Raw genomic sequence first — 72089 nt, 5'->3', positions numbered from 1 at the left:
CCACTACCGCTGCATTCATAATGAAATGATATACGAAAAGTCGGCAATTTTCAATTTGAACGTGTTAATCGCGCCATGAATACTTAATGAAGCCATCCTCTTGCCTGTCAGGCCAGGCACATAGCGGCGGCATGAGGCGCTGAGTAGTCAACCTGCTACGCGCCGTCATCATTCCGCATTAAAAAAACATTGAATCATTAATGATATTTGAAGAGAGCCTTTAAATAGGATGCCTTTGTTGTTCCACTCAAGAGCTTACAATAGGATTTCGGAAAACTAAGAATCTCGACACTCTATATATATAAGAGAGCTAAGCGCTCGAGCTTTAAATCGTTGGAAAAACATCCTCCCAGGCACACGGCTATAATATTATGCCAAGAGCGCTTGTGCCTCTGTGCTCGCCGGCATTTGTATCTCACTTGGTCGTGTATGGAAACTATTTGAATTAATCTTCATTAGCGGCGGCTATACACTCCAAATTTGACACAAACAATTTTTAATATCCCAAAAGCTATTTGTTTGTTTTCTTTTGACGCACTGAGGTAAAAATCCATGAACGGGATTATTATTATTCGCAGAAGTCTTTAGTAGCAGATTACAAAATATATAGTTCATTAGATTTATCAGAAAAATTTTCATATTATATTTGCATGAAAATTTTATTCAGTCTTGTAATAGTTACTAAAGTTTCATTTACCAAGTCTTTTCATGAGAAAAGGGTACCAATAGAATCTTATAAATACTAAAGATAATGACGTGTAACCACCTAAAAGGGAGAGATGGAAAAAATTCAAGTTTAAGTGAATGGAGCACTAACATCAAAACGCAGTGAAAAGAAACTTTATCCAAGAGAGGAAAAAAGAAGAGGCTACGGTGCATTCTCTTTATTAAAGTTTTATATACCGGGATCTTGCAATCCAATCTTCACTGTGCTAATTCACTTTCGACTCTTTTTTTCTTAGTTTTATATATTCATCGAAAATCAAATCGCTGACGCTGCGTATGAATATAGACGAAATGGAAAAATAAGCTTTTTTTACGCTAACATCATAAACGTATGAAATGTAACTATTTTCCATAGAAACGGCTCGAATGAAAAGGTTTGAAAAGCGTATATACTTCCTTGTGTTAACCGAATCTTGGATGCTCGATCTCGGCGTACGAACGGGTAAGAAAAACTCCTTTTCCTCCTAAGCCTTTACAGTACTTTTCATTAGCAAATGGCGCAGTGCGCGCGTACAGACAACAAATGTCTAAAAAATAGGGTAAAAGGGCCCGCCTTTGCTCGGCTTAGTTTCATTCAGAGAGAGAGAAAAAAAAATAGGAACAAAGAAAAATGTTTAAAAAAAAGGAGCAAAATTCGATTATGTATAGTGGGAGCGAAAGACGGCAGATTAGCAAGAAAGCAGAATATCTCGTTTTCCTTTACAAACAAGATTTCTAAAGTAGTATTGTCAAAAGAAAGCCACGTGCTTATACTTGACTTGTCCGGCATTTGGCGCGCAGTGGCTGCAGCATAGGCATATACACGCGGGCAGTTTCCTATAGACGGCAGGAGTTAGTCAATTGTGTAAGGAGACTTTGTTCACTTGGCAGTATATAACGGCGACGGTAGCTATATATAGCCGCTGCTTTACTTTAACGCATACTGCGCAATCTCTTTATCTAACTCTCGGGTGCGCAAAAAAAAAAAAAAAAAATAAAAAGGCGAGCTACTGCGGACTCTTCCGCTGGAGACTCGAAAATATGAGTAAAGAAAAAAGAAAATGCTGTACAGCAGACAGGTATATACGTATATATACCACACTGTGTATATACGAGCACACGAGACGCACACACAGAGGAAACAAGGAGAGAAAAAAGGAAACAGATAAAAGTTATAGTATATTCCAGGTTCTCTCTATGCCGTGAGCGGCTAAGGAATAGAGAGAAAGAGAGTAAGTTGCTCTTGACGGAATCGCCACTATATATACCCTAGTGCACCGCCAAGTTCTGCTCTTTTCTTCATTCTATTATGTATATAAGGAAGGTCCGGTGTTCTGTGCTCACCTCTGTCTTTCTCCTGCTCGAGCTTTGTAGAACCTTATCCCTATTGTTATAACAGTGGGCGAGAATTATGAGCTCTGTGCTCTAACGCGCTGGGCCAACTCATACTCTGATTTATCTCTATTATACGGATACGATACGTATAGATATACAGAAGTATACGCACACGTACAGTACGATGGGTCGCAACGATATTATGCGCACGACTGCATCGGCAGTCAGCGGCCAACCATGGACTGCGCTTCTCTCTAATTGTATTATGGCGAAGCGATTGTCCCGCGCGTCTAATCAATGGTGCACTATAATATATACGGAGCACAGCTCGACGCCTTCCATTCGCAATTCTTTTTTGGGCCAACAGCTCCAGCCACGCTCCAACGTGTTGACAGTTTATATCATATTTTAATGCGCATCGAACTGGTTGCGACAAGAGCGAAGCAAGTTAAATTCGTTTCAAGTTCCGCTGCATACGCAATTGTTTTTGCGCGACACCTCGTTATCGCGGCTGCTGTGCTCCGTAGAAATTTCATACGCCATACCATATACATAATAATCTATAAAGAAGCTATATTTACACTTATCGTGTACCAAGAACGGCTAAAGTATTGAAGTATAAATGACAAATAAAGCATGATTGCAACAAATCGTTGGCGCGGGCCTAACTGGCACCGACTTGCACTTGTATTTACTGCAACATCGGCGATTTCTGCGCGTCTGCAGACTCCATATTCTGTATCGCAATTACACACAAAGCTCGGATCTCGCGCAGCTATCGCGTATTGTTATAAGAGAGCTCTCACTTTGATTTTTTGCCACACGCCACGATTACGAGTATACGTATAAGAACAGGCTAGAATAGCGCGGGCGGGGTGTTGTTTGCCCCGTATTATACCTATATATCGTAGCGGGCCGCCGCCGCGGCCGTGAATTTATGGAGGCATTGTACGTTATGAAATAAATCATCCGTATGTGCGCTTGATAGCGCGCGCGCGCACACACAACGTATTATATATTTATATGGATATACGCTATATTCAGTATACTCATAGCTGCGTATGTGAGAATAAGAGAGGCTATTTTTCTATATCTCGCGGAAAATTCGATGGGATGCAACGCTGCTTTTTTTTCTTTTTACCATCTATTGCTGTATAGCTCTAACTTCATTGTTGAGTTGCGCCCGCAGAGAGAAGATTAGCACGTGTGCGAATTTCATTGTAAGACTTTCCTGCGCCAGCTTATTATCCTTAGATAATAATCCGTTACGGTCCGCTGCTCGCTCGCGCGCGCGCCGATCGATGTTGTATTGTAATGCCTTACGCGAGATATCGGCCTCTATACACACGCACGCCTGGTCAAATTATACACTCGTTGAAAGCTCGTTTTATCCAAGAGTAATGACTAGACGTTTCGCTTTGCAAATCTGAACTTGTATTATGCAACTGCAATGTTTCTGGATAGAGGTCAAAAACGATTTTCTCGCGCTTGTGCTGCTCTTATTGCGCGATTACAATACAATGTTTTTTTTAAGAAAACTCTTGTTTCGCGGTTATGTTTCGGCATCGGCACGCGCACGCGCTCGAGTTACGTGCCAAGTGATTTTATATCGGGCTCGTATAGATTTTACTAGCGATCGCCAGAAATCGAGAGATTGATGATTGAGTGGTGACAGGGTCGAGATCGATTTTACACCAATAACTGCCAATGGTTTTCAAGAAATGAATACAAATCACGGATGCTGGAGTCAATTAATCAAACTAATGTGACGTTCGAGTGTGGGTTATCCAAACATGTGCGCCGGTTCTCACAGACTTTCCAAATTTCCGAGCACTCGATCGAGATCTCGTTAATGTTTTTTTTATCTTTCTAAACGTTTATTAGCGAATGTTTAGGAACATGCTAAAATATTTGCAAGACTCAACGACATGCTAATTGCAATTCATTTTTATTAACAGACTTCTCTACAACTCGCGAAGTAATCGGATGTGCAAACAGGCTCTCGAGTCTTTCGCATGTGCCAGCGCGTGTAATAAAAACAAGTTGAAAAGGAGGACTGCTCATGTTAATATAAATGCCTAACGATAACGCTGAAACGATTCCTTATTTCGCTAATAAATCACAAACTCTCGCAATGATTCTTTTTCTGTATCGAAGAAAAAAATTTTCCCTTTTTACGTGCGCGAGGTCCACGAAGCGCCTCTCCTGGTAATTGAATATATCAAAAGTTATCAAATCTCGATAAGGCGCTTGAAGCCGCAGCACGCAGAACCGCGCCTGTTTCAGACTCGAAAAAAAAGGAAATGCAAAGTTTACCCTCCTGCACGCACGAGAGACGAAAAAGTAAAGCGAGAGAGAGGCGAATGAGATACAAGAAAGTCTGCAGCTACAGGCGCGCGCGCGCGGCCCTGCACGTGTGTGACAGATCTTCCCGGGAGAGTCGGGCCCGAACCTCCTAAAAGCAACGACGAGTATCATAGCGATTAATCACTCTCCTGTTCCTCACTCTTTCTCTCTCCCCCTGTTTTACACACACACACACACACACACACTCACACACTGGGCTGTGCTGCAGCATGAGCTTTGATGCAGCCTCCTATTGCACGCGCGCTCGCACACACGATAAATTTGTCCCTCCCAAATTACATTTATCTCGCATAAATAATCGACCTTCGTATAAATATATACGTATGGAATAAACGATTGTCTATGCACTTGGTCTGGGCTGGAGGCAATTTGAACTCGAATGCTGATTGTGGTTGCTAGTGCACAGATGCAGAAAAATGGCTTATATAACGCGCTGAGAGCACATCTTATCTGCGCGACTGTCTCCTGTGCGTGAGTATACGGATGCTTGCTTGCGTATATAATACGTGTATACGGGCAAAAGTAAATTTAACGAGTGTCGGGCGCCAGAGCACTTTCAAGAATGTGTACAACACACATAAATACATAATTGCACGGTACGTTTTAAAGGTGGCATTTTTTCAGCTTCACTATTATATAGCACACCGCGAGTGATGATGTGTGGACACAGCGACGACGCAATGCGGACGAAAAGTTAGTGAAAACCTAATGTTTTAATTGATTTACCATTAGATTCTCAGCCGCGTGTACGTATATAATAAACACTCACTTGAGACTTTTAAATTATTCCCCGGATGATTTATTCGTTTTCACTGATTGAGAAAAAAGAGAAAAAAAGGAAATGAGGCTCGAGAACTCGCCGCCGCCGCCACTCGCTCGTCTATCGCTCCGCGGAGAAAGTCTCATACATACATATTACACGCGATAGTAGAGATGAATCTAATATTTCACACCGATAAGATTGGGTAAATAAACTAGTCGATATTTATACTCGTGTGCATTTATTTTCTTCCGAAAAAAATGTTATTAAGCGGATAAGATCATTTCCTTTAACGCACGTCGAGTCTACTTTTTATCACGCAAGACTTATTGTTCAAAACTCATTACAAACATTTTACCCGAAGAGTTATGTATACACGATTATTTTTATACGAATCGGTTGTCTCAATTTTGCTGTTACTTTGTTTTTTACACCGCACCGCGCGAAAAAGTGATGAAAGCGCAAATGAAATATTCTCATCGTGACAGTTATAAATACTGTTGCACATATAATGTACGTTGGGCAAAGGAAAAAAGTGCGCGCGCACGTATGTATGCACATTTATAAGCCTTTCCACAATCTCACTGATAGAAATCTCTGAATTTCAAGTATATCGCAACTCGTTTCATAAACAGCACTTATAAAGGCGGGCGAGGAAGAGAGAGAGAGAAAGAGAAAGAGTAACAATCTCTCCGGAGGATAAACTTGTTTCTCGAGTCAGAATATTAGTTTATTCGCAAAAAAGTAAACCTTTGTTGGAACGTTAAATCTCAGTTATGATAGCACGCGCTGCTTATTTGCACATCAGATTCTAGAAATAAACTAGCTTCGATGTAATGCGATAATATCACTCCCTCCCCAGAGTGATCGATTGTAGATGATAAGCGAGTATTCCAGTATTTCAAGCAATCAAGATTTCATCTTTAATAAAAAACTGAAAATTAAGCCAAAAGAAAAGCAGGCGCTTATACACAGTACCAGAGTATAAGCACGGCAGATAAAGAAGCGGCTTGGTAAGGATTAAGGGCAACGTCTTGGACTTCTGTCTTTTCTGATAAAATTGTTATTTATTTATAGCCGCAGTGAAACTAGGAAGAAAATCAAGAATTCTTAATGAAAAAAGCTCACGCGAAATTTTCTTCTAAGGGTTACCGCGCTACATCGGATTTATCCGAAGGAAAGATTTACGAGACTGAATGACAAATTGCCGCTTTATTGAACTGTCCTATTCTTCCTCATTCGTTCTCGACATCTTCATCGGTATTTCACCCTATTGAGTACAGACAATGTTAATGGCAACTTTTGTTGTAATTAATATGTTTTGTCTAGGTTTCGAGCCGCTTACGACTTCAACTTTTCAATTCCATAGCATACAGAATATTAAAAACAAGTAATTAAGGGCATTAAAATTTCACATAAGAACTAACGAAGAAATCAATCAGTCTTCACAATCGCTGATCTGCATTTATAGGTACATAACGGCACTTGCAGTTGTACCAAGCGAAATCGCTGCTCACGATGGTCACGGACTGTTTTTTCGTTATCGAAAATAAAAAAAAAAAATAAAAAGAGGGAGAGCTTGTCATTGATGATTTGCTCAAAGTGACAAGCGCCTCTTCATCAAATGTCACGCGCATGTCTCCCCCGTGCTCGTGATTCCTTTTATGGAGGTCTCGCCAATCAATCGCGGTAAACGCTGTATGCAGCGCATGTATACGAATATAACCTGCAGGCACTGTTCAGTTTGTTTCACAATTGAAAAAAAGGCTCGAAAAGTGTGTCGTTTCCGATGACGATGCAGATTATTATACATACATATAAAACGTGTTTGATATACACCTCGTGATGAAACCCGCACGATGTTTCGTCGAAAAAAACAAGATCGTACGCGGTACAATTTAAAAAAATTACATTACGTTTGGACAAAAAAAAAACGGACAAATGAACGTTGACTCTCGGGGTATAAATGTGAAAATATCTTGAAATGTCATTTTTACCTGTCGCAATGCACGCCGAATGCGGCTGCCGCACGTAATAACGAATATATGCGGTATTATATCGAGTATATAGCTATATAGATTACTTTTAATTTCCGCTAGGCCGCACCATGGGCAGCTGAAAAGTTTCTGCCTCTGTTATCTACGTCTGTTGATCGGCACAACCACTAGCTGCACTCGCAGAGAGGACTCAATCTAAACGAAAGCGTCGTTTTTCTCGAGCCGAACAAACTTTTTCTCTCTGCCTCTCTGTCTGCACAATTAAATCCGGAAAATCAACGACACACAAACTTGATACCGCCGCAGCAGCGGGTATACTCGGCAAAACCCAAATGAGATTTTAAATTTGTACGCGCTATTAATTTCATTGTTTATGTCTTTATGTACTTTTCTCTTTTTCTCATTCAATTATAAGTTTATCAGGAATTTTACTTGCTACGTAAAAAAAACACAAGATCGTACGTGCAATATTTCCTAAATAATTATCTTGCCGCCAGCGGTCAACAGAATTGTCAAATATCTTTAATTAGAAAGTTCGTTAATGCAGCTTTTATTTTTACCATGGGAACGCGGTCTATTCATTGTTTCTACAGATTTTAGTCGAGGTCCGACAGTATCATGGCTGATGACATATCGTTCCCGAAGATTTAGAAACCACGTTGGTTGGGAAAAGGTAACAAGAAACCGATTGGTTGCGATGATTTTTTTCTCAATTTGCGGTAAGTCGCGCTGATCAAGCCGATCGATGATTCATTACGTGCAATGTGGCCACACAATGAAGACATTGGCTTGATATTTTTTCGCAATTCAGCAGTGTTATCGTACATACAGCCAAGTAAAATTGGAAGGAAATAAGAGCTAATACTTTGTCGGAACGTCACAGGAGTCTAATGACCAGATATGCCTTGGTGGTACCAATAAGTGGTCCAATCAATGATTCTCGTAGCCATAGCCTATAGATAAATCATAATAAACAGTGTAACGAAAAATCCGAGCTCTCTCTCTCTCACTCTTTCTATACAGCAATCGTTCCCATTAAAATTTTATCTCTCATTCCCTATGGTGGAATTCCATTTCGATTCCGCTCGCTGCGGCAAGCGCAGCAGCGGCAATCAATTATCGAAGCGAAGGCACACATACATACGTATATGGCGCGCATCAGTATCGCTCCGCGGCCAATTCATTCCGCCAAGGTATTTTTAAGCCTTCTTTCTCGTTCTCTCATCGTGTGTATGTGCGCACGAGTGAGGCGAGTATATATACGGCTGCGGACGGAGAAATCTCTTTCCGACCTACCGATAACAACGGACAAACGAATAGCTGCGACTCGGCACGGGTCCGGACACAGAAAGAGTATAATAGGCCGCAGCACCGAGGGACGCCAAAGTAGAAGAAGTAGAAGAAGAAGAAGAAGCAGCAGAGGAAGCCATCCTCCGCCGAGGGAAAAAATACACGCCGAGCGCGCAGAGGATTCCTGCGGTCGGTGATAAGGATATCGTTCGCCATTAGCGCAATCTAATCATCCTCCCTCATTCTTTCGCTCATTTCTATAGTTTCGCCTACGTATATAAATGTACGAATGCATCGAGCCTTTCAGCCAAGGTTGAGCGTATATACACAGAAAGGTATTTCGCGTTTATATATAAAACAACATAACATGCAGCGAGACGTTTGAAAGGAAGAGCATAAGCAGAGGAGTCGAGATGAAAAACAGAGCCGCGCTGCGACGGCGACGCCACTGGCATATGCCTTCAACCGCAAGTATACGTACTATTTTTGGATTGTATATTATCCGCACGTGGAGAAAGATTAGAAATGCTGAATGTTGTTTAATTGACGTTGCCTCGAGGGGCCTATATCGTTTCTCTTTTATAGTACGGGCATTAGTCAAGCTGCAGCTTTTTAGACCGTTTTACTTAATAAGAGGAGGATATGTCAACGAGTGCATATGTCAAGTTGTGTCTGCCATATCCTTGCCACGATGCAGCGCGTCGCTCAACGTTGATTCCGAAACTCTGCACAAAACTTTCTTGCACGCGCGTCTATCGTTGCGGGCATTTCGTTGCATCCATCCAGCGTGTACGTATGTTTCGAGGGTGATATGATCACGCGCCTAGATCGTTCTTTTTTTTCCGAAACGAAAATAGAAGGTTGCGCTCGCCTCAGGACTATCAGCTCCAACCGGTGGAGAGTTGTAAAATAAAGATTCTTGGTGGTCTCGCCGGCAGACGCGTTCGGCCGCGTGCGGTGAGCCAAAAAAAGAAGAGGCGGCCTTTACCTTTCAATGGAGTTGCTGCTGCGGCCAAAACCCAGTCAGTATATTATAATTCATATTATACTGCAGATACGGCACAGAAAGGGCCCGAGCTTATTTATTCAATCTAATAGCGTCAGATGTAGAATACTAACACCGCGTATATAGCTTTAACCCGAACGGTGAGTTCCTTTTAGAAAAGGTTTATAATACACTTACTCATTTAAATGGTTCATTTTTTCTTTTGCGCTCGGTAAAAGTATATCGCGGTGAAAATTGAATGAAATAAGTATTCAGTGGGAGTTATGTGTATGGGTGTCAAAAGGCGATTAATATCGTGACATTTTCAAAATTCAAAAGGCGCTCTCGCGTCGACAGGTGCTCATTGAATAGGAAATGTGCCGAGGCATCATTGGAGGAAAAAGATTGAGCTTCAGAGAAAGAATTATGAGACCACAGAAAAGAGAAATTTATCATGGTCATTTTCTTTTATTTCGTGGGGATGTAAAAGCTCTGAAATAATATTGCAATCTACGAAAAATTGTTGCAAGATAAACATACGCACCCTTTTGAAAAAGTGACTTTGTCTCACGACGGTGACATGTGGTTAGCGCGAACAAACTTGTATCAAACTCGCTTTTATATTGATCATTATCGTTCTTGTGGTGTTAAAAATTGTCAGTACCATCGAATTTCATAGAAATACAAAGCATATGTTTATGAATAGAAATCGATTATCAATGAATTGATCGATTCTTTTTTTTTTTTGTCAACATAAAGTTGTCAAGAGTTTTATGCAGAAAAGATATCATTTCTTCAGCAATGAAATAACTCAACGTATAACATACTTTCAATCTTGACAACTTTACAACATCATTCATGAATGTGTGCTAGGATGTTAGATACATCAAAGCAAGAACATACTCAAAAATCAAAGTAGATGATAATTAAAAAACCAAAGAGAAAACACATTAGAGATACTTTCTTGGCGTTTTGAATAATTCACACATTCATAATGGTACAGATTGAGGACAGATTAAAGAAGAAAAGCTCATTATTTGTTCCAGTCGAGAAGTTTAATCGATGATGCACCTCAAGAGGTGTAGAAAGTCTGACCGACTCTCATCGGTGAAATATTTTGAGCCTGAGAAGTTAAAAATTTCTAAAACACTAGTCTTTGGCAATGTGCTCAAATCACGCATTAAAGTACCCAACGATTTTTATCCAAGATCCGCATACGTATAACATACATTATACGTAAACACGTGTGTATTTTATCAGTAAGGAATCACTGAATAATTACCGTACACCATGCTAATTGCCTTAAACGCTCGAAAAAAACGGCTAATAACACATATCACCGGGCGCGAAATCTCGACAGTCGGAAACAAACGCGACAAATGATATGCTAAATATTCGTGTAATGCGGATCGGTCAAACATGAATTTTGTCACGCAGAAAACAACACGCGCGCAAAAAGATTTCGCGCTCGTATACGTAGGTATAATACAAGCTTAACTTTCAGCGCGCGCGAAAGAAAGCCAACACGCACACGGCGACCACCTCGCGCAGTACTCGGCTACTTATCTGATCGCGAAGATTTACCGCCGATATTTCCGACATTTTAATACGTTTACTACCGATGTTTTGATGACTCTCGGCTTGTGGAGGCCGACTATCTGGCTGGAGCCATGATGCGCAACCGTGAGAATACACACACGCTCACGCACGCGTATAAGAAATGAGACTCGAGCTCGAGCTTTTTAAAAAAGTCTCGCCTATAAATTTTAAATAGGCACGGACACGCACGCGCGCCGCTGTGATAGCTTGCGGCACCGCGACTCGTAATAACACGAAAGTTTTTCTCAACTCGTCTTCACGGCTCTCGAGTGTGCGCGTAAAAAATATTAGAATATTCTGACATATCAATTAATAAAGATGAATAAAATTAACCATTGAAAATTCCTGAAATTAAACGCGTCAACAAAGTAAAAGTATCATAGCCGAGTACTATGTCCTTCGCGAGAAAGATAATAAAAACATTTTTTCAGCTATTCTTTGTGTATATAGTTCCAGCATATATTTCGATAAGTATGTCGCGCACAACTCGAGACACGCGTCAAATCCATAAAAAAAATATAGAGATAAAAAAAATTAATAAATTTTCACTTCGATTGCCAATAAGGAAGTAATTAGGTTCGTAAAAGCATCTGCTCTTACGAAGAGCATTGACAACGTTCATAAGAGGATTTCCTGAACTCCTTGGGCGCGCGCGAGCGTCATAGAAAAAACTCAAGGGTTGACTTGGGCGCAGCTGCATGCACTTGACTATATACGCGCGCAGTAGCGCCACTGGCTATGTTGGGTGTTGTTGAAAAAAAGAAGGAAAAAAAAGATATACTTGCTTTTGCTTTTACTTACTCTGGCACCTATATATATGTAAGACACAGGGGCCAAGCAGCGCGAGCGCCCGCTGCGGCTCGTTTTTCCTGACTCTTACTTCCTCTTGCTGAGAGCCGCAGAGCCGCGAGAGAGTAGGCGGTTTCGAGCCAATATACATCGAGGCGCGTACACAGCAAGGAAATTATACATTCGTCTCACGATGTATCGATGATTGATTCGCTCGAGTTTTTTTTTCGTCACCCTCGAGAGAACGAGGTTAGACCATTACCATAATCTTTTATTAAAATAATAATACACGCATGAGAGCGAGACGCACGGACAAAAAAATTTCTTAGGTTTTAGTGGCTTTTTAGGATGAAAATCACACACAAGTTGATGACACACGAAATATTGACCTGCTTTATATTCTTCGGTGTTAATCTGACCACGACAGGTACATAAATGAGTCGCTCGATATTGTACTCGAATCGATGGGAAAAGACAGTTACGTGAAAACGTATACATTTATAATGGCCGCGAATCATATGCATAGTTTGGTTGGGCGTCAAGTAATCACGATACATCGGCCGAGTCAGCTATCAAAAGCACTCATCATATTCTCTGCAACGGGCATATATGTATGCACCTGGTACTCGATGCATCGCGATGATGATTTTGAAAGCAAAACAAATTAAATTTTTCATACCTCGTGCACCGCTGGCAAGTGTGCAATCTCCTTTTCACGTGCACATATATATAGCTCAGAGAAAGAAGAATCCGCTACAATATGAATGCATGAATTTCTTCAGCAACAACAACAGTCTAGCCATGAACGTGGTGTGTATGTGTGTGTGTGTGTGTGTATTATTCCAAGGAGAGGAGCTCAAGGAGAGGAAAAAAAGCAGCGGCAGGGCGCGTGCATCAAGCGAGAGCGATCTTTCCTCCCGCGTGAATCAACGTTTAGAGTCTGTGAAAAATCGTGAGTTGCAATAGAGAGGAGAGAGAGAGAGAGAGAGAATCGCCGGAGGGTTTTTAGAGTCGCGCGCGCGCACGCGACCTGAGAACATATTGTACTGGACCATGGCCAGATTGACCAGGTTTGCGACTCTCTCTCTCTCTCTTTTGCTCTCAGTATATAGAGGCCTGCTGCACGAGCTGCACAATGGCTATATGCACATAGCCTCTCTCTCTTTCTCTCTCTTCCTCTCTCGGAAAGCAGAGAAGAAGACCGAGAGAAAATCTCGTGGAAACAAGGCGGAAAGACAAAGAGATGGGATAGCTCTCTATCTATGTAACCCCCTCTAGGCACTAGAGGAAGCTGCAGCAGCAGCAAGTAGAAGAAGAAATCGCGCCTGGACTGGCTTAACACAGCACACACCGAAGGATAAATATTAGATTCGCAACCTTACTCTTACTTTTTTCTTCGAGCTCGTGCTTCCTCAGCTTCTTGTGCATCTACATGTGAACTCGCTTACTTTTCTCAGTCTGTCTTTTTCTCTCTCTCTCTCTCGATATGTGCACGCCGGACGCGCGCGAGACACATATAGATATAGATACGTATTACCCATCTCTCGTCGGTGAAATATTCAAGCTATTTTTTTCTTTCTCTTTTTTTTTTATTCTTGCTTCCTCGCTCTCTACAACATGACCAGTGGCTTTCTCGCAAGTTTGCGTTTGCGAAATCCCTCGCACAGCTGCATCATCATGCGCTCGAATAATATTCTCATCGTGCATGGTCAGTGCTATACACACGTACATGCGGACGCACACACACACTCTTACACATGCCCACATATGCGCGCATTTGATATCATGCCCTTGTAAGCATCAACTGCAGCGAATACGGTGTACAGAGCGCGCATTGCATTGCATTGCATTGGGATAGATCGTTTGTATTCTAAAGCAGCATTTATGCATATGCCGCACATGCATGTGTGTACGGCCAGAGAGGGAGAGAGGAAGCGGTGGCTGTACACGGAGGGCCACCGGCATGGTGGACGTCTCTCGAGCGCGCAACTAGCGACTCACTGACATGCCTGCATGGTGCAAAGAGTATGTACCTCTTTCCTCCTCCTATATACATTCATATACCTCCTCCCTCGGTGCGCATTTCACTCACATACACACATACACGCATACAGTGCAATCGCAGCGGGCGAGTGGCGCCGAGGAAACGAGAAACATCGAGTTGCTGCACATTCGTGCGCGCGTGCCTCCGACCACTGCTGCTGCTGCTACTCCTCCTCTTTTCATTGCTCTTTTTTAACGCGGGTTTAATCTTGCCTCTCGTCTTTTTGTCCATCGAGAGACGATGATTAGCTTATAAACACAAACGCACGTACACGCAGTGAAAGAAACGAGAGAAATATCATCGCGGCTCGATTGATTATACCGCACCGACGAGGCTTGTAGTACATCGCGAGCTGCAACGAGGCAGGATCGCCCACCGCCATAAATGATCGCACACGGCTGCAGTCTAACGCAGACGTCGATAGCAATTTTTCTAATGGAAAAAGTCCACTCCGATACAGCTGCAGTGTACAGATGCAACGTGTAAGTTCTTTCCCAAAGTCATCGATCCTGCAGGAGGTGAAACTTTGCTCTATTAGAATTGATGATGCGGCGCATACATACTAAGCTCCAGAGGTAGTTCATTAATCGGGCATGATTCTTTGATTCTGACCGGGAGTTCGTCTTCGCGTGCGCCCGGTGTAATAACAACAAAGCAAGGCAGCTCGTATACGATGTATATGTGCAATAATTTGTGTGCTCAGTACCTTCTGTGTTTTTTTTTCTTTCATCAGCTGCAGCTACCTCATTTTGTACAAAGCTGAAAAATTTAAGGAGCGCTGCAGGAGGCATTATAAATAGATTTTTACAAACCCATCCGGAGCTGTCCAGATAGATCGAACTCGATATAAATTAGATTTCGCCGGTCTAATGATGCAACGTTAACGTGTATCGATATTAGCAAAGTTTAATAACACTTAATGGGTCGTAAAAAGAGATTTTCTCTCGGTCGAACGTATTTCTGTATACCTGTTATACGTATATCGTATGTGTTAACGTCCATTAGCTCGGTAAGTAATATTTGGAATTATTTTTTTCATTAGAGCATGGACGAGAGATAGAGCGCGTTGATACTGCACACATATTATTGCAACTCGACGGATATATCAATTAAAGCGAAGAATGTCCAAGCCCATTATATTTATCGATGTTCCTATGTGCACACATTTCTTTATCCATCCTATTACCCGTATAACTGATACGTGCATGCATAAAACTATGTTGACGAGTAAATTCTCCACTCGTGAGCCACCAGAATAGTGATATTCGATACATCGAATAACTTTGCATATCCTCGATAATATTCCCGAATAGCTCGTGCGCGACAGTCTATATCGCCTTTCAAGAATTTCGCTGATACGATATTATTTTTGATGCTACACTAGACGCGATTCGTGTGCGCGACAATATTATAGCTCGTCGCGTATAATTAACTTACATGGCAGCGCGAGTTAGAGAATACCTATATGATAAAATTATGGCAATATAGGCAGTGCAGTAGCGGTGTTATACCGCCTGGTACAGGTCTGTGAGCACGGCTCCACACACACGTATGCGCTCTCGAGCTTGGCCATTTTTTAATAATTAATTAGATCAGCGCATTACGAGCTACTTGGCAAAAGAATTTGCATAGCGCGTTGTCGCGATGTTTACGTTACGAGCTCGCGAGCTTCACTTTTTATAAATAATAAATGCCAGCCGTTTCGCAAATGCGCCAAGCGCTCGCGATCGTGTGTTTATATATATAATATGACTCGTAACTGCGTTCTGCATTATAACGAATGCAAAATGAGAATTGTTTGACATTACAAAGTTGCGAAAAACTTGCATATTGTTATACATCCGCGCTCGTGGTGTAAAGTTACAGCCATTTCTGAAAATTTTTGGAAAAAGTTCAATGGTCCGCGTGTGCCGCGCTTAAATTATATGCACGTAGAAAGAAAGAGAGAGACGGATAGAGAGCTCCGTTTCGTTAATGAATCATTCAAAACGTCGACACACTATATATATTCTCTTTCCTCTATGCAGAAAGACGTCGAGAAACTTTAGACTCGTGTGCATGTGTATACGCGACGTACGTACGATTCGTGTGCTCGACTGCGGCTGTGTACCGAAAGCAGCTCCAAAAAGAGGAGTATTATTTTCTCAAGGTAAGCTATAGAGAACAACACAATGGTCGATCGAATGCAGGACAGTATTACGCGCAAATACACAACTGCTGCCTGCCAAGGCCATTATTTACCAATTCGCTATTATCTAATAAAATTTCCATCCAGCCTGCCGTGCGTGCGAGCAGACACATAATATTTATATACGTTTGTGCTTTGGCCTGCACATACGCATTATACGCGTATGTACGTAGGTCTATATACTCGAAAATCGCCGTGAAATTTCTCAACGCACGTCATCGTCGTCGTCCCTTATACTTTAAAAAACACACTAGAAGCAGCTTTCGCAGCAGCAGCAGCAGCAGCAGCAGCAAAGGGACACAGCGGCTGCAGAGAGCCGCTCAGCTACTGCGACTATGGTGTGTATGATAATATATAGGTATATATGCGCTGCAAATGTGCCGTACAGAGGTAGGTATATAGCGAGGAAGCAAGAGTCGAGAGATCTCCCCTTCTCTCTCTTTCAGTGGCATGCACATACCACTAGAAACCACGACTCTGCACAGCTCGATGTGTGTATGTGTGTATATGCCGAGCGTCTGTCTGGCTCGCGCGCGCACGTTGCCATGTACAGACCCGAGAGAGAGAGAGAGACGTAGAGCTGAGAGCAAAAAGGATAGACGACGCGCTCCGAAGCGCATACATATAGCTTTATACGTACACGGCTGGCATACACACACACATACACACAGATATTCGCACGAGCGGCAGAGAGAAACGGCGACAGTGTACAGTAGTGGTAGTAGTAGTAGTAGTAGTAGATATGGTAGTAGTGGTGGTCCGTGTGCTGGTGGAGGTGGTGGCGGTACTGCGGCGCCGGCGGCAGCGGGTTTTCAAGCCACGCGCGTTTCGGAGCGCAAGTATAAATCGTACTTTCAGTCTCCCTTTGGACGTCGACGCGCGCGCAAACCTATACGTGTGCTCCGATGCTGCCGCGTCTTTATCGTAAAACAACACACTCACACAGATCGAGAAGAGAGCGTCAGTCGTCTCGTCTAATATATATCTTCTGTGTATAAAATACGAGACGTTATCGTAATTCTTTCAGACCTATCACTTCATATTAATTGTTGATTTTTTATCGCTCGCGAGTTGGATCAAAGCTATCGGCCTATATAGTGTTGTTTTCGTTGTGTGTTTGTGACCGTGCGTGTGTGTCTTATATGTGTTGTTGTTTTCTGGTGCACAATCGTGAGAAAAGGAGTTTGAAGTGAAGTCAAACGATCCTCTTACAGTCGCCGTGTAGTAGTCGTCGTCTCGCACAATAGAGAACGCAGAGAGCGCATTACGTATATATTTATCAGACGCACAGTACGCTGCGTGCATACATAGACGATTTATGAGTCTCGTGTCGTCGATGGATTACAGCACGTAACGAGAGAGAGAAGGGCTGTTATTCGCGCGATTATCTCCTCTGTGTCTCGGACCGAGTATTATATCGAACGCATTTCAAGTGATCATTAGAGCACACACATACGTACTTGCATTCGTAGAGAACGAGACAGCGAGACAGAGACCGAGATAGAGAGCAACGGATGCTGCACATTGCACTCTACCGTAGTAGTACTCTGCTTTGGCCCGAAGGAAGTGACGACGGATATTGTGCGAATTAACGCGAGTGTTATACGAATGTAATATATTGTTCGCAATATTAGTCAGTGAATTACGCCAGTGCACTGCGAGAGCTTTATATATAGATCTCAAATCTCAAGTGACGCTGCTCATTGCGCCGCTTAATCCTCGCACGGCTATTCTTCATCGGTGAGTTGATATTTTTATCCCCCTGAATTGCGATGCGCACTTGCGGATATAATTCAAGGCGCAAAAAATAAAAAGTCGCGACGTCTCTTATAAGCTGACCAATTGCACGAAAGTGTGGGATGGATTGTTGTCGCCTCGCCGCACGTTTCATAGTATTTTATATATGCGTGGGTGGCTCTCTCTTTCTGTTGCAGGCGCACGCCTGCATACACGTACGCGGCAGTTTTGCAAAAAGGCGATAATGTACAGTCGCGAGCGGCGGCGTCGGCTGTCAGTGCTGCAGACGGACGGAAAACAGAAACGCGCGCGGTTTGTTTTGGACGCGGAGAGCTGTGTAGTTCGTGCGTGCTCGCGTGCGCCTTTCCAGAGATATATATACCGTGAAAGTTGACTGCCGTTTGCTGCTGCAGCGTATTATGTGACTTTAATGTATTGTACAACGTTGCGCACACATACTCTATATAGCTGCATGCGTGCTTATAAACGCATACGCGCTCCGTCTAAAATAGAATAATGGGAATTGCTGATGAATGTAATACGTTTATGTCACTTTATATATCGTGTGCAAAACTAGCTCTCTTTCTCTCTCTCTCTCCTCGTCTTAATAGGACCACTATTCAAAACTAGCACCCGTATTTTTGTTTTCTGTTTTTTTTTTGTCGTGCGACACCGAGTATAAGTGACGACGACGATTCGCTCTTCTATAAACTTTTCGCAACGCTACGAGTTGCTTATTGAAGTGGCAGAGCGAGAGTATCCCTCGCAACGGACTGCAGTGTGCAAATGTGTCTGTGCGCGCGCGCGCGGAAAAACAGCTGATAAATTCTCGCTGACTGACAGATTGCACTGCCGTTTCTACTGCTACTGCTGCAGTTACAGTCGCGACGCCGAAATGCTTTTTACTCCGGAAAAATTCGATAACGCGCTTGGAGTATGATTATGGCGCATAAACATAGTTGGCCATTTTTTCTTTTTATCGCTTGGTATAATGCGTACGAAACCGATAAAATAATGATTCGACGTTATTGTGTCAAGGAATCGGATCAATAACAGGCGGTACATATACGCGCTATCGATGCTGACTAACACGCAATTTAATCGCCTTATTATCTCGGAGCTCTCTGCGAATTTCCAATATACGCGAGAGATGCATAATTAAATTTTGTAGGCCTTTTTTATGATGCTCGATCGTCTCTCGAAGCTACCACGAGAACTCTCGGGACCTCCTTATCGGTGCAAACACGAAAACAAGCGTCAACACATAAAATCCTATATCTAATTCATTCATCGAACGAACTTGTAATTCATAAATTTCGGCGTTCTGCGAATAAAGTCCGCGCCTATATTATGCGCCTACATGTGGTCCGGCCGGTTGCTTCGTTATACATATTCGCGATATACATATATAGTAGCTGCGCACACCAAAGTGTTCTGTTGTTCCGTACTGCAGCAGTCACTAAACTAATAAACTTTTTATACGCTTTTCGCCCCGCGTGTATGCGCAAAAGTGACAGTGATGACCGTCGTATCCATACACACATATATTGGCCTTACACGTATCACTCACACACGCGCTTTTTTATGGAGAAGCAAAGTCTAGTTCGTACTCGACACTGTCGAAATAAAAGCTCACTTCATGAATAATGCTGGGCCACAGATCACGCATAAATAAATTTTTTGTCACTCTTTCCTCTCTACATGTCGTTTTTTTCTTTCGCTTTCACAGCGGGGTATCTGCTATCAATTAGCCATTCTCCTCATCCTGCGCAGACACACAAATACACTTATACTCAGACGCGCATAATGAACTGAACTTTTTTTCATTCCATATGCTCGTGGCATGTTTGAAAATCCGCCAAGCGCGTGCATTACTCGAGGCATTTGTGAATTCCTCGATTTTACATCGCGTAGAAAAGTGAAGTACGAAAAAAAAAGAAAATTATGCGCGTATGCTCGAACTAAACATTCGCGGTCGTGCTTCGGATCAAAGAGTGGTAAGAGAGAGAAAGAGGGAATGAGGATATATACATTTTTTGGTTTATACAAACTGCATGTATATATAACTGCCGTGACCGAGAGAGCTCGAGTTTGTCGCAATTTTTTCCTTCATTTTTTATTTATTTTTCGCTTTCCGTGCAGACTGTAAACCTCTAAACGTATATAAATTACGGTAGAGTGAGAGAGAGAGAGTTCCAGAGGGAGAGAGATACGACGACGATGCGGAATTCGCCACGGCCGATCCTTCCTATATACATTTGCGAGAGACGCTCTTCGCTTCTTCTTCTTCTTCTCCGTTTTTTTTCTTCAAGCAATGCGTTATTTTCGCTTTCGCGCTCTGTTCTTTTCCTCCTCTTGCCGCCTTTAATGAGAGCAAAGTATAGCGGCTATATAATACCGCACGCACGACAGCGACTGCGTTTATCCACAATATAGCGTGCAAAAAATCAACGCACTATATGCTGCAGCGTCAAGCGAGCGCGAATCATCAAAGTCCGCAAGAACGAGCCGAGAAGGAAGGGCAGAAAAACGTTCCCCGACCGGAAAGGAATTACGTCAGAAAAAGGCAGTGTTTCAACATTATATTATACATGTACAACGGGTAGGCATTAGTGCAACGTCCGGTCGTCCCCGCGACGACGTAATAATATTTGACTGGCGCTCATGGTCCGGCGTCGACGAGTCGCTTACACTGCTACTGCTCAAGCTCGTGCTTTCTCTCTCACATACATAATACGAGGCTCGCGTATTATACACAGAGTTAAGCTAGCGCGCACACACCGTACAAGAACATGTGTCACCCACTTGCCGTTCTCGCGATTCGATTCTCTTCCTTTTTTTTCCTTTCTTTCGCTTCCTAAACTACGACTTTTTTTGTCACGTACGGAAGGGTTCGCGTGAATTTCTCGCAAGTCGAAAAATTGGCTTCCGCTTACAGTGCGTACCGGTGCGAGACGAAGACATTTTTGATGTAACGATCTTCGTGTGCAAGCGTATTATGCTATATGCATCGACGTCCAAACAATTTTCTTCTCACCTAAAGGACGCTCGCGCGCGCGCGCACACACGCGCGTGAGTGATTTAACGATCAGCTTGCCATCGACTGCAGCCTGCGTGCGCCGTAATATATAGCAAAGTATACATGTATAACTTCGCCGTACGTACTGTGTGCCATACGTGTGTGTGCACTCACTCGAGCTCGCTCTTTTTCTTTCTCTCTGCGTGAGAACTTTATTCTACCTGTTACAATACAAGGGCTTATCCCCTCTGGGCTACCTTATTCCTTTTCTTTCCTTTTTCTTTTTTTTTTCGACAACGCCATCATCATCATCATCATCAGCGAGCACGGCCATAAATGTACACGCAGTGTGCCTCGGTGCACAATGCCAGCGTGTGTTGATACTCGAAAAATGAGCGGTGCGTGAAAAATCGGATTCAGTAATCGCTTTACGTTTCGTTAAAGAGAGAGAGAGAGAGAGAGCAAGAGAAAGAGAGAAGCTCGTAATACACGAATTGCTTACTTATACGAACACTTAAAGGGGGTGCACATTCACAGATGCTTTAATGACCGGATAGAAGCCCGTATAATCGTAGGTGCAGTGCGCGCGCGCTAAGTCCCTCTCATATATACGAGCTTTTGAGAGGTAAAGCAAGCGTTAAAAGGAGATATTCGATCGACGGAGCACAAGATTTAAAAAACGTCCAAGTAGTAGGTATATATATATGTGTGTTTGCGCGCCGCATTCGTTGTGGGAGGTAGCGGCAGCAGCGAGAGCTGAGTCGGCAATTTCATCCCATCAAGGGATAAACATAGAATTTCAAGTGTATCTCCCGTAAGAAACGTGCGCGGAATAATACCGTCCAACATTTTTAAATTGTCTTACTAGTTCGCCGTCGTCGCCGTGCAGTTAATGACGCAATTATCATTCGGAGCGTTCGAGATAGCTACGTAGCTTGTCATTTTCCGGGGTCAAAAAGCGAAGGCCCTGACCCGCTCGCTCGATCGTGGATAAGAGCTGTTTTTCGCTTATGTATCATACGCTCGTTTTCTTTTTCGTCGCGCCGCTTTATGCGCTTCGCGACGCACCGAGACTTTTCATCTTGCATACACGCGATAAGCGAGTGCATAAGAATAAATCGTTGCAAAATTGCAGCGACGTCGCTGCAGCACGCTATCTATGGTCTTGAGGATTTTTTTGTCTTCTCGCGCACTAGTGGCATGATTCAAGCGCGCGATAAATAAAATTCCTAGAGTCACGCAATATCATTACTTTGTCTCGACTTGAAAAAATCACGACATAGATTTCGTATAATTTGAGTCATGTCATTAATTAATATCCTTTCACACGCTTGTCAATCAACATTTTCCGAAAAGACCTTTTACGCCGAAAGTATATAATTCAAGCGAACTCGTCGTGCGTCAATCGTTATATGCATTTTTTGAGATCGGTTCAATCCTCTTTCATGTATACTCTCGGTTCTCTCGCATGGAAAAGCCTATAGTCACGTAGTATATGTGTGTGTGCGTACCAGCTGTCGCCAAAAAATTCAAACTGAACATGATAAAACAGCAAGTCGAGCAACCATATGCTACGGCTTGTACGTAAAAACGCATTTCGCATATATTCGCCGTTCTTTTTCTAATTCTCCGGGACATTTTGATAGCCTGGAAAATTCGACGATTGCAACGGTCTCGTATAATCCGATGCATAAAGTTTTGCGTAGCGAGACTCGTTAGAATATTTTTGCACGCAGTCGAAACATATGCACAGAAATATGCGCGCGCGCGCGTATCTTTGTCTTATTAATAAACCTCCTCTGGTTCGCGACGTGTGGGGGGTGACGAGAAATTTTGCGCAGCTCGTAAAATATAATTGCCATACTGCTATATACGACGCTAGTGTGAAAATGACTGCAGCGGCAGCGTTATGTACGCCGCAGATCAAACAGCTGTACACCATTACAAAATTAGACCCCAAGGAAACAAGAGCGATATAATAATTTCGTGTTTTGTTTGTGGGTATTATTTCTGAGAGATAGGGTATATTATATAGAGATAAAATCGGCCTCGTAATACACGCGAACTGCTAGCGTACTTTCAACCTGCGCGTCGCAAAATTATAATGTAATAGAACCACGTTAAATCAAAGATTTTGAATGTAGGCCTGCTTATAAAATCAACACTCGTTGAATCAAGTCTCCGTCTTTTGAACGCGACTACAGGAGAGATGGAGGATACACGTTGCGATTATGAACTCTCGAGTAGGTTACCAGGGAGAAAGGTGTCTCGTCGCGTCGTGATCAGCATAATACGCGTGGATTACACACACAAACACGCGGGATTCGTATGGCCGAACGTATAGGCTCGCATACACATTATATTATTAACACTTGACACAACATTTCGGGATCCTCATAAATTGTGCGCGATTATAATATATACAGTTTTTCGAACGTCTGCCTCGCTCTCCCACACCCGCTGAGTATTATAGCTACGATCGACCGATCGAGCCGGTGCTGTTGCTGACCCTTCAGCTTTATATATGTACAACGCGAACAAAACTGTACACTTTTGGGTTCATTTCGTTGCGGGGAAAAAGAAAGAGAGAGAGAGAGAGAGAGACGCATCGTGGGATACTTATAAGTATCGACTCCTCCTCCAACTAAGTATATAAGTGACTGCAGAGGTCGATCTTTTTCGGGAAAAATGAGAAAAAAAGAATCGTATTATTGTATCGAGCACAGGGGATCACTGCCGAGTGTCGCATTGAGCAACAACGGCGTCGAGACGCATGTGCGGACACTTTTAATACGTACGTACGCAATATCGAGCTCGCGCGCCGATCATCGAGCGATATATTCATTGAACGAAGCTGCTAGCTGCTAGCTGCTGCACCCGCGTGTGTGCGTATATATTTCATTCATGCTGTATTGGAAAAACTTCCCCCTAGGCTACCTATACGCCACATACAGGCGCTCGCGCTCGACATACACACCGTTTTTGCAAGGCAGCGCCTGGCACAGCTTCTTTTGTGGGGGTATATTTTTCATTCAATGAATTATACATCTGCTTATACGCACACGCGTGCGAGTTCGCTTCACATGCGTATACGCCAGTGCAGAGATGAAGTGTAGATGTATTATTTAGACGGGGACAAGCGCTATATATAACGCGAGAGACGCAGAAATTCCCACTCTTGCATATATATAACATTGCTCAAGTTAATAGGAGTTTGGAAATTTTGATCAAACAATGGTGCTCTGCGGTCTGAACTTGATAATTCTTTGCGTGCGGCGCGGCGCGAACGCGGGAGAGAGCTATATCTATGTGCCGTGCTGACGCCGAGAGGGCGAAGAACCTTGACTGCGTTGCTTATTATACGTTCATGGACACACGACAGCAGCGATGTGTACCGGTGCGAAAGTTCATGGCACTACCCTACGAGCGCGCGCCAACGTATATACGACGAGAGGAGCGTAACGAGGAAAGAGCAGCAACAGCAGCAAACTCTGACTCGTCAGCCGGTTACATTAAAGTAACCCCTTTATTGCGGATTCCGAATGGAATTTATCGCCTGCGACTGCTGCGCTGATGAGTTTTTAGGAGGATTGACGCGAGATTTTAATTAGTTTCAAGGTTTTTTTTTTGTTGTATATTTTTTTATTTTCTATGACACGTCTAAGATTCGTGGAAATTTTAACAAATCAGAAACGCTCTTATCTTGCAACTCGTTCGAAACAAGCGTCGTCGCGTCTATTACCGGCAAATAAATTGCGCGTTTAGCAGCAATTGATAATCCATTAATGCTTTTTGTCCGCACCTAATGATGCGTTGATGAGGCCGCGCTAACACGTGTGCGCTGTTTTGCTTGCGTCCGAGCGAACCAGATCATTAATCGACGTTTTCTAGCTCGGTGTAAAATGTTTATTCGAGCGCCAATTAATCATAGCGCACGCGTAAGACTAGTATTTATATTGAGCTCGGGCATGAATATTCATCCACGAGGCGCGCGCGCGCGCACGGGCAAACGCCGCGTTTCAAGTTTCTTATATATTCCATAATAGTTTCCAATAAAACAGGCGCATAGCACTCATTTGTCTATAATATACAAGATCGCGAAGTGAGTTTTGAAACGTCTTTAGTAGGAGAGCATATAAAATCGCGCTTGGACCAAGGTTAAAAATGTTAAATCACTCCGCTGTGCAGGTAGCTCGAGAAGTACCTCATCGTCGTTTTCATACATTATAATACTTTTACATTCAAATGGATTTTTTTGGTACGTCGCGGGCCGATATATAGGCTTTAAGTGTATGTACTTCGACGACGTGAAAATATCTTTAGTGCCCTCTTTTTAGCTCAGCTGCTTGCTTCTGCTGCTGGGATAGAATAATATTTGGTTAGCTTTTTTCAGCGACGACGACGACGAGACGACGCTTCTTCTCTTGTTCTTGTGTTTGAACGCTCGGTGCACGCGGGCCCTCGTCGTCGCGCAGCGGCAGCCTACTTACGAGCGAGCTTCTTCTTTTTCCTTCTTTTTCTTCTTTTTGTCCACTGCTTCTTCTTGCCATCCTCTCTTCTTCTTGCACAAGTTGCATGTGCACTTACATACACATATATGTACTTGTACATTCAACCGTGTGACGCAAGGCAAATAAAAGTCTATTTGAAAAACAAATGTCGCGCGCTGCAGCTCTATAATGCAATGCTGCCGATATCCGCCGTCTCTGCGATCAACTGATTTTCTCAAAGTTTTTTCGTTGACTCGCTCCTTTCGACTGACTTTTTCCGCCTCGATATTTACGTATACCGTACCGTACGTACACATAACACGTCGGCGGCGGCGCTGAATCCCCGCGCGTGTTTATGCTACTTGTCTTCGCGAGACGCTTAATACGTGTTTGGTTACATTGTGTATATACACTCGCTCTTTGCCACTGCTAATGGTTTATTTTAATGAGCCGCGCGTGTTTTGATAACGCGACGCGTATGAACGAAGAGTTAATTTGTATCGTTTATCTTTCGTATAAACGGCGTAACAAGTGCAGCGACCTTTTGTACCAACAGTTTTTTCATTCATCACCCCAACTCGATTCGCTCGAGAGCAAAAAGAAATTACGAATGCGCGGCGTATCCCTGACAATGCCTCGTCGTGGAGCAGCTATTTTTCTTCGCATTGGCCGAGTTTTCTAAATAGCATTATATAGACGAAGGAAGCCCGTGAAGTTTCATAAAAACGAAAAAGTTTCGTCCTTAAAGCATCGTTTGAAACTTTTCATTATCTCACAAGGCACCACTACCAACGCGAGTCAACTTAATTATATTAAGCGTTCGAGTGTGAATATATGGTAAATAAGGCGCTCTCTCAGTCTGATTTATGTGACGCTTATTACGGGCTTGCGAAATGACGGCCAAGAGCACAAGAAGTGCCGACGTATATGTGCATACGCATATGCGCGTTTTTACTCTGCGCATCTATTTCTGAGAAAATTTTGAAAAATGTGCGCTTTAACCCGCTTTCGTTTATCTCATTTTGGAGATTTACCTATATAGCACTCTTACGCCAGAGAAACGAAATATTTTTTTTACACTTTGCGCCGCGGGTCAAAAGGTATTCCGAGCGGCTTTACACCATAAATTAAGTAAAAATTTCCAGAGCTCATCTCGTATATATGAAAAGGCGACTCTGTACTTAACAAAAATAAAATTTCTCGTTGAATTTACCTCGACCAACCTCGAGCTTCGAGCTCTGTGTTATTATGCGGAAAGATCCCCTCGCTGTTATTATAGAACTTAACTTCTAAGTAGCGCTGGCGTCTCTCGTCAATTCGTACATAAACGGGGGAAAAAAGGCAAAAAAACAACAAACAAAATGAGCCTGGTTTATTAAAAAAAAAATCCATATTTTCACCGCACACGATTATAGTTAAAAATGTAATGCGAAACGAAATGCATTACATCGGCAAACTTACAAATGCACGAGAAGAAAAAGAGAAAAGGTTGAGACTTTCAATGTCAGGTTAAGCTCTGCGGCGACACAGAAAACCGCACTCACGAATTACACGATGTATACTGCATACGTACCTCGCAGCAACTGCAGCAGCAACATACGGCTTGAAATTACAAAACGAAAATTTACCCGAGGGAATTTTCATCGGCAATTATCGCTTTCGCGAAAAAAAAATTTCAGAGCCCGAAGAAGAAGCTTATGAGCGCTCGCGCAAGGGTCCCGTAAAACTCTTAACCTACAATTTGCACTCTCTGTTCTCTCTCGCGCTCGAAAAAAACTCATAAAGTCGTTCTCGTGAAGCGAGAGGGAGAGAGAGAGCCCCTTGCACAACATCGAATCCGTATAACATTATTGAACTGGCAATAATTTCAGTATATGCTTTATTTGTTTCAGAGAGGCCAAAGTCGTCGTCGTCAGTGATCGCTCAAGGAGCAATACAATAATTGCTCGGGATCGCTAGACCACATGCATCTTTTAAATTAGCATCCAAAGACGGCGTATTGGTGAAAGAAGGAATGAAAGAAAGCAAGGAGCAATCGAAATGAGGCCGAGTTCGTGCTGCTGGTTGTTTATCGTCCTCTGTCTTGCATTGGTAGCACTACCCTCTTCCATCATCAGACCGGTACATTCGTTACCGACTGGATCTGACGAAGGTGAGTCATTGCTGCTGTGTACATACAGTCAGCCCGCGAGCTCGCCGTGATACCTACCTACTGGTTTCTCTTTGCATGAACAAAAAAAAAGTATGAAAAATGAAGAGAAAGAAGCTATCGATGGGATATTGAATATCGATTCACCGCGAGGGGTTTCCAGGCCGAGAGCTCCTCACGAGATATGCACACATGCGCGCGCGCGAGAATTAAAAAATCCCTAATGCATGTGATTTTCATTTCGTTTTATTTGCATGCGCAGAGCAAAAAATAAAAGACGAGGCAAAGCGGCCTGCTGCGGATGCCTATAAGGTATGTGCGGGCCCGCGCCGCGACTTTAAATGCGGGACGAATTCACGAAGGATTGATGAAAGAGGAGAGAAAAAATCTTTCAAGTATATAATATTGCTGTGCGCGCAGCGAGCCATTCTTTCTTTCCCAAGAGAGCGAGCGAGAAAGAGAGAGAGCAAGAAAAGGGGAGCAGCTTTGACAAATACGTCTGACTTTGGGACTGTGTGTCTCTCTCTCTCTCTCTCTCTCTCTCATTCTTACAAATATGATGTGGGTGTATATAATATAAGTTGTACACACGACTGTTAAAGGAGGGCTTACACAATGCCGTGTTGACAATTTATGCTCTTATACACAATACGCTTGCTTTTCTGGAAAACAAGCCTCGAGCCGATATTCTGCGGGTAGATTGATATGAAGTAATACGTCGCGCGGTTAAGAGATACTCGGCTATTTTTCTAGCGTTGTCGTTGAAAAATTGAAATCGCTTAAATGTATGCATCGGCGCGCTTGCATCATCAGTGTGTAAACGAGTGCACGATAATCAATTGACTCGAGCTATTTGCCGGTAATGCGCCGTGTACCTTTTTACAGACGACAGATAATGACGAACGTTCGCTTTAATAAAGTAAATGCAAAGACGATCTTAAAGGTTCTTTTCGACGAGGAATAAACCTGCGCTTGTCTCTAGCTGCTCTTCCTCGGCTCCTCTCTCTCTTAAAGCGCTAAAAGGATAGATTTTTGTTGCCGGTATAGCTACTCGAGGATTAGGCTTACGAAGAAGCGTTGAAAGGCAGCAATTTAACGGGATCTCGCGCGCGCGCTATATCCTGCATAGTATATTCGCTTTGATTGCAGCGACGACTACTCGCAAATGAATACAACGGCGGCTAAGGTACTTTCGCAGTTGACTTATTATTCAAATTAAAAGTGCGTATAAGATTTTTTTGACATTCGTTCTACAACATTCGATACGCGCGCCTCCGTATAATGAAGAAAAATTAATCGTTTCGCAGTGGATGAAAATTACGACTCGTCATTTTATGTACACATGCATGCATGCATCGGCGATGAAATTGGAATTTTTTTCGCGCACAGAAGCGCCAAGAACTTACAAGTCATTCGGCGTGATTGCATCGTGATGCAGTATATATCGATTCGAATAAAATTATCTATCGGCCGAATCAATAAAACGACGAATGAAAAATTCAAAGTCGAGCGATTTCGAAGTAGTGCAGATCACTCACAGCTCGAGTTGAATATTGTAATAACTCGTTCGAGCTAAAACAATCAGAAAATTGGAAGAATATTTATGACGAGATCTCGGGCTGCTGCTATAAAATAATTGTATTAGCATTTTAAAACCATTAATTCCTTGCAAGCAGCGAAGGCAGAAGCAAAGCAAAATATCCATCACTTCGAATTCGTCTTATGTTAATGCAACAACGATCGACGCGAATACAAATAAAAAAAAATGAAAAATTACAAACTGCTCTGTGCTGCTGCTTCAACCTGCCAAAAGAATAACAAAATCGACCAGTCAAGCGCGTAACCAAATCCTCTTATTCCGCTTTTTTCATTTTTCCTTGTACGCGTCGTACTTTGGAGCGAGCGGCGACTACTACGGGTAAAAACACTAAAGCATCATAAGAATTATTCCATAATCTTCTCGTGCCTAGCAGCAGCAGCAGGAACAACAAAGTGTCTTTCGTTTTTGTGGCTGTAACTTTATACTTAAGCGAGTTCAGCGGGATTCTTTTTTTTGTAATTTAAAGATACACGTAGTCGCTCGCGGGCATAAAAAAAAAGACGAAACAATTCGGTGTCAATTTCGTTTGCGCTCGCGCGCGTGGACAGTTGTCGAGACCGCAGCGACCGCAACGCACACGCAAAAATGCATGCATGGGTCATGGCTCGCCGCTGCTGCTCGAGCCTATATCTGTTCATTTCGATCATCTCTAGTTAGCATTCCACTCGATAATTTTGCCTTGCAAAATAGAAAAATAAATTCCGTCGTATAGGCACTCGGACTCCATATGTGTATAATGAAACGGAATGAAAAGGGAGCACGATCTCGCGCGCGCGCGGGAGCAAAAAGAGTCTGCGGTCTGTATTATTGCATAGATCGCTTTTCGTTATCGCTCTCGATTCGATCGACATATCGCTTATTATAACTGCTCGATATGCAGTTCGCTCTCTATATTGCTTGGCGGCGGCGCTGAAATGTGCCGCTGTTGGTTGTGTGTATGTGTGTGGTCGATGCCTGGCCGAATAAAAAAAACAGCAGCAGTACTGTAATAGAGGTCGGAGTTGACGGGCTTATACAATGTTGGTATTCATGACGTATTGCGTAATTTTCTCTCTTGTCTCTCCTCCGTCCGATTCGTATCAATTTCAACGAGCTGCTGCTGCTGCTACTGCTACTGCAACTGCAAGCGCTCTGATGATAATACATCATCGATCTTCTGCGTGGCAGTCATTGACTGGAGCTTCGAGAAAACAATGGCTATTTTTCCTTTCTTTATGAGAGCGCCGGTATGAAGGAGACTTCAGGTGCAGCTCTTGAAAGACTCTCAGCGTTTATAACGATAATGACTTTATTGTCGCCCTGGCCGTGCGCTCGGTATAAACTATAAAATCAACCTCCATCACGTTTTTATTTCAACCATGTATGAGTATGCGAGCTTGAGCATCGAGCAGCAGCAGCAGCCGCTTACCTCTTGGCATTTTATGGAGCTTTTTCACGTGTCGCGCCGACATTTTTTTGTCCTCGAGCATATACCGACTGCTTCCGAAAAGTACCATTTTATGTTAGTTTTCCTTACACGCAAAAAAAAAGTTTCCATTGAAAAAAATTTTTTATGTACTTATGGCCGAGGGTCCACGAGACGTTTTGAAAAAGCTTTATGGCAGCTGCGGGTGGCTAACTCTACTACGAGAAACGCGATTCGCACTCGGAATATCTTTATCATCCCTTCCGCGTATTATACGTAAACCCGACACACTTAAAAGGCCGTGATATTATACCGTCGCAGCATAGAATTTTAATATTTTCCAACTTTCGTGATTGCTTTCAACAGTAGCTCTCGTATTATGACCATTTCAATAAATTCGATCGTATAATTGATTCGAACAGCGAGCGCCTGCCGAAGATAATGGCCAAGTTTCATCGTAGAAATAATAACTGAGCTTGATAAAACTTTTTTAAAATTTTTTTTTCATCATCTAAAGCCTCGGTCAGGCGCAAATAATGGTGAAAAAATGACGTTCATTCATATCGATATAGTGTTTTTCTCTCGCTCTCTCTCAATTCTTTCTCTCTTGCGTCCAATCGTCGCAACGCGACCCAGTTATTAAATCAGCGACTCAAGAATAATATCAGTTTCTTCGCTCGACTTTTTATTTTCATAATTGACTTTCCACACTTTTTCGATCACGATAACGCTCGTGCCTGTCGTACGCTGCCCTCTTACGCAATTTTCAATCTCGCGATTATATATCCTTTCTTTCATCCCGAAGAGGTATATTACGGCCTCGAATGAGGTACTCGAAAACATTAAATCTTAAATACACATCTGCAGAATTTATCGGAATTACGAGTAACTATGCCAGCGTAATTGTAATAAGCGAGTTATGGCTAAACATCGGTAAAGCAATCGCCAATCTGCGACTATAATAGCAGAGCTCGAGAGTACATACACGTCATACATCATAGTTGCACTGCGGCGGCGGCGTCCGCATTAAAATTATAAGGTGCAAATCGTAAACACCCCTTCAACGTACTCACATCGAGACTAGATTTTTTACGATCGTATTCTCTACATATAGCGCTATATATCGTTATATATCGTCCAAAGTCAGCATCGTCGTCGAGAGATTTTTCTCTCTCTTACTCTCTAGTGCGCGCCAGCTATACTAGGGACTCAGTTTTCAAAGCTTCGAACGAGTTAATTCTCGGAGTTTTCTGCATAGAGTATACACACACATCCCCATGGCTAGGATATTCCTTTATTCACTCGCAATGGGAAAAATAAAAAGAAATGAAGCAACTTTCTCTGAGCTATAACGTGGAGAGAGAAAGAGAGCTTGCGAAACTCTCATATACGCGTTCGGCTTTTATCAAAAGAAACTTTGCAAACGAGTACGTATACACTCGCGCACATACACACACACACACAGCAGTCACTCCCGCACGTACTACTCGGAAAGCCGTGTACAGTCAGTTTCTTTCTCGTAGCGGTAGCAGCAGCAGCCTGGCCTGGGTCTCTTACGGTTTTTTTCTCGCATGGAAACCGCGTAAGGGAGTCTCTCTCTCTCTCTCTCTCCACCGCAGTAGCCCGGGCAACGTCCGGGTTTTGGAATATCGCGTTGCGAAGGTAATGGTCTCTCTCTCTTGTCGAGGCGCAGTACTGCTGCTACTGCTGCTTCTACTACTACACAGCAGGAAAACGGAACCGCGATAATAGCCACCCTTATATATCAAAGACGATAAATAGCGCGAAATTTTCTCTCTCGCTCTCTCTGAGCCGCTAGCGCTGCGCCGCAACTCGGTGTAGTCTAGAAAGAGAGAGAGAGAGAACTTGATGCTCATGCGTGGATAAGCTCCCGCAACGCTCGAATGCAGAAACTCTCATTCATTCAGCGAGAGAGAGATATACAAGTGCACTTTATACGTGTACAATAAATTCTCTCTTTTTGAAGACGCGATATGCACTCGCATACGGGCACAGAAAGCCGTTGAGTCCTTTCAGCGATGTTTATACATATATAGCACATATACATGACATGACGATTTAACGAGATTTCTTGCGAGCTTTAAAAATGACAGTCGCATTTAATTTACAATACGTTGGCGAGCGAGCAGACCTGCCGGGGCGCAAGAGCAATCAGAATCTTATAGAGAAGCAATATTGCCTTGGCTTGCGCACTCGACGATGGCATATAATGCTCCTTACTTGTAATATAGTTTGAAGAAGTCAAGCGCAGCAATTTTGATCGCGCGAGAGGCAATGTACAACAATGAAATTAACGTTTGAACGCCAGGCCTGAAACAAGCCAATTACACCCCACTTTCCATCTTCGTTCTATATTTGTTTCTCATCTCTCTTTTTTCTGCCTTTTATTCTTTCCACGAGTTGGGTAAAGTAAAGCCGCAAGAAAGTATATAGCGTGCGTATGCTATACGTGTATAACGCGAGTATATTCGCGAGGCTTTGCAATGTAGCCGAGGAATAATAAAATTTCCTGCTTGGAATTGCATTTGCATTAAAACAAGAGAGTTCGTTCGACTAATGAACATCAAAATAAAGTGCCGCCTGTATACGCGCGGAGGAAGTAAAAAAAAAGAAGAAGAATAGAGAGAGAGAGAGCAAGAAGATGATGATATGCGCGTATTACACGAGGCATTGTAGCCCTGAGCTTTTGTAATTAGCTCGATTTTAATATGCTAAGAAACATTTCCTAATCTAATTTCGCAGTGCTTGCTCGGCAGTTCCGACGTATGAGCGTATCTTTTTTTTTCAAAATCACTGCAGTTCCATTAATACAAAAAAGTGCCTTATCTTCAACTACTTTTAATTAACCTGGATATTTTTCTGTTTACTTTTGCAGCAAGCGAAGATGTCGGCTCAGAGGACGACGACGTGTATCCGGAGGAGGACGAGTCGCCGTCGCCGACCATGTCGAACGGCGACTCGGAGCTCATCGGCGGTGGGCCTGGCAACATGCCCATCTTCCTCGTTGAGCCCGTCTCGTCTTACGTGGTGAAGAACAAGCCCACGACCCTCCACTGCAAGGCCTCGAACGCCCTCGAGGTCTATTTCAAATGCAACGGGGCGCAAGTCAAGGATCACATGCAGCTGGACTTTGTCGATCCGCACACGGGTACTCGGTACGTCGAAGCCGAGCTCAACATCACGCGCAACCACATCGAGGAGTACTTCAGCAAGGACAAGTACAAGTGCGAGTGCATCGCCTGGTCGAGCGCCGGACGAATAAATAGCCAGCCTGCCGTGATCGACGTCGCCTGTAAGTCTCGACGACTCTCTTTTTATTATAATCGCGCTCTTTCATTGAATGTATAAACATATTCGCGCGAGAGATGCGTGTGGCTTGGCGGAACGCGAGTATCATTATTCACGCGATCGTTAAGATTTTGTTTACGACATCCTCGCGCGCAGACGCACGAGAGAAAGAGAGAGGCTGCATCTATATAATAAGATTTCTATCCCGGGATCAATCATAAATTCAATTAGTTGTGCATACAGCATAGGAGCCGAGCGTCGTATGCAAAACCCACGTTTTACGCGGAGAGTATATTATGCACTCTCGGTAGACATTTTAAAGACCTCATTACGCGGTTGTAAATTTGAAATTTTCGTGGATTAATGAGTTAAAGCCCGCGCGGAGTTAATAAGAGAAATTTTCACAATTAGTCGCCGAGCTTGGCGCAGAACTTGGCAAGTAGCTCAAGTGCTTTGATGTATGTACCTATGTATGAATTTGTTGTAGTTATACGTGTGAGAATAAACGCGTGCACAAATGCACGCAAACACGAGGACGTGTTCTGATGGAGTCGCGCGCGGCACACGATCTTTGTGCGATACTTGTTACATTTGCTGAACGCCGCTGCTGCACCGTGTGTATCTCGTTTCATAATTCCACGGTATATGTAGTACAGAGCGCGTAACATGCGTATGAACCAAGTGCCACACACGTAACAATTTAAACAAAGATACGTATTATACGCAAGCTGCCGCGAAGGCCGATACGATATAATATTATATCGTGTGTATAAGGGTATTGCATTGCAAAAATACCGAGTGCGATACACATTTTACTCGGGCGATCGCGACTATAAATTGCGCAGTGGCAACGGATTCTTTAATAAACAAATTTGTATAATGGATACAAGCGTAATTCGAGATTTAGCCGGTGTTCGGGGGCTACTACTAACAAAGTAACTTCCGACAACTCATCAATCAATCATTCCGAGCACTCGAACTCGTCGATTGTTTTTCTTTTTTCTTTTCTTTCGCTGCCACTTGAAGATGTTTGCTTTACAATTAAAGCTCTCGACCGACACCTTGCGCGCGTGCGTGGAGAGACTCGAAATTTTACAGAAATCGCGACATTGACGACGGCAGTCGAGAGAGCAAGCAAAGCAAAGAAACAGAAACAATTTCTTGCGCAAAGAACGTCGGACGTACGAGACATAAGTGAGCAGAGACACGACTTATATATACCAATGCCAACTAAAATAAAGACCCCGTTTGTCGTGCGGCTCTCGCTGTAGTTTTGCGCAGCTCACACATATTCGTGGGTACGAGCCGGCAAAAGAGTATTGCACTTGCTGTGCTATATATGTTGCACTATACGACCATAGAGTGTTTTTGACCGCATCCTCTTTTCACTTATATATTCTTCGTGTACGTGTAACTCGTGGTCCATTGAAATGCGGATTTATTGTGCGCGCGGCTATTTCAGTTTTTGTGCATTAAGAGTCAGGTATAACGGCTGCAATTTACTGCCATACCGGTAAAGTCTAGAACTCATTTTCTTTTATTAAAAAAAAAAAAACAAATAATCGACTACTTAAACTTTGGTAAGGGGTTAATAAGGTTAACGAATGGACCTCTATAAAGGGTTTTTAATTAATTGTCCAGCGTTTGAAGTGTTGCAGATCCTCTGCATATTATAGTTCCAACGTCTAATTTTTCATTTTTTTCATGGAAAAAACAAGAACTAGATATTTCAGTAATGCAGTAGGTTAGTTGCAGTTACTATAGCTGGGTTCTTAATGATAGACTTTTTCAAATGAATCGCGGCCACTGTGACTATTTTTCAATGTTCCGCTCATGTAGTAGAATAGAGATGATCGTCATCGTTGCCGCGTAATTTAATTACACGCATAAAATCTCAGTGCAACTCTCAACTTTCTGCGCATGATTTCAGAGCGCATATAAACACTCCCATAACGGTAAATGATCATCCTAGACTTTTTACTGCGTGCGCTACATTAATAGAACATTTTTAATAAGTGAATTTACATTGAATCGATCGGGACTATATAAATTATGCCGCTCATTAAATCAAATGGCACAGTCAAACGCATCGGCTTACATGTGTCTAGATTGCGGCATAAATACACACGCGTATGTTTATAATAGATAGACGAAGCTTATGAAGCTCATTTTCAGTTACGGCTTCTCTATATCATACTGAGTATAAATAATAAGCTTGCGAATCGAACCATCATTTGTCAATTATTAAAACTCTTTCTTTCGTGCGCACGTACATTACGATCTATGCGCAAAAAACCGTGTGTATGTAGTTTCCTTCAACGAACGCGCAGCGCGTGTATACAGCAAAACTTTTCCAACGACAGAACGGTTTGTAGTGCATATATACTTAGGTACTTAAAACAATAGAGGTATTATTCACTATTGTGCAGCAGCTCGTCTCTCTCTTTCTCTGCCCATGCATTATAATGTTACACACGCGTGGCTCAACTTTTTCCCGCGAAAAAAGTCATCGGCGCGAAACCTAAATAAAATTAGACAGTATATCGCTTCATGTTATTTTTATACACGCACACACACACAAATACACGTAAAACCGTTCCTGAGTACGTGTTTATATTTGCAGAAAGCATGTTTCGTTCCTCGGAGAGCGACTGCATCGCCGAGTTAATTACAATGGAATTTCATTATTCGGCATTTTAATTGTCCGTACTTTGCGCTTGCGGTTCTCGGTATTCGTATACGAGCCACGGCCTGTACGACACACGTCAAGTCGTTAGGTCATTGCTAAGATTCGAATTGCGCACACAAGCTCACGAACTTAATTGAATATATCTCGTTCCTAACGTATATAGTCGCAAATTATTATCTTATTCGCGTATACACAATTTTGGTTCGTTGACCGATAAATATGATTTAGCGGTTGTATATGAATGTAGCTGATCTGCTAAATTACTTGAAAATTTATCGCTCCGATTAATTGACTTTTATTGATCTTGCGTCGGTGTGCACCACGCGCGCGCCAGGTAATAGTTGCGTGTAGCAGATAGTGTTCTTATCAATTACCCCAGAATCTATCAGACAATATTAAATTGCTGGCAAAAGGATAGGATTGATCCCAGAGGAACAATACAAATAGAGTTGAAAAAGGCCAATAGCCGTGTCTGCATTGTATGAATTTCTTGTTAAAAATCCATGCGAGCTTCGAGGGACTGTGGTCGGGTTAAACTAAACGATAAAAAAAAATGCGAAGAATTCATCCTCGTTCGGTAGTATAAATCTAGATTTGCTAAAAAAACAAGCTTGTTTACATCAAACTTTTCTCGGTAGAAATTGTATTACTCTGGAGTAAAAAGGACGTGTTTACTTTGGCGGTGGGAATTTGGATGAAATCAATGTCGAATATTTTTCTCTCTCTCTTTCTCTGCAGTCTTCTTACAAGTGCAACGAGTCAATAATCGTATTAAATTTTTCTGCATTACATTCGTGGAGATAAATATCATGCATCTCTTGGAAAAAGCTCGGCATTTGCACGTGAATTTATATTTTCAAGCCGCGTTATTTTGCACTCAGGCATGTACGCGCGATAACAAGTTCTAGCTTCCGAAAATCTGAACTGTCGCACACGGCTCTACGTAAGGACTGCGTCGAGGAAAAAAAGGGGAGCTCTGTATAGCTCAACCTTACGCAACAAAATCCGCTATGGTTATATGTATAGGTCTGCACTGTATTCGCGTGCTTGAAAGAATGTGTCGAGCAAGTAGAAGCTCTCGAGAAATCAAGCGAACATCTGCCATAGTCGTCGTCGTCGTAGAGTCTTCGCGTGTATGTGCTATATAGGTATATATCAGTACGTAGTCTTCTTTTCCGATTCTCGGGAGTAATTTTTTCTCTCCTTCGCTCTCCTCTCAATACGCCAGTACGTAACAAGATATTCGCTTGGGCTTTCTTCGGGTGTTCCGGCGCGCGTTCTTATACTTTTCCCTCGGCTGCGTCGGCGGCGGCGGCGTGTAAGTACTGCATTGCACCGCACTGCACCGAAAAAGAGAGCAACAAACGCTCGTGGAATATTGAGTGCTCAAGAAATTATCCGATTTCCTCTATCAATATTGGTAATCTCTCGCTCTCCGAGGCTTGCGTTACTTCTTATTCTGTCCGTTCTCCCTTTATCCCTCGTGCAGATCGCGCAGACTCGCAGAAAGAAACAATTTGAAGCGCACAGCTGTCCTTATTATACGTTCTCGGTATGTCTGTTCAGTATACCTAAGTAAGTACATACATACGAATGCTTGATTTATACACCCTCGCTCTTAATTCACACACTCGGCAACGGAGAAAAGAGGAAAAAAAGTCACCAAACTTTTCATAAGTCGTGATCGGATTTTATCGTTATCGTTTCTTTGAAATTAGATGACTTCGGGAGCTTGATATTGTCAAACGAAAAATCTGCTCGAATATTTTTTCAAGTATGGTTGTGTATTTACATTTTATTTAAATGCAAACGAAAATGTATGAAAAAGAAAGCGCGCATCGAATAAAGACGTCATCCTTTGGCAATGGCGATCAATTATAATACATGAAAGCTCGGCGAGCTCGGCTTTAGTCGGAAACGTCGGCTAGCTTCAATTTTCATCGCGCTGCACAGCGGCTTAGATAAACGATAGGCTTATCTCTTTTTCTAGAGAGAGAGAGAGCTCCGAGACTGTAAGCGCCGCATTCACGCCCCTTCGCTTTGTCCATGCGTTTAGACCTGCACGTACACTTATACGTGTATACGTATTACGGCACAGCGCGCGCGCGTGCAACAATAGCGGCAACGGCTCTCGACTCGGGAATTTTTTTGCACCGGTCCCAAGCGTCGAGAGGCTGCTAGAGCAAACTGAGAGAGAGACACGTCGTATCAGTGGCAAGCCATCTCTTTCATGCGCGCAATATGCACATTCGAATCAATCCCCCCGCATATATACACACTACATGCGCTTTGGTCGCGCATACATATAATGTAGCCTAGCATTCATACGTATCGCATGTATTCTCAACGTATCGCTCTTATTCTGTTTGATAGATTTGAAGAAACAATTCGAGTCGCCGCCGTACTCGGTGTCGGTCGAGGCCGGCCAGAGCACCGAGCTGAGATGCCTGCCGCCCATCGGTCTGCCGCCGCCAAGGGTCTACTGGCTGAGAAACGGAGTGACCCTCGAGCCCAACAGCAACAGTGGAGGCAGCGAGGCCGGGGCCGACACCCTACTGGTCTCGTCCGAGGGCCATCTGCTCGTGGGCCAGGCCAAGCTGAGCCATCAGGCCAACTATACCTGCGTCGCCGAGAACATCGCGGCCAAGCGTATGAGCGAGCCCGCCAGTATCACCGTATACGGTAAGATATTCTGCAGAGTTACTCTCTTGCGCTCTTTTGTATTATACATTCAGCGAAAATGATTCTTATCGTCGTCTGTTATACCAACTCGAGCCGAGCGCGGTAGTTATTCTCAGCGGGGAAGTCACTGACTTCGCATGAAACGTTTATGTAAGCCAGTAGAAATAGTAGGTGAGCGACACGATTTCATCTGATTAGCAAAAAAATAAAAGAAAGAAAGAATAGAGGGAAAAATGTCCGTATACGATACTTTTGCTTCACATATTCGAGCGCGCGGATTGCTCATGTAGCTCTCGTCGAAACGCACTGCAGATCCCTATATATAAAGCAAGAAAGATAATCACGTACGAGGCTGGCGACAAAATTGGAATATCAAGAATAATGTAATACTTGCGCCAGTTCCAAGGGACTTGGGATTCGCTCACTCGGCGTGCATACTAGAGACAGCAGCAGCAGCGAAACGGTTTTCCAGAATAGTTCTAATGCGAGTCGGCGCTCGCTACTGCTGCTGCTGCTGCTGATGCCGTAGCCTCCTCCATGTGCAGCCATTTGCATATGGAATATAATCCATTTAAGAGTTGCCTTGTATATAGTTAGCAAGCGTAACGCGTAGAACCAGTTTCTTCGTATCTTAATTTCGTTATTATGAGTTTAGCTTTTGATACAATAATACAACGAAGCACTGCGTGCAGGGCTGCACGAACTGCGACTGTGGCGGCGAGGCCTGTACAAGATTTTCGCCAAGTTTCGCCCAATCCGTGACGCACGTACTATATATTATACTCTCGGCAAAGTCTCGTTAGCCAACTATCCGCTGCTTATATATATTTCTTTCATCGGGAGAGCTCCTATAATATAATCGTGGATTATCTTCTCGTCTGTGAGATTATTTTTTTTTCAATCTCGATCACCTGTTACTACTTTGCTTCGCGTATACGTTACTCGTTAAGCATCGATTCGATCAACTTTTCTGTCATTCGTATCCGTTCGTGAGGAAGAAGAGTGTTATAGCGAGCCACCAACTCACTGCACTGCCAGTGCCGCGAATGAAAAGCGAGGGAAAAAAATGCAGAAATAATCTTTTTCGTGTCGCTAGCGAAATGATCGATGCGCCGAGTCCCGCGCCAGCAAGTATCGGATTTGTAAAAACTTTTTTTTCACCGATAAGTCGATCATTTCACGTCTGCAGGCGTGCTAAGGTAAATAATGATTTTGTCGGTTCTGCAAATAAATAATAAAAAAATAGGAAAAAAGTTCGAGGACAAAATTGAAAAAAAAATTTTACACTTAAAAATGACAAAAGTTGCTGAGAAGATTGTGTTCGTGTGCAAGAATAGCTTATCGACCTATACAAGCGTGGGTACATAATACGCGAAAAGAAGTTTATCGGTATGTTCGAGCGTTTCTTATGCATTGTATTACAAAAACTTTTTCAAGCTCTCACACGCCTAAGTATGACTTCTCGAGTATTTCATATTTTGAATGGTTCGCGTTTATTTACCGGCTGGAATAACCATCGAGAATATAGTATAAGAGCGCAGTTTTGCTCAACAAAATATTGTCCATGCTGCACTGCTGCTCGAGTGAGTCGTATAAGTAGGCTCCGCGAGCTTGTCAGAGTATCGACTTTGACCCGGCACAATGTTTTGCCATCGTCCTCTATTGTTAGGTAGATCGCTCACAAGGTGTTCGCAAATCTTATTTGGCCGTCGTATATATAGTCGCGGGACATAAAGTACACGTAGCGCGCAGGAACACAAAGAATCCCATAAATACGGTCAAACACGTACATTGCCGACAATCGAGTCGGCGGCGCGACTATGTTGCACGTGTATGCATTACATTCGGTCGCGGAGTCGCGTGGTTGCAGCTTTTTACGTGCGCGCAAGGCGTATACAAGAGATGGAATGTCATTGGCTGAGCCATTAGTTGCAACAAAACGACGATTAATCATTGCCGTTATATACGCGCGCCGCGCTTGCCTACAGCGAAACCTCTGTTATACTTTCGAGCGAGCGAGCGAGCGAGCTAGCGAGAAAAAGGAAAAAAGTGCGTGTTATTTTTGAGAGCCGCGAGTCGAATCGCCGCGCTTACAAGCTTACACGCTGGATACACGTTATCGCTGCTGTACATAATATACGCGTCAATTTAGAATTATTGACGAATTCAAATTTACAATGCTGGCGGCCGGTCACACAGATACTCATCAGTTATTCATTGAAATGCCAAATGATTATTAAACCTACGGCGCGCGCTGCATATTCGCGAGTGAGTTACGAGCACGTGTATGATGAATATAGGATATTATATATAGGCTACTGCAGATAGTGGTAACTATATATTTGACGCTACATAGTCTGGCATGCGGCCCTCGCTACTACTGCAGCTCGAAATAGATTGCGATATTCTACTTGAATGAATAATGAAATTCTAATGTTATAATATTCCGGAGAAATTTGGCACGTGGCACAGTTAAAGATGCACAGCCTGTCAAATATTTATGTATGCGCCTACCACTCGACTGGCGCGCTACTGCACCGCGCTACGACGCTACATTGCTTCATCCCGGATGAAGCCGAGAGTCAAAATCAAAATGAGTCAATATGCGTCGACGAGTGACATGTGCTAGCTGCTACTGATGAAATTAGGAGAAAAAATATCTCGCACAGGCGCTTGCGGAATTCCTCATTTGCGTCGCCGATGTAATTATATACACACATTCGACTAGAGAGTGTTTAACCCAAATTTTTCGAAGCGTATCTTTCGAAGCGCGACTCGTTGACGCGATCGATGCGCAAGAGGAGCTCTGCTTCTAATTAATGCTATATAATAATAACGACTCGCTACGAGGACGAAGAGCTCATGATCAAACATGTTTGTGCTTTGGATGATTACAGTTAACGGAGGCTGGTCGTCGTGGTCGGCATGGTCGGAATGTCATTCTCGCTGCGCCAAAGGAGGACAAAAGAGGACGCGGACCTGCACGAATCCGGCGCCCATGAACGGCGGTCAGCCGTGTCTCGGTCCTGCGATCCAGAAAAACGACTGCAATACCAACTGTCAGCCTGGTGAGTTGTGTCTGTATATATACCTCGCATTGCCCGCGCGCTTGTCGCATATTATTCTCTCTCTCTCTCGCTCTTGACTCGACCGGGCTTCGCCGCTGCTTGCGATATATCCGCGAGTGTGCCGTTTTTCACTCGATAAAAGCCAAAGGGAGGGGGTCAAACTACCCGTGGAATATAACGAAAAATGTGCTCGTGTGTGTGTTTCTGACTGTATGGTACGTGTGCGCGCGTGCACCGCCTCTCTTTTCTCTCGAAGCGACAAAGTGCCGACGTTGTGTTACGGGCTCTCGGCATCATTCACCAGATGAAATTGTCGATGAGAGAGCCTCGGTGACAGAGACCGGTTTTTCTTGTAAACAGTCATTTGAACGCGAGCCTCTTTTTTTCTTGCTCTTTTCCCGCGTGCAGTTGAGTGGCCACTTTTCTTGATTCATAATGCAGCTCTGGCTCTGGCTCTTTCTCCGTCTCTCTTTCTCCCGGTCTATGTCGCAGTCGCGGCCAGAAACGTCGAGATTTGAATTTGTGGTTTGCGCGTTAAATGTTAATGTTCGCGTTTCTTTCTCATTATCCATCGTGGATGCAAGCACGAGACGTCATCAAGCCTAAGCAACTCGCGGAACGTGAGAGACATCTCGCTTGCGTGCGTGGCAGCTTGCGGGTGAACTGCACGTATTAGGAAGACGAAATATCTCTCGTTCATAATTTTGCACGGCGTCTATGCTGCACGATGGCTATTTACTAATGTTTCCAGCGTGCGCAATAATATACGCGGAAGAGAGAGACAGAGAGAAACAGAAAAATAACAAGATATCCCGTCTGCAGTTGTCTAACGTTACACACTGCATACGTGATTCTGTGTACGTTTGTGTGTGTGTGTGTCTTATATTATAAGAACTTGCAACTGTAACTAGTGTGTGCACGTACGTATGAAACAACGATCCTCTCGTATAGCACGGCACACTTTAGTGAATATCATTACATGCAGTTAACAATTCGATCATTTTATGCATTACAAAGTTATCTATAAATATTATCTGTAATAATATAAGTTTATACGTGCATAATTCTTCGCGGGCACTTTCTATTCTAACTATAATATCATAATGGTAAAACATTAAAATTATCCCTTTTAATGCCTTCCATCACGCACGCTTTCACAATGTGTATGTAACTACTAAACCATACTCATGATACTAACCATCAACAGAGGAGCTGGAAAAGTTCACTAACACATTCGGTGAGTTTTAACGTTCAAATCTGTTTGTGCATTGTTTATGAAACTTCATTTTTATTTTTAAATAAATAAAAAAGAAAGGAAAACTTTAAATTTTACCTCCCGTTGATTATTTTTCATTCTCTTTCGTTTGTACCACCACAGAATTTCTCCTGCTCGCAATCCCTCTCTCTCTCTCTTTTTCTTTCCTTTATTACACCTACTGGCCGCATGATAACGAGCTTTTTACCTCCTATATCCCGCAACGATAAATCACTGAGGCGGCACTGGCAAGGCTAGTGCGAGATAGGGATAGAGAAAGAAAGAGAGCTAGTCAAAGCGCACAGTAGAAAGAGAAAGAGGAAAGAGAAAGATAAATTTGTTATAAGGAGGAGGAGTAGCAAAAGCCAGCCATATAATAACGTCACGTTTCTTTTTTTTTCTTGTCATTGCAGCTCCGGTCGACGGTGGATGGTCCAGATGGTCGGCTTGGTCGGTCTGCGGATCCAATTGTACACACAGCAGACGAAGGAGCTGCGACGACCCGGCTCCGAGCCACGGCGGCAAACAGTGCTCGGGCAAGGACGTCCAAGTGGCCAACTGCACCGGCGGCATGTGCAATGGTCAGCAAAATTTTCATTAAAATATACTCTCACATGCCTCATTACCCTTTTCCGGTACGTCGCTGTATCTCTCGCCCACGCGTGCTAATGAGAATCTCTGTTGTGTACTGTGCTTCTGTACGTCTGTATATGAGCAGCAGATTAAACGAGCTAAGCGATTAAGGGATTTAATTTTCCCTTTTTCTCTCACTCTCGTGAGGGGGTCTTTTTGTAAGGAGGCTCGTTTGATGTAAGGTACTGCAGAGTATTTTACATATTTGGGTTTATCGAGCGTGCCTTCATAATGAAAGCGAACAAACACACGGGTTCTTCGAGCAGTTTGTATTTTTTAAAATAAAGCGTGCTACGATTTTGCTTTTAATTTTTTTCGGTCTGCACTGTTGGTCGTATTTATGTATACGTGTATAGAATGGAGCGTTTGTTTACCTTTCAGCGAGTTTCTTGATAGCTTATGCAGGCGTTGCAACTTGGCAAAGTTACGGAAACGAAGACAAGTTGCAGGGTATACGCCAGTAAGAGAGCGAGAGACTCACCGGTGTTTCGATAAATTTTAATGTTTCGTTGGACTTTTGCCTACATTAGACTTGTCAAGTCTGTCTCTCTCGGTCTGGTCCCAGTGGTAAAGGTTTTGTTGCCGTTTGAACTCTCAGGGACTTAACTTCGAACGAACGAGTGGCTTTTTATTCGAATCGGAAGTTAATTAATATTTGTTTAATCGAGGATGCGGAATGAAACAAAATACGTAAAAAAGTATTTGAAATCCACTCGAGAGAGGAGCTTTCGCGGTGCTTCAGTTCGAGCTGCTGCACTCTTACAGGCTTACAACTCGATGAATTTAATAAGCAGTAGGATTTTTTCTCCGCACTTTAATACTCTTGTCGAACGTTTAATCGTTTCGAAGCTCGAGCGTAGATTACCGATCGCGCACTGCTTGTCTCGCTTTTTTAATTTCGAACATACACCGATATTTTTATTATTTTTAATGTATACACATTTGGGTATACTGTGCGTAGCAGTACTCGCGCGCGTGATGATACATTTTATGCCCTATTATGCCGAATAAAAGTATAAAATATCTCCGAAAGAATGTGTCTCTCTTGTTATCGCTGTTGGCTCGTAAAATCAGTTCGAGAGTGCCGCGTTACTCGCGAGTAAATTGACATTTTACGAGCTGACGCTTTTCCTGTCACGCACCCATGGTGTATAAATATATCGCTCTCGAAGCGAAGGCTCAAAGAAGAAAAAAAGGACAGGCTATTTAAAATTCCCGAATCACTTCATTATTATATCGAATATACTCTGTGTGCGATTTTATCGAACATAATAAGAAAACGTCTGTTTGTTTTTGTGTTGTTACAGTGGACAGCGCTAAAATCGGAGGTCACTACACCGAGGAAGGTAAGCGTATTTGCTGCTCGAAGCTTTTCTCCTCTCATTTTCCGTCGTCACACAGCGCGGTGAATGGCAAAATTTTTATCATTATTAAACTCTTCTGCTGCTGGTGCTGTCTCTGCGGCTGGCTGCGCGTCATCTGCCGTATCTGTGCAGTAGCACTTTACGACTTCCGCTCGACTCTCTGCACGACGCGAGGCGAGCCGCCGTCGCAGCGACTAACAGCAGCAGAAGCGAAGAGCTTTTATTAGCTTCATTAGCCTCGAAGGATATCTCAGTCATCTCTCGCCATATATTTCTCCTTCGCGCGCATACACGTACAAACTGCGCGCGTACTTTGAGCTCACACGCACATACATAACTCTTGAAATATGCTTTTGTCTCCTCTGTCCCTGCAGCGAGTCGACAAATGGACGTGGCGCTTTACGTCGGCTTGACCGTGGCCTGCCTTGTTATCGGCGGACTTGGCTTCTTCCTCGCACGACTGGTTCATCGCAAAGGCCGTGATCACTCGCTCTACTCCATGGCACGAAGTGGTAAGTTTTATCATTATTATTTTGTACTGTCTTTGAAAATCATTCGATACACACGGGTGTGCGTCTATAACACACAAACCCTTGCAGCAATATACATTCGCACGCGTGGAAGATTTATTGAATTTACGCGAACTTCTCATGCGTCGGAGGAGCGAGAATTAAGACGCACTACTTGATCAGTGCGTGTTTGTTTAGATGACGAATGGACACGAGCACACATAGGGGTGCCTGCAGTCGATACGAGCTTCTATATGCCTACCAGCGTAAAGCTCGCCTAGTAGTCCAAGTAAATGAAGAGAGAAAGCGAGAAAACTTGGGTAAATTGAGGATTAAACGAGGGGTGCGCTCCGAGTTCGTGAGCTTGTAATTCGGACGTGGATATAAAAATTAGACTAGACCGTGTTGTACTAAAATCTTGAGAATATAGATAAGCTTGGGGGAGGCGAGAATCTCGAGTGACGGGGCGCACACTCGTGAATGTGCGCGCTGATCTTTATGAACCTTGAATTTATGTTATTAATCGTCGAGCGTTTGATGTTTGCGCTGATTTTCCTTGGACATTATCAATCGGTTATTCTTAGTGTCGATACGACGCTGCCCCTAGCGAAAGCGTTATTATCGTGTTTGAATAGTTAACACGGCGCAAATCTTTTTTACTGCGTAAATGGATCTCTTCTCGTTCGTAAGATAAAGAAAAGAAAATAAAAGTTAGACCTTCTGAAGTACATTAAGGGCGTGCAGGCAGGGGGAAGAGGAGGGCTGAGAACGAGCCGAGAAAAATAGCTCCTGCATGAGAGCATGAGGGATCGTATTTGATTTGATTTCATGCGCGGAGGGATTAGATGTATAGTAGAGAGAGAGGAAGGAGGGACAGAGAGCAAGATTGGACGGATACAACGCGATATAAGAGTACATCAGAAACTTTCGTAAATTGGACGCTATAACCCGCATGTATAGGCGCTGCACAGATAAAGCTCTCGCAATTCTGTTCTTCGGTTCAGCTGCTGCTGATTCACGTAGTGGTGAATTATATATAGTGCAAAGATAGCACGGTAAGGCTCGAGGCCTCGTGACTATGGATTTATTTAAAGTACAATAGGTTATATTTTATCAGGAGAGAGTTTTGTTTTAGTTTATGCTTAGACCAACGAATAATAAGTCTTCCGCAATGATCCAATCATCCTGATTACTCTTAACGAATGTTTTCCTAAACTTATTTATTGCTTGTATCAATAATGATTATTTATTCCTTACCGCGTAAATACAACTTTTCATCTACGAGAAATCAGTTTTACGCGGAAAAAAAGTATCAGTAATGGCTAAAAAACATAAATCTGCTAAATAAAATCTATATCTCGCAGTTCTCAATTTACCACTGCTTCCACGACGCTCTTTTTTCCCCCTTCGGAGGATCTCTTCTCCCTCATACTCTCGGCTCGCTCTCGCGCATAATCCAAATCCCAGTCGCGCAAGGCAATCGTCTCTCATCCGCAGCAGCATAGGACAAAGAAAAAAAAGAGAGATGAAAAGAAAAAGAAAACGTCCTCGGGAGTGAAAAAGGTTCACTCACACTGTCGGGGAGGGGTCAATGTCTTTTACTTTACACGCAAGGGTATATCTATATTGATGGTTTGTTGTTGTTATTTTTCGCAGACTTTCAGCCAGAGTTCTATCCCGATCCGGAAAAGAAATTGTCTCTGCAGCCGGACGTCACAGCCACGATAGTTCCATCTTGCTACGAGTACCCGTTCGATCCGAAGCACTCGATGAGCCGCTCGCTGTCGGAGCACCATTACGACGTGCCGCACCTGTCGCTGCACTCGGGACCGCAGTCGTCGATCGTTCCGTCGACCATGTCACCGACGCCGAGCACGTCGACCCAGGAGTCCTGCAGCAGCGACAAGCAGATGCTCTCGGACAGCGAGCACAGCCTCACGAGCTCGTCCTATCCGTCGACCGAGTCAACCTACAACGTGGCCACGGGCAACGTACGACTGCCCATGCTTGAGGCCGGCAACGTAGCTCGCGCCCACGTTAATAGCAAGGGTGCCCTTCTGGTGCTGCCTGACGCCGGTATATCCATGTCCGTGCCCGAGGGAGCCGTGCCCAAGCCGTCGAGAAGCGAGCTTCACCTGGCGCTGCTGCAAGAAGATCGATTCAGACCCCAACTGCCAGGTTAGTTTGATTAAATACACACAAATATCGTATGCAAGCTCTTGCTTGGTGCGAGTGTCTGCCGCGTCTCTCTTTACATCAGCTGTCATTTAGCGATTGATGCGATTTATCGGTGCTCCCGGTTTCTGCCTTATATATATACTAGCTTCACCGACTCTTGACACTACCCTCGGTGTACACCTGTGACTGTGCGCGAATGTGTATCAATTTCCAATGAGAAAGTGTCGCGTCTGGGTATTTCCCAAATATTCAGGAGGATCGTTTCCTTGCGACGTTGAGATGCTCCGGCGCCGGCTACAACCCCCGTTGGCTTTTTCAAGCTAAGAGTTGTGTCGAGGCTCAAGAATATACATGTATACAGTATAGTGCCAGTTTTGTGCGAATTCTCCCGGCGAAAATTGAATAAACGCGCCGCGCCAGCATTTGTGTGTACAACTCTCGCACAGACTCTGATGATCGAATACGTCGTATGTTTAAAAAAAGTGAGATCCGACGCTCGGCTTAGAGCTACAGCTATATAGCGTCGGATAGGTTGTTGAGATTTGTATCGGTTTTCAAGGCGTAAACATTTTCCACCTCAACATTTCTCGCGATTAAATGCAAAATATACGACGCGGTTAATTTCATCTTTCTCTTATTCCACTCATGCTGCATGGCGAAAATAAAAAGTCACGGTGTCGCTGCTGCTCGGTATATAATGCGCAAATCATATGAGAGAAATTAATATTCAACGGTTGCCCGCAACACAGTCTGGCGGGCGGGCGCACTTGCCGTTTTGGTAGAGAGGATGCTGCCTCGTAAATTTCGATTTCTATCTCACCACGTGCCGCAGCAGCAGCGGCAGCTTATACGAGAGGCTAGAGATCTTGCACACAGCCGCGTCTGACTCCTGCACGCACGCAGGGATAGATATGTACTATATATATAAGCGTTTGCTTCCTCGAGTGGATGAAGAAGAGAAAAAAAAAATAATTTCATCAAAATATTGGAGGACATAAATTATTTTGAACCTCGAGCCGAGGAATAATTTCGGGAGGATATATAATATGATTTTGCGATGCAATGTGTAGGAGCGTTTTATCAAGTTATCCGATCACTCTTGGTTCACATCGTATTCTCCCTATTTATACTGGCTATTTTGTATCCTCGCCTTTGTTGGACTCGTTCGTGCGATATCTGGCTGATCTATCGAAGAAGCTTACATTTTTTCGCGTACTTTTTTTATACGGAGCTCGAATTCCAATATTGCGGTAATTAAACATTCTCAAATTGAAACGCAACATTATTTACCGGTAAACTATTTTTATCATATCTTTATTGGCGTCGAGTAAAAAGGTTGACTTTTGATGTAATAATAAAATGCGAATCGCCCTACCATAAAGGCGTCAGTCGAGTGTAGCTTTTTGTTTCTCAAATATAAAATTCTTTTACGACCCTTGGGCGCGTGCTAATATCCGTACTCTTTTGCTCATCAGCTGTGCTACGCGGCCGTGCGCGACTCCTCTCCGCATAAACGTGTGAACTGTTTAATGACAATTTGCATTATATACGGTAGGGTAATAAAAAGCCAATTCCGAGACATCACTCGTCGCAAGTGCCTTCGTGCGTCGAGAGAAGGGCTTCACTCGCACCGTATATATAAGAATTCCTTACGACGATGATACATATAATGATAAAACCATATACTATAACAGAGTCGTGATGAAATTTTGTGTTCAGATGGCACGACGCAGCTGTCGGCAGTGGTGTCATGCGGTCCTGCCACTGCGACTTTCGCCAAGCCCGTGATCCTGCAGTTCGAGCACTGCGCCATGCTCCAGCATCAGGCTGCAGCGGGCTGGGAGCTGAGCGTATGGAGCTGCGACAATCTCGAGCTCGACGAGAGCGCCTGCAACGCCATAGCCCAGACCAAGGACAAGCCCATCGTGTGGACGAAGCTGCTGACCCTGGGCCAGGAGACCATCAACACGCCGATGTTCACGCAGCTCGATCACGCCGAGGTCTTCATCGTGACGGAACAACTGAGGACCTACGTGCTGGCTGGACGTAGCTGCGACACGGCGATGGCCACGAAGCGGCTGCGTTTGGCCGTGTACGCGTCGCAGAGCTGCGGTAACGGCAGCGACACGTGCAGTTTGCGCGTCTACGCCGTGGAGGACACCAAGGCGGCCGGCAAGGCGGTGGCCGATCGCGAGGCACAGATACGCGGATGCCTGCTCGACAAGCCGAGGAGTCTGCCGTTCGAGGACAACGGAGCGCCTCTGAGCATCAGTCTCGAGGAGGTCGGCAACGAGTGGGCCAACAAGTCCCCGACCGATCGCCAAGAGCTGAGCTTCGACGAGGTCTGGAACAGCCGGGAGAATCTCAAGTTCGCCAGCTTCGAGCTGGACGCGGTCGAGTCGAGTCCCAACACCCACACCTACAAGCTGCAGATCAGTCAGAACGGCTCGGTGGACGCGCGCCAGGTGTTCCGCATCATCTACGACGGCTCGAAACAGCTGATATCGTCGGGCAGTGTGACGCGGCCTCTGCGCGAAGTGACCGTGGTGAGCAGCGTCGTAGGCCAGAACTCGGGTGGCACGGGCCAAGGCGGCGACTCGAGGACGCTGCGACCGTTCCGCTTCACCAAGTCGCTGAGGAAGCAGCTGTGCCAGTGCCTCGACCCACCGAATTCGCTCGGCAACGATTGGAGGATGCTCGCACAGATGCTGCGCGTCGATAGGTGAGTACTATATACTACGTAGGCTATAATACGTACCTCGTATGGACCGTCTAAGTGAACTGGGAGCAGTGCGTGCGTGCTAGCTGCTCTCGAGCCAAAGTGCGCATGGGGTGCAGACCGTAAAATAGCGTCAAAATCGGGTGCACAAGGGAGCAGTAGCACGCCTGGCAGTTATTATTAAAACCGAATAACGACCCGTAGCCTTTATAACTATATATATATAATTTAAGGATCGAGCGGGGAGCGATTCTTTTTTTTTTTCGTCTTCGCCAAGTCCTTGATTGATTGAGTATTCATTTGACTTTGAATCAAAGTCGACATGTGTGTCGTTGCCACTCCAGACCGCGCGCGGCTCCTACTTTCAAAAGCGCTCGATTACGAGCGCATAATATGTTTATTAACGGGGAGAAAAAATTATCTCTCCCAAGATTATTGCGCAATCGTCGCGTTGTTTATTATAAAGCGAGGCTCGCGACGCGCTGAATTGCATTCGCAAACGAACGGACTTACATAATTAAGTACGCTCATCGCTCATTAGCGGCATCATGATATGCTGGCGCAGCGGTCTTATCGTGCAGTGCGCTATTCATCAAAGTCAATTTTTCTTTATATATATTCTCTCGCCGCGCGCAAGTAATATGTCTTCAGCGAGTACTTCGCGATTCGCGCTGGATATTCTACAAAAATGAAAGATCGCTTATTGTCGACGCGCGGGACTCTTAAGAAAATTGCTGCTGCGCGTATTATATAGGCGCATTACTTTCGTGTATGATCGCGATATAGCCTCACCTGCAATTATTATTATACAGTTATTATGTAAAATGTCGCCGCTCGTAGCTCCAAGTTATGTGTGTGCAGAAGCCAATTTTTAAATAGAGTCTCTCTCTCTCGCTCTTAAGCGCCGGCCGCGTATGCGTCGGGTGCGTAAAAGTGCAGCAGTTGCACTTACCTATATACGTGTGTATACGCGCATATTACAACATTTTCCTGAACAAACATAATGAAATCTCAGCTCATGCTCTTTCTCTCTTTGCGTGTTCGTGTGATTAGCGCGCCAGCCAGCTTACTCGGTGCTTATATCGTGTTATCTCACTCGCGCACACACATACACGTTCGTGCGGCATTGGTGCACTCAGCCTTACATACATGTACGTGCTAATCGTCTGTATTCATATTCGCAAGCCACAGATGTAATTTATGGTTTTGTTCGATTAAACAAGTTTTTCGCGGAATTGCAAAAGAAAATCTCCGGAGAGCGAGAGAGATAAAAATGCCAAAGCTCAGTCGTGTTGACCAGTATTACGATTAGATATTTAATACGGCGAATTCGATCGTCTCGTTTCTCTGTGACAGAAAATGTCGTACTTAAATGGGTGCGCGAGAGTTCATGAAGTAGCTAAATTAGCGCACGCGCTACTCTTTCATTATCAATTTTGATTGGTTGCGTAACGGCCCGCGACACATTTAATACACGCATAAACCTCATTGTGTGCCCGGCGCGCTGCTTCGCGAGTGAGTAATAACGCGCTGCTGTCCAGTGCGGGCTTTGATCGCGGTAATGCGGCAATCCCATGGCTTAACTTTTGCTTTACATTTCATTTTTAGCGTCCTTTTATATTTTCATGACAAGGCTGCACGACTGCAATTATTTATTGTTACTCATCAATTCCGATAAGCATATGCTTTATATAGCTCGCTTGTTATGCAGGGCACGCGCAGCTCTATCAAAGCAAAAACCCTTACATATAGTTACATTACGAACGATAAGCAAGAGACGAGTTAAAATTCGCCTATGAAAGTGCGAGCGCGTGCGCGCGTGCTGCGTGGAATACCATATACCACAACAAAAACAATCGCGAGAGACGAGCCGAGTTGAAGCAACATCCCATGCGCCTCGCAGTTCTATTTCTTCTTTGCGCTTTTGATACACCCCACCTTCGTCTAAACACGGTGGCTTGTGCGTGTACACAGTCGCGTATAATGCACTCCGTGCGTTAGGCAGTGTAAGCTCAAAAAGGCGCACAGACGCTAGTTCCGGGAAGATAAACTATTAAAAGCATCGTCTCGCTGCCGCTGCAAGCCAACAGCGTGGCTGCTCCTTTTATCGTGCTTGATTCATCTACTCTACCTTTGCCGTGGCTTATATACTCTCTCTCTCTCTCTCTCGCGTATACTCTTTACGCACTCTGCATTAAAATATAAAGGCGCATCATGCAGACCCATTGAGCGTGCCCCGAGTGCGTAACAAATTTCTGTACTCGCACATTTGATCTATATATAGCATACTTGACTGATGTACTTGAATATAATTTACAATTTTTCCGTGTTTTGTTTGTTTTGCAGATATATTAATTACTTTGCAACGAAGGCCAGTCCAACGGAGCACATACTGGACTTGTGGGAAGCGCGGCATCGCGAGCCCACGGCTGTAACGGACTTGCTCAATCATTTGAGGGTCATGGGTCGCACGGACGCCGCAACAATACTGGAAGCTCAACTCGGGCCCTGGCTATAAGCTCGACAACTCTTACTCTGCTAAAAAAAATGCGCAAAAGACATTTTTAACACAGTGAGACGTGTCTTGTATGCAATTGTGATTGTGCGCACGCGTTTGTGCGCGTATGTGTCATTGGACTGCAGTGCAACAATACAAAGTGCAGCGATGTCGTGGAAAAAGGGAAGTGCATCGGTATTTTTATGACGAAAAAAAAGTGCGTGCGCAATGATGTTCTTTAGTGTGCCATGTTCCGCGAAGAAGAGGCATAAGACGAAGAAGCACAGAGAGAAAGAGAACGTGTCGCGTTGCTGAATCCACACCGAGTTGTATGTGCGAGGCGCCAATCTGCGTATGTAAATTCTCTCTCTCTCTCTGCCGCGCGCCATTCCTATATTACTGCTCGTATGCGAGGCTAGAGAAGGAGAGAGAAAGAGAGAGATAAAATCTGCAAGCGTGAAGAAAACCGCAACACGCTACACTCTAAGCAGCAGCAGTTCCGTACATAAATAAGGTATGACTTGAGAGCGAGAGAGAAAGAAAGAGGGAAAGAGCGCGAGAATATGGGAAATATTATAGTTAACGAAATATGGCCTTACGTTGCGTATATTTATAAATTATATACATATATTATCATCATTATGATATACATATATAATTATAAATGCGCATTATATCTTGTTTTTCTTTTTTCTCTTTAGGAAAAAAGAGCAGCGTGCGTGCATTGAATTGCGGAATAGTTTATAGAAAATAATAATTGGGTTAAATGTGTAAATATAGCAAACGAAAACCGAAAAAAATTGAGTAGTTATCGCGTAGCGAAAATAAAAAAAACGCGAGATATTTAATATAGCGAAGAGACTGCGAATTATACGTGTTCGATCGCCCAACGTGGTGGCGATTAAAAATAAATTATATAATAAATATATTATATCGAAAAAAATTATGTATAGAGAATACTTGTGTGAAATGCCTGGTTTTGTGTGTAGCGTATGTTATTTAGTGTATCGAGTCAAAGAGCTGCCTCGTTCGTGAATATCTTTCTACCAAAGTAATTTATTAATTCATATCCATACGAATCCATAAATAGCCATTCGTTCAGCTATTATTTATTATTTTGGCAAATTTCTTTTACATACGGGTATGAAAGATTAAAACACATAGAGCCGGATTTTATCGATCCCATGTAGATTTATTGAACGGATGTGGTGTCCTCGAGATATTTCCGGTTTATACGAATATATATTCGCTTGTCATTTTTTTTCGTACACATCCGAAACTGCATCGTAGCGTACCATTACGATGCGCTTCGCGATGATTCGCGTCGAAATTTTTCATTCTTTTTATTTATGTTCAACGACGAGAGGCTTTTTCGACGATATACCGTTGTTTTATGCTGCAAAAAAAGAATCGATACACAAAAATGAAGCGCGCACGTCTATTACGTATGGATAATAGCGTGAAATATATTTTTTTGTTTATGGAGATGTGTACTAACGCTTTTGTTGACTTTTTTTTAACGCGTATACATCTTATCAATGTATTTTAGAACGGATCTGAATATAATAGTTTTGTACGAACAATTTTATCTGTAGTTGTTAGCCCTTTTGTATCGGTGAAATCTTTATATCGATATGCACTTTTTTTAATGAATTTTATTCAAATTTTGACCATCGATCATTTTTGAGACGAAAGTTTTTTCAAGAATCGAATATAACTTTTCCTATATCAGTGATAAGCCAGATAAATGTTTAACATACTAAGCGTATCTAAGTATTTCCGGGAAAGTTTCTGGATTGTTATTTTTCTGCGAACATTTCTCGAATACAACTATTGGAATGTTGCACAGAAAGCGATCTGGTCACATTTCTATACAAACTTTTGATGCCGGTGCAAGCATGAAATATGTCTGATATATGTGTATATGCAAGGTATTACTAGAAAAAATTATCATAAAAGGGTTAATGACTAAGAGTATCACGATGTTTATATCAATTGTAATATATTTATATGCTAATTGTAAAAAAATTGTACATTTTTCTGACATCATTGATAATAATTATCAAAAAAGAAACATTTATACATAACGGATAATAAAAGTCTACTATCAACATACATTCAAACTAAAAAGATTCTGTTAAATTTTTTCCCTGATTTTTCCCTTGACCTTTGATGGATGTCGAAAAAAAGCTCAAATGTTTGCAAAAACAACCGAGCTCTACGAGGTATGTCTATATCGTGCCGCAGCCACTATCATTTTTGCGTGTTATGCATACATAAACTTGGCAGTATATACTGCACGCACAAAAGGCAGCGCAAGCGTACGATCATTGAAACAACAAAATTCAACTCGATCTACGAGAATTCATAAATATTTTGGTAACGTTTGGACAATTTTCAAAAATGAATAGATGAAAAAATGTTAGTCTTACCTGACAGTTTTTAGAAATTTTTCCAGTCCGGTTAATTTCAACAAAAACATTTTACACGCGCATTATTTTCACAGCCAGATACACACTTCAAAAAAATAACTTTATGAAAAAGAGACCATTGAATGCTCGTGTCAAATAGAGAACTCATTGAAATAACGTTATGTAGAGCAATTTTGGAATTATATCATATACAAAAACACATTTATGTACGAAGTGATAATTGATAATTATCGGTGTTATTGTAGTTACAGATGTATTATTGTATATGAATGTATAAATTAGTAAAAGAAAAAACGTATTGACACTGCATTTACACGACAAAACATATAAAAAGAAATATGATGGATTTAGATGTGTATTTTAAAATGTGTAGGATGAAAAACGGTTTGTCGAAACAAGGTGCGCCTAAAAAATACGTGATAGCAACTTGCAAAGCAATCGTGTTTCACTATTCTGAGTTAAGGACATACCAATGCGACTCGCGTCCACGACGCAGATCACGACGATAATAATGATGAGCCACCCACTTAAAGAAGTAGATGTATCATGAACGTCTTATAATTTTCGCGAGTTTTTTTTTATAAAGTTTGTAATACATTCACATTTGAAAGGGAAGAGACGTTTTAGAAATTTCGATGTTACACAACCAAAATTGAAAAAAAAAAATTAGTGCCTGTTTGATCTCTAAACATGACGAGATGTAATGAGATTTTTGCAAATTTTTATTATAATCAGATGATTACGTGATATTTAAAATCATTTAAGTAGTTTATGCGTTAAGTAGCTTACTCTCGTGAATTCCTATTCATCGATTAACACAAAAATCATCAAAATAAAAATTTGATGGCTCTGAATAAGTCACTGAGTGACGATCAATAAAACCGCTCGTATGTTAATGTAAAGAGAAACAATTTTTAAAAGTTAATGACTCAATTGATAAAAATGCGCGTCAACTATTTATTAGTTGTCTTAGCTAGATTTTTGCTCTAACGTAAATAGACAAATAAATGTGAGTACCATAAATATTAAAATTTCATATACAATTATATAAGTACACAATATAATATCGTGGAAAAAATTTGTCTTTAAAGTGAAAAATTTTGCGGAAAGGGACAACAATATAATGAATATAATATGCGGAGGTGAAAAATGTATGTATAAAGCGTAATTTTTCGTTATTTATTTCATAGACATGAAAAACTGTGCCAATTTTAGTAGGGTCTTTTATCGTTGTGTACACACTCTAAAACGTTATTTTTGTTTTTAAAATTGTTGTGGTGCCAACATGACGATAAAAATATACATTTTATTGTCGATTTTGGCCTGGGTATTCAAAATTTGTTTAATTAATTGATGTATTTATGCCAAATTTTCTCAAACATACCATTTATTTGGCTTCGCACCTCATAAAGAGCAACTAGATTTTGAGTAATGTTCCTTGACTTGCAATTTTTGAAACAATAAATCAATCCAAATCAGCAAATATATTTGGATTTTAAGCTTGCCAAATTTTCGTAGCTTTTGAAGTATATCTTAAATTTTTTTGCAGAAGACATAAAACAAAGTCCAAAATGACACGAGGACAGATATTATTTGTTTATTTTTGTACAATAGCGCTTGTAAATGCGTATAGCACAGAGAAAAAAGCGTCATGCTACAATACGAGACGTGCTCTACTCGAGCATGGAAAAAAAGCTCTTAATACGTTTAAGAATGAAAGAGAAAATAGAAAAAAATTATCTCATCTCGCACATTATACATACATGCGATTACATTATCCTCGATTTTTCAACGGTGTACCCCCGCTCATGCACATACTAACACACATGCAGACGCATACACACACACAAATATTTTTCGTGCGCCGTAGTATACGTACGTGACTAATACCTGCCGCGGGCTGTGTAGCTCTCTTCAACATTACACAATTTAAAATTCACGAGGCGACGCACGCACCGACGCATTATAAATGTACGTAAAGGTATGGATGACGCTCAGTAGCAGCAGCAGCGAAGCGCGTGTGTGTATGTGAGTCTCCGAGTATGGGTAATGTAACGCCACATAAGAGTATAATATTAATACGATGGCCAACGAATATTATGTACGATTTCGACATGTTGTAAGCATGCTTGTATGCGAGAGTCTGCGTAAAGAGCGAGTGATATTTTAGGGGAAAATATGGCAATTGTTATACGTATTTGGTTTAATTTAAAATGCTCGTATGCTTCGTTTATATCAAAGATGAGTGTAAATGATAGAACCGTATGAATATAATTTGAAATGTTTTTGCTTCTTACACAAAAGGAGAATTGAAAATGTTTTGTATGTTTGTTATTATTCTTAGAATAAAATATTCTTGTATACCTGAAAATGGTTTATTTTCTATTTTCATTTATTGAACCTCAAACTCCTTTTATTCTTAATTTACAAAAAGTTGGCATATAAAAACTATAATCAAGGAACTTTTTGATTAAAAATTTATTGTCTTTACGTGATGCATGAATATTCCATTTGCGAAACTAGAAGCTGATACTGCACCTGCACTTTGTATTCACCAGAGCCTACAGTATATATAGGGAAAACCACCTTATATTGAATAGCATATCATATTTCGTTTGCATAAGTACGACGATGGAACAATTTTTATACAAAGCCAAAAAATCATAGCCTCAGCTATCGCGCTTTATTTCGCGCAAAGTTAATGCTTTGGATAAGACGTCTTATTGGTAAGTATAAAAGCATATTTTAGCCTTCATTCAATAATTATCTTGGCGAACATCGAGCGCACATTCATACTAGTAAATATTTTCCTAGATTAAGCTAGAATGCTGCCAAGCGATCGGTTTTAATGTTCTTAAGAATGAAATAAATTCATAGCTTATGCCGCTTATATGCGCTCGTATCAGCTTTCTGTAAAATCATCAAACGTGTAATGTATGTACTGGAGATACCCATACGTACATACATGCATCTGTGCGCGCTCAAGAAAGTAATTTCGCACCGTTCCGAATCACAGTTATGAATCTTGACGAAAAAAAAGGAAATGGGAAAAATCCCATCAACTAATAAAAATGCGTGAACGACACGATGAAACCACGATGGAAGTCCATACTGTGGATTATATATGTATATTGCACTAAAAAATTTGCAAAATCTGCAAAAATTCAATCATACGGGAAGGGAGTAGAAGTTTCTTTTTATTGACTCGATGTAGATATATATCGCGAGTATCTGTATATATGGTATATATAGGGACCGACTCTTTTTCCGAATCGACATATCTTTCAGTAGCAGTACCTGCAGAGTTGGTTACGAGGAAAATTTGCATATTTGTTATGTCTCGGGAAGAGGCTTCCCTCCCTATCTGAGAATAAAATATTCCTCGGTACGTTCCGGGAAATTTTGCGCTATGTCTATACGCGCGCTGTATGGCGCGTACCTATAGAGTATTATATATGTTATATACGCGCATCGAGCACGTGCCTCGGCCTGGTAAAAAAATTTTTTTTCTTCCTCTTTCTTTCGCAAAAGCCGACGCGAAAAAAGCATCGGAGATAGAAACTCGTCTTTTTTGTACTGATGTGATGAGTGCAGAGAGAGAGAGGCTCTTTAGGATTAAGCACAATGTGCGGGTTCTCTCTCTCTCTCTCTTTCTCGTTTCCAACGGATAACGCGAATTGATTCACGCACACTCACGCACACATTCGTGTACTCACAGGAAAAGCAGCTTAAGCATATATACGTATGTATGGATCTCAAGTCCTTTTCTTACAAACCCGCGGATTTCTCTTATCGCAACCATATATATGCGCGCGTTTGTGTAAGTATACGTGTAAGCGCGCCTATACGTGAGCGTGTGTGCTGAGTGTAAGTAGTACGCGACGCTGCCTCTCTCTTCTCACCCTTTAGGCCGCTGCAGCTTTTTTTCGCACTCTCGCATATATTCTTGCCGCAGAAGCAGCAGCAGCTCAGAAGAGGCGGCACGAGCTCCTCCTCTCATTTTCGGCCGCGCGCATTCACGTGCACGATTCTTACCCTTTTATATTTTTTATCCCCTCGGCGCAGAGCTACTTGACACTTACGTGCGTGTATATACCTTGTCAAAGTTTCTTCTTATTTCATATCACACTGTCAGACGCATCGAGGATAGAAGGGATGTGTATTTTTTTGCGCGTCGGGTAACAGCAGCGCGCGCGGCAAAGAAATGGTTATGCAATTGAATTGTAATGAGTTTAGAGAATGCTTATTATTCGCGCTTCGTGACCTTTGATGGAATCGAATCCGTATACCTTTTCTTTGTAGTTATACGATTAGTCCGTTGAGTGAATCCTTGTGCGTTTATAAATTTGTATCGTATGATATATTTCCAGTAAAATAGAACGTTACCTTGGATGAAGTAATGTAATGGGTGCGTTTCTTATAGATGAACAGATTTAATTCATCTTATATAAATAGTTACATGGTCATTCATTCATAAAAAGGACTAGGTGAAATATTAAACCCGTAGAATGCTCGAATAATATAGTATTTTTTTTCTTCTCACAAAGTGTTATAGAATTGTGCTCCACGTATACAGTTTGATTATTGAATCAAGCGTGTCTAAAAAAAATTTTTCTCCCGTAAAATGGCTCGCGCCGTATTTCATTTCACGAAATACAATATTTTCTTGTCCTCGCCCTATCTGTTCATTCACTTGGTTTCATTCGAAACTTTTCGTCGTTCTGCGAGCCTATAAGGTCGCAACACCGTTTGGGCTCGAAAACACAAACTTTTTCCGCAGCTCCTCTGGATCATTATACGGAAGCAGACTCGCGCGACCACTTAACAAGCCTCACGAATTAGCATAATCTTTTTCGTTGGCGTGAAAAACAAGGAGCAGCCAAAGCGGAAAGAAGACAAAGACAATTGGGGCGTCGTCGCTGCACGCACGCGGACATGCTCACTGCGTGTTGTCGCTCGTGAGAGCAGTGAAAAGAACGAGCGCGAAACAAACTTTGATCATAAATTTCTCTTTTTTTTCATTACTTTGTGTTATATAGTGTGCGTGCCCTCGTCGCTATAACATACAGTACGGTATATACACGAGTGAACGACCAACGACCAGCTTCCATGTTCCAGCTACTTTTTTTTTGCTCGATTAATATTTTGTGGGTGATTTTTTCAAACGCTTCGAAATTTCCTTTCTTGAGCACTGCAAACTACACAGACACATATAAAATGTACGATACAAAACGCGCGTGAAAACGTGCGAAAAAGCGCTCGCTCGTGCAAAAATGATATTTATCACGTTGCGTTAGCAGCTCTCGGTACACACGCACATACAATCGCACGTGTAGCAATTTTCAAGTGTCGATACCATAACCCGCATCCTTTCTCTCGAATAAAGAGCGAAAAAAATGTATTGGAAAAAGAGCTCCGGGTGAAAAACTCGGGCGCGTCGCGGCGGCACACAGAAGCAGTATACGGCACCCGGGCAATGGCAGTGGCGAAAAACGATTAACCTATACCTGCCTGCAGCTCGCGAGTATAATAAAGCCGGGGAATATAATACGCAACGAGCTACTCGATGTCCGACCAGCAGCAGCGTAAATATGCCGGAGAGAAGAGAACAGCGCAGAGGCGGACACGATGATGAAAGTTTGAATTACATGCACGATTATTACGTCCATGTTTCTCGCAGGGGTATTCGCGAGCTTTTTTTCTAACTCGCCTATGCAATTCTTTATTTCTCTCCTTTTTCAGTGCCGATGGTAGAAATTCGTTGCGTGGACGGCGGGGCTATAGGAGCAACTTGGCATTACTTTTTTTCCGCGCATGTAGAGAATGAAAGAGTGAGATAGAGAGAAAGAGAACACGAGCACAAGGGCCTCGTTCGCCGCCGGTTTATTGGGATTCTTTGAGTGACTTGACGTGGACGACAGTTAATTGTTCCATTTCGAGAATAGACGAATGTATATAGGGTTTGGGCAAAGAGAGCACAAGCTCGAGTTCTGTGATTGCACTAATTTTTTTTTTTTTTTTTTCGTTACGCTGATATATATAAATGCTTCCCTCAACGCATTTACGGCGCACGTATATAGCAACACGATGTTATATGTGTAGGAAAAAGCATGTGCGAGCGATATGCGACGCGCGCGCGCGCGATATTCGACGGATTAACGTCTGGGAATTGTTTAATTTGTCGTTGTGCTGTTCGAGGGTGCAGCTAGCGTTTCTTTTTTTTGGGCTATAACATTGCATGTCCGTCAAAAAGTCGATTCGCTGCGTTATGGGTGGAGGCTGTGATTGACATGGGAATATAATATGGAGCAGCGCCGAATGAAACGTTGCCGTCGCTATATAGCACTGAAATTTCGGACGCAAACTCTGTATCGAAGGAATCGTAACTGGATTGATTATAAATGTCAAACTACTCTTGTTGTATTTACTTTTTAATTACTATATCGGAAAATGTGACGTGTACCGTCATCTCGAACAGCTCACGAAATGTTTTATAAATGACATTATTAAAAAAAAAAAAGAGTTGAAATCTGCAGTGGACGAATTAGAGAAACATTCGGCATAATCAAATAATCGCGCTAAACTGATGGTCTTGTTTCCGATTTGAATATTCCAAACTTTCTCATCATTCACGAATTAACTCATATAAGAATGGGCTTCTTCTGAGAACACTGACTGATCCCACGTCAATTACTAAACGGGCTGATTAATATATTAGCCAGACTATAACGGAAATAAATTATAGGCCCCGCGCGCGGCTGCTGCTACACGGCTCGAGAGATCCGAAAAGTATATTTTTATATATTACAACGGCCAGCGCTAAAAAAGTCGCTCGTCGTCGCGATGTGCGCGCGCGTTCACACTTTATGCTGTGCCTTACGCAAAAAAGTGGCACTTTGAATTAATTAGCACAGGAAAAGGATAAATATATAAAAAGAGTTATAATACGCGCACCGCAAGCAATTTTCATAACTGCGATAGGAATTAGCGCCGAGCATATTTATTGGCCAGCTTAAGCAACTGCTCAAAGCACAATCGAGGTACTGATATTTTTTGTGTTTATATGCCTAGTTTGCTGCTATATTAAAAAAAGAGGCCGTTTACCGAGAAGTCGAGTAGAAAAAATCAAATTTACGAGCGTGATCGCTTACACCGATGTAGCGTGTGTAACTCTCGACAAAACATGAAGAACCTGTCGCCTTTTTGCTCGCATCTTTTCGGATCGCTCATGGCAACGCCAAGATGAATTATTTTAGTTAAAACAGGCTTTTTTGCAGTGTTTATATTGTATGATCATAATATCTTTCAGGATTATATTGAAAGATTCCAAGGGCAAGGGATATTTTCGCAAGCGGATTTAAAACCCAAAACATGATACTGATTTTCTGCATTGCAGCGTAGTAGCAGCTATGAAATATGTATTGCTCCGCGCGCGTCACTGCTTGCTCATCCCAGCAAAAGATCGTACGTCTCACTCCTCTTTTACAAGGGCAAAGCGTGAAACAGCCGTAGAAAGAACAAAGAAATGGAAAGATTAGAAAAAAGTAATCGGCTGTACGGTGCCATAAGCGTTGATGTATGAGCTACTGTCCCAGATTCCTTTTTCTTTGCCAGTTGCTGCTGCATTACCATGGTGTGTATACCACAGTGGCTGTGCAGAAGCAGTCGTGTACACGCTGGCAAGGAGAGAGACAGAAAGAGAGAAACCCCTCGAAGGGCCTTTCGCTTCCCGTCGTCGAATGAGAAAGAAAAAAAAATTTTCTCTGCTTAGTCGTGTGTATAAAAATGAAGATATAGCAAAAATTATTAATGTTGCGCGCGCGCGTCGAAGACAGATCACACTTTTGAAATAGTGTTCACGTAGCGGAGCTTCGTGTACAGGACGGATAATACGTCGCTCGCGCGCACAAAGAAGCCGAAGGGAAAGAAGAGTGCGTTATATACCGAAAGGGGAGCACACGCAGCAGCTAGAGCACAGCTTTTGTCGCGCGAGCGCTGTCTCGTCTTCGTTTTCTCATTGTTCCCTTTTTCTCTCTTTCTCTCCGTGTGTCCTTGACACATCAGCTTTCTGGGCGCGAGAGTCGATCGCGGGAGAGACTCCCGATTTTCCCGCACCCTCGCTCTGCTGTTGCTGCTTCTAGCGCTTTTTTTCCTCTGCGGCGCGCGCGCGCTTATCGCGCTGCAAGAGACCCGGCATACGTAAGCGTCTCACACGCGAAGCAACCCTCCCGCATAAATGCACACTCGGGCGTTTTCTAAGTTTCCCATCTAATATGCACTACTGTCGAATAGAGCGCGTGAGTCCTCGCGCCGAGGGAAAGAATAGATTTCGACGAATTTGCTGCGCGCGAGATTGAGAGGGTACGTGTACGTACGCGCACGGGCCCCCCACGTAGATTAGAGAAATCTTTGTGCCGTACGCGCGCGCGCGGATATTGTCACGACGGTAATAGTGCTGACGAGTTGCGCGCCAAGTTTTATTGAGTTTCGAGAGGCCGTTGCTGCTGCTGCCGCCGCTGCATGCCGCGCATATAGGGCTGAATATCATTTTCAGGAAAAAAAGTTTTGTAACACGATAAATATGATTGCTTTGAGATTCCGGTGTGAATGCTCGGCGTATTTTCAAGTTTACCGTACTTACGTACAGAGGGGGAACGCGCTACCCACCTGAGGTTTGAGTTTAGCCCGTATACATATACAAGCGCGCGTATGTATACGCACATCATAAACGCACAAAAAATAAATTCCAATGGCATACTATATTTTTCCTCTTTCGCATCAAATGAACGATTGAAAATCCGAGATGACTTGAGAAATGCAAAATGCTCGAGGAGTAATGAACGTCGAGAAAGTTGAATAAACGAGCTGTGAAACATACTATTGTCGCTTCGTTTGAAAACAAGAGCTCATTTGTTCTCAAAAGAATGAGAGAGCGAGAGAGAGAGAACTGATAATTGTTAATTTGCAACCATGATAATGCAGGATAAAAAGCATCGTCGCGCGCTCAGACTGAAAGCAGCAGTAATAAAGGCGAGCAGTGCGACGATGATGAGAGAAACAGAAAGAGATAGAAAGAGAAAGAGAGAAAGATGAACACGATGGGAGATGAAAAAAAAACAAACAAACATGAAAAGTATAATGCAAAAAAGGCTTGGCGCTGAAGAAAGGAGTGCGGGTGTTATTTGTAATGGAAAAAAAGAGGAAAGGACATGAAGGGCAAACAAGCAAACCGAAAAAGGGAGCTCAAATATATGTAGTGTGGTTGAAAGTATATACATTTGTTACATTGCTGCAGCCAAAAGCAATATATCGCAATAAATCAGCATTTTTCATTTTGACAAATTGACTTATGCGGAAAAAGTCTTGACTCGTGGCAATCATTAAATATTCCAAGAACTTACACTCGCTTGTATACGCAAAGATTTAGGCTCAACCGGCATACTAAATTTACCATTCTTTATAATGAATTGTATTGTGTGAGGGAATAACGAATATCAATCGACTTTTTTAATGGAAATACTTTTGTATTTTATTCTCCATAAAACTGCATTGATGCTTTTCGTATAATGGATGATTAACAAGTGTGGAGAAAAAAAATATTGAATATATCATCCAAGATAAGTTTGATGCATAAAAAATTATTAAATTCGCTTACTACCAAGTCTTGATGAATGATTTTAATTCGAATGAGTAACTGTATACCTTATATTATAAGAGCAACGCAATATATTGAGTAGATCAAATTGAAACAAATATGATCGTTATAAACAAGAGAAAAAATATTTACACGCGTATACAGAGTATATGTGTCGCAAAAAATGAGAACATATAGGAATTATATTACATGCGTATTCGAGCAGCTCGGCACAAGTATACACATTGAAAAGAAAGAAAAGAGCAAGAGCAAGAGAGAACAAAACTCGTGTGTGTACATGCGTGCGTGAGGTAGCAAAAATGTCTTTCCAAAGGAGAGAATTCTAGTGATACGCTGACACAACAGGCAATTATGCGCCAGTTTTTTCTCTCTCGTACGGATAAAAAATCGGGCATGAAAGAAATTTTAAGAAAATCATAGTTTGACGTATAATGTGTACTGCGCTGCTGATGCTGCTGTTGCGCTGCCATTCATACAAATAGCAGTTATATGGAGTCGCGCGAGCGGGCGCGCGAGACTGGCGCAAGTGTTTTTCGAGAGCCACGCCGCGCACTGCTTAGTGTGTGTATATACTCCAGTCAACAGAAGCAATAGTGGCACAACTCTAAAGGCTAAGTGCCGTAAAAATAGCTCTTGCCACTCGCCCGAACGATGTCGACGCGCCGCCACTACGTCGCGAACATGTGAAGACGGCGTCCACCCGCTGCCGCTTCTTCTGCTTCTTCTTCGCCACAACGGCCTCTTTTTTGCACACATATACACTCGCTCATACACACACGCACACACACACACAAAAATGTGTTCCGTCTCTCTTTCTGTGTCTCTTTCTTTCGAGTGTTTGACGTTCCTTCTCGCACGCAGTAGCGGTGACGATGTGATCAGATAAAATAAAAACGGCGCAGAGCAGTTCCGAGCTTTGCAACTATATACGCCGAGGAAAAGACCGTTTTCGGAAAGATGGCTCTGAACTGATAATATTCTTTCTGTTTTGTTATGTGTGACGTCGTACACACACATACCATACTGAATGAGAAAAAGATGAGTGGAAAAATGCCGGCAGCAGCTCGGATTGAGATTTGAAATGTATTTCAAAGACAGCTGCTGTTGCTGCTCGGTCATTTGTCTTCGTAAATCTGGCTCATTTTTTTGCAAATTTTTTTTTTCGTGGTTTTTTCAGCATTGATTTTTTCGAGTAAGATCTCGACGTAAACAAAATTATTCGCGCTTGCGAGTTTCATGCAACAAGTAAATTAATTAACGCAGCTGTAATTCCGGAATTGAGTTAAGCTCTCTCACAGTGAGTTGAACTAATCTTAATTAAACCGGTGCGAGAGTCAAAAAAGTAAAAAAAAAAAAAAATTATTTATCCTTCGGTTCTGGGTTTATTCTATGTGCAACGATAAAAGATACGACCATAGTAAGTGTCGGGTGTAGAACGTAACATTTCATAATTTCGAGATTTGATACGTAGTGTAGTTGACACTAGCGCGGTCAAAAACTTTTTTTCATTTCCTCGAGCTAACTTTTTTGGCTCCGGAAAACAAAAAAAATTTACTTTTTTCATTCGAAATCATTATTCTCGACTGCGACGTTCGCACTTTTTTCATTTCAACAAAATGTCAGAGAACTGTAAAACATCTGCTTGAAATAAAATTATGAACAATAAAAAATCCAAGATAAACATGGGTAGCGAGTTGAATTTTGACGTCGATTCTCGCAGTTTCACACGACTCAATTTTATTGCAAAATATAAGTTGATTATCGATTCAAAAAATGGTCCAGAAATAAAATAACGAAATGACAAAAGAAAAACGAAAACGTCTAGGCGCCAACTGCGGAGGCGCCTGCGTTGCTAGGGATTGTAAAAGTGCCAAAATCTAATATTATACCCGGTGACTTTTCAGGTGTGATACAATGGACTGGCACTTGTTGATCTATTTATACTCTACACATACTCGTATTTATTTATATGAATATACGTTCGAAGTGAGTATGTGCACCAGGCAGCATTTATATATTTGCACAGACTCACGTACAGCAACGCAGGGTATAACAATTACCATTCATTTGAACCTGTCCTTTGCTTTAATTTAGCCAAGGTACATACTCATCAATCTTTGAAATCAAATCAAACACAAGCGGTAATAGCTCGGTGTGTCACTGCGTACGTACTCGCACGGCGCATATACCTATATAGGCCTTGAATAAATGTACTCAATTGTGGAAAGCCCCCAGTGGCACGTCGGTCCCGCGCTGCATTTATATATAGTATATATCTATAGAGGTATATTATACGCCGGGTTCAAAGAGCTTATTCGCAATCGTCTTGCTCGCAAATTCGCAATCCGTTCACTCCAACACTTCCTTCTTCATCTCCTTCCACGCCTATCGAGAGAGCACTGCTGCTTGTCCCAGCGCGACCCTCCTCACCCATTCTCTCTATCTCTCTCTCTCTCTTACCGGTAAAATCAATCCTCCACGCCAAACAAATTCCCACTTTAGACTCGGAGCTGGAAGGACGTACGGCTTGCCGGAGAAGAACAAAAGACGACGGAGTCGTGGATATCTAACATCATTACCTTTTGCCGCGCGATAGATACAAAATCGTTGCAGGCGCGCTCCATCTATCTCTCTCTCTCTCTTTCTTTCTATCTCTATCTTCGTCTCTTTCCCTCTGTACCTACCACCTATATGCACACGCACTCTAAACTCGAGTTCGCCTTTGCGAGTTTCGGTGTATATAGGTGGGTGTTGCTCCGAAAATAGACGCCGTCGCGTGCGAAATCAGTTTGCTCAGCCTCTCTGTGTGTGCACATGCGAGCTGCGCTGCTCCGAGTCGTCATTGTTTAACATGCTGATTGACAGGACTGTCGCTTCTGCGAGCCTCGCATTTCTTCTTTTATTCCCAAGCTTTACCCCAAAAATGCTCTGAGCAGTCTCTATGAAGCTCGGCTTAAATCCGGAGCTTCTCCGGTCGTCTATCACACAATATGTATACGTAACTCATACGCACACGAGCAAACACGTGCGATTTCGTATCACTGGCTGACTTCCGCGGATTTGACAAGAGACACATACAGCAAATGTGTATACGCACGTTGACGTGGAGAAACAGAGAGAAGGAAGACGGCAGCGTATCACCCGTTGTACATATGTAACGTATACGTGTATGTGAGTGTGTGTAGGTGTATTCGCATGCAAAGGGGCTGAAGGGATCGTCAGAGTCATGATAGCGAAACGCGTCGGTTATATAGGCATTGTGGAGCGATGCGGTGGTTGAGTTAGGGGGCTCAGGGCAAATTTGCTGATCGGGATGTTGGCTCGGGATTGTCATCGCGCTGATGCGTATGCCTGCGTGGGTGACTCGTTTTCTGTTAGCTGGATAGATCGGCTGGTTTACGCGTGAAAATTATCTCTGCGGATTGCGATATGCGCAGCAGCTCATATGTCGTTCTTTTTTTTTCAATTTCCCGTCTGATCGCTGTTTCGCATGATTATCGGGTGTCTCGAGGGAGGATTGCGCTTTTGCAACGAAAAAGACATACTAGCCCAATTTCCACATAAATATTGATGGAAAATAACGATATTAATTCATTGCCATTGGCACATTTTCGCAAAAAAGGGGAAAAATAATTATAGTTAAACAATGAAATGTACGTTGTGCAAACATTGCAGCAGAGTAATCCAAATTAAAACATCAGCGCCGAGGCGCGAGAAACGTTTATCTGCGCAACGTGACATGTGATTGCTGTGAGCGCGAACGTGCTTTTGCGATAAAAAAGTAGTTAGTTGAACAAACAAAGCCCTGTGGGCTACTCAAAACAATGTTGCCAGGGCACACGCGCGCGTACTGCACACACACACACACACACACACATACACATACACACCTATTTCTGTGTACACACACGTGTGCGCATGGCTCGAATGAGAAAGCTTTGGATGTTACAAAACTATGTGCTCCGCCGCTGCAACGCGCGGAGCTGAGCTGCAGTCTTGCTGGTTGGAAAAGTTACACACATACACTTTTACTCACGAGCGCGGAAATACGCACACGCATAAACGAGAATCGTACGCGCAGTAGCTCACACCTGTAGCAAATTCCATCGTGAAATTTTCCCTCGAACAAAGCCGCAACTTTAATGAATATTTCACTGGAAGCGCGTCTATGTGTCGCTCGTCGCTGAAACAAGAGCATCATGAGGATGAATATGATACTATGTGGATGCTGCATTTGCGAGAGGATGGCAAATAGAGTAAAAAAAAAGGTACAAGGATGAACTATATGAAAAAAAAGGTAGGAAAAAAAATTGGAGCGAACTCTCGTACATCGGCAAACTTACACACATACACACAAACACACATATGTGTGGCACTGTGTACAGATATATGCGTGCATCAGTGAGGCGTGACGGCGAGCTGGCTCTAGTGCTAGCCTGCTCGCTCCTGGACTCTGGCAAAATTCTCTTTCCCCCAGAGTGAACATCGCGCGACATCACGGACCTGAGCTAAATAGAATTACCCAGCCATTAGTAATCAATATCCCCGAGCGTATACGACTCTTCCACTTTTTGGTGTGTGCTATGGTGCGGCGGCTACGACGGCGTCGGCGGGTGTGCAGCGCGTGTATACCACACGCAGTTCATTTTCTCAGTGTGCGAGTGTATACGTGTGAGCGAACTTCTCTCCAGCAGGCGCCAAATATATACATATAGCGTTAAAGCAGCAGCTCTACTGCACGCAGGAGGCAACGGGTGGATACGACGACGCTGTGCTCAATAACTCTATTGGCACTACTACTACTACCACGAAGAGCTGCGCTGCTACTCCCATGGCATACGGCTATTTTATTACATGACCTATAGCTCTTGCCACCGAATATATACGGCCTTTGCCGTATACCGCGCGCCACTATACTGTCAATCGAGATGGTATGAAAAAAAGTCAGCGGGTTACGGCTGAATAAAGGAAGATGGATCGTACCCGGGCAAAATATATTCATAAGTACAAGCGGGCGCGCGGATAGATACCTGCCAAGCTCGATATATAATATAACGTCAGATAGCGTAGAAAATTTTTATCCTTTGTCGCGCGCGAGCTCGGTGGTGATCGATCGGCTAATTAAGTTTGTAGCGCAGCAGAATACAGTATATCGCGGCGTATTTCTTTATGCATTATTGTATATAGTTAGAAAATTTCAAAGCGAATATCGCAAGCGCGCATAAAGCGCGCGAACATGCGCATCTGGCTTGCGAATTTCCTGTGCTGGATTTTCCGCGCGTATATGTGCTTTGTATGGTTAACATCAAATTCTAATTTAGGAGACATCGTATTTAATCAAACACTCTGTAAACACAATTTACAGCAGTAAATCAGAGTAAATTTCTCCGGCGTCACACACTTACACGCGCGGGGACCTTCACCACGCGTATATCATTATATAGCCGTGGCACGCGGAGCTAAAAGTACCCTCGACGCCTACAACTAATTTACATGAAAATCCATCAGAATGCATACAGTATACACATGCGCGTAGGCATTTTCCGTCCTCTTCCATCAATCAGAGAGAGAGAGAGAGAGAGAGAGCAGCAGTACAGAGCTCAGATATAGAATATGGTGGTGAGCTCTGCTGACCAAACTGCGTGGTGTACGCACGCACTTCTCTCTCGGTTTGAGTCATCGGCAACTGCGCGCGAGCGCGCCTGCGAACGAGCGAGAGACATTTATACATAATGTCGTTTTCGCTTCTTCCAGTGAAATTCATATATGTGTACATACATGCACGAACGAGTATACGAGACGAGCCGTCGTCCGTCGTCAAAAATTATCGTTCCTATATGCGCGAACGCGCGCAAAACCATGACGTTGCAACACGAGCATGAGCGAGAGCGTCGCCGACAATTTTCGCACTCTACCAACCTTCCATCACTATGTGTGCGTGTGGGTGATTCACGTGGCTAGCGGCCTGATAATTTCATGTATGATATCGCACGATACGATCCTCCCTCGTAACGCCACGCGTTCATATATAAAGTATAGACTAGGCTACACGGAGCACGTATACATGTAATACACCAATACATCCTTAAACTGACCCCTAGCGAACCATCCGAAATTGGCTGCACGAGATAGGTGAGCGAGCTCGAGCCCGAGTCGAGGTAGCATTTCCGTAATTAAAGGAGTCCATCAGCTGGGAGAGAAAGAGAAGCGTGGAGGAATGAGAACGGATCGTTAATTGGTGTCGACGAGTGGCCCGATATATGCGGCCCAATTAATTCCTGTCTATATATACTCGGGTTAGAGCTTGACTCAAAGTGACAACGGCCTCAGAGTGTGGACAATGACCCAGTCGAGCAGAAAAGTTCCATGCAACTAGCCAGCTCGATGAGGTCGTTGGAGCTTCGGTTACAGTGTAGCACGAGAGCTCGAATCCGCAGAGGCTTTCGAGTTTTTGCGCTGTCGCAGTGCTCGAACTGCAACCGATGCTTGTGTCTCCATCGCTGCTCTGCAGAGACCCACTGATGACTTTTTACGTACTTCTAACGTACATATAGCGACGAAAGATTATCTAATGTCATCAATAATGCATTTATGGTAAGCGGAACATTAATTTTTCTCTCTTCTGGCGCAGCTGCTGCTA

General features: G+C 42.9%; 1 protein-coding gene across 1 annotated transcript; it reads left to right on the top strand.

Annotated features, from left to right (window-relative positions):
* Window positions 1-16938: 16938 nt before the first annotated feature.
* On the top strand, window positions 16939-56870 carry LOC106651963 (netrin receptor UNC5C). Its single transcript, XM_014370678.2, has 11 exons — window positions 16939-17799; window positions 27198-27457; window positions 33356-33772; window positions 38831-39139; window positions 42037-42207; window positions 43876-44043; window positions 45403-45441; window positions 45834-45971; window positions 47625-48146; window positions 49866-50868; window positions 53212-56870. Exons 2-11 carry the CDS (start codon window positions 27346-27348, stop codon window positions 53381-53383), a joined length of 3051 nt encoding a protein of 1016 aa, XP_014226164.1. The 5' UTR covers window positions 16939-17799; window positions 27198-27345; the 3' UTR covers window positions 53384-56870.
* The last annotated feature ends 15219 nt before the right edge of the window (window positions 56871-72089 follow it).

The sequence above is a fragment of the Trichogramma pretiosum genome, unplaced genomic scaffold (assembly GCF_000599845.2).
Source record: "Trichogramma pretiosum strain Unisexual culture from Peru unplaced genomic scaffold, Tpre_2.0 scaffold42, whole genome shotgun sequence".
NCBI lineage: Eukaryota > Metazoa > Arthropoda > Insecta > Hymenoptera > Trichogrammatidae > Trichogramma > Trichogramma pretiosum.
This window is presented reverse-complemented; position numbering and strand designations above follow the sequence as displayed.

Coding starts and splice junctions, on each gene's coding strand:
- LOC106651963 (XM_014370678.2), top strand. CDS start 27,346: ATGAGGCCGAGTTCGTGCTGCTGGTTGTTTATCGTCCTCTGTCTTGCA. Junction 44,044..45,402: donor CACCGGCGGCATGTGCAATG/GTCAGCAAAATT, acceptor GTGTTGTTACAG/TGGACAGCGCTAAAATCGGA. Junction 50,869..53,211: donor CAGATGCTGCGCGTCGATAG/GTGAGTACTATA, acceptor TTTGTTTTGCAG/ATATATTAATTACTTTGCAA.